This window comes from Mesocricetus auratus, unplaced genomic scaffold, assembly GCF_017639785.1.
Source record: "Mesocricetus auratus isolate SY011 unplaced genomic scaffold, BCM_Maur_2.0 Super-Scaffold_100004, whole genome shotgun sequence".
Classification (NCBI taxonomy): Eukaryota; Metazoa; Chordata; class Mammalia; order Rodentia; family Cricetidae; genus Mesocricetus; species Mesocricetus auratus.
Genome location: NW_024429189.1, coordinates 46,698,387 through 46,770,475, shown reverse-complemented (window position 1 = coordinate 46,770,475; position 72,089 = coordinate 46,698,387). Strand labels below are relative to the sequence as shown.

The 72,089-nt window shown below is 41.1% G+C and overlaps 1 protein-coding gene and 1 long non-coding RNA gene across 4 annotated transcripts; one reads left to right on the top strand and one right to left on the bottom strand.

Moving 5' to 3' along the window:
* Positions 1–35,312: 35,312 nt before the first annotated feature.
* Positions 35,313–55,864, bottom strand: LOC106022198 (pre-mRNA-splicing factor CWC22 homolog). 3 transcript variants are annotated; one of them, XR_005877229.1, is made up of 7 exons: positions 55,780–55,864; positions 48,749–48,853; positions 42,128–42,224; positions 39,484–39,636; positions 37,815–37,942; positions 36,287–36,655; positions 35,313–35,364 (listed from the first exon to the last, which is right to left on the bottom strand). XR_005877229.1 is itself a non-coding variant. In XM_040745684.1 (6 exons), exons 2-6 carry the CDS (start codon positions 48,775–48,777, stop codon positions 36,568–36,570), a joined length of 495 nt encoding a protein of 164 aa, XP_040601618.1. In that variant the 5' UTR covers positions 48,778–48,853; positions 55,780–55,864; the 3' UTR covers positions 35,649–36,567. The 3 variants fall into 3 exon arrangements, 1 of the variants encoding a protein (XP_040601618.1); XR_001197221.3 differs by lacking the exon at positions 35,313–35,364 and adding an exon at positions 41,166–41,284 and having other exon boundaries at positions 35,649–36,655; XM_040745684.1 differs by lacking the exon at positions 35,313–35,364 and having other exon boundaries at positions 35,649–36,655.
* Positions 55,115–59,525, top strand: LOC121140408. The gene is made up of 2 exons (XR_005877231.1): positions 55,115–55,167; positions 58,593–59,525. It is a non-coding gene; the product is annotated as an uncharacterized LOC121140408 (long non-coding RNA).
* Positions 59,526–72,089: the final 12,564 nt, after the last annotated feature.

Here is a 72,089-nt window from a genome sequence, read left to right as displayed (position 1 = left end):
TCCCACAACTGAAAAGTGGTTAGAGAAAATGTGGTACATTTACACAATGGAGTACTACTCAAGGGAAAAAAAAACAAAGCAATCTTGAAATTTGCAGGCAAATGGACCACACTAGAAGAAAGTATCCTGAGTGAGGTAACCCAGTCACAAAAAAACACACATGGTATGTACTCACTCATACATGGATTTTACACATGGATCAGGGGAGTGCCAAGCTATAATCCCACTGGCATTGAGTCTGGGAAATAGAGAGGACCCCAAGAGAGATATACATGGTACCTCAGAGAAGGTGAATGAGGCAAGATCTCCTGAGTAGATTGGGTGCATTTGGGAGGGAAGGGGAAGGGGGCAGAGAAGACAAGAGGAGAGGAGGACATGGGGGTGTAGGAAGGTTTAGTCTGGGGAAGAATAGAGGAGAGCAGGAGGAGAGATACTATAATAGAAGAAGTCATTATAGCCTTGAGGAGAGATCTGACGCTAGTGGAATTTCCAGAGATCTACAAGGATGACCCCAACTGGTAAACTAAGCAATAGTTCAGAGACTACCTTAAATGCCCCTACCCAATAACGAGTTTAACGAATTTATATGCCATCCTAGAACCTTTACCCAGTGACTGATGGAAACAGAGGCAGATACCCACAGCTAAACACTAAACTGAACTCCTGTAACCCAGTGACAGAGAGGGAGGAGTGATGAGCAAGATCATGCTGTTGAAACACACAGAGACAGCTGACCTGACAAGGGGGAGCTCTTGGACCCCAGACTGATGGCTGAGAGGCCAGCATGGGACTGATCCAGACCCTCTGAATGTGGTATCAGTGAGGAGGCTTAGGATATCTATAGGGCCTTGGGTAGTAGATCAGTATTTACCATGGCATATGAATGAACTTTGGGAGCCCATTTCACATGGAGGGATGCTCTCTTAGCCTGGACAAATGGGGGAGGGCCTATGCCCTGCCCTGGATGAAATAACAGACTCTGTAGATCATTCATGGAGCACCCCACCCTCCGTGGAGATAGGTGTGGGGATTGGGTTGGGGGCTGGTGGCGCTTATGGAGGGGTAAGTGAGGAGGGGAGGAAGAGGGAGCTGGGATTGACATGTGAAGGAAGCTTGTTGCTAATTTAAATTTAAAAATTATATTAAAAAAACAAAAAAGCAACAAAAATTTCTATTTTGTGTGTGTGAATGTTTTTGTCACGTGTATGTTAGGTGAGCTTGTTCCCTTCTTGACCACATGGATCTTCAGGATTAAACTCTGGTCTTAAGGCTCAGTGCCAAATGTCTTTACCTGCTGAGTCACATAGCAGCCAATTTTCACAGTAATTTTTTTGAAAATTAAATGAAGCCAAATCATGCATTAACAGCTACATGACATTTGGTGAATTTGCCTCTGTTACATTTTTAACGATTGCTGGCAAAACAAAGAAAATCTATTTGGTTTTCTTGATTAATAATTTATTTAGCCCATTTAGTAAATTGTTTAATGAATTCAACCAGTTTCTAATTGGCTTCCTACTATTTTCTGATTTTTCAACTATCATACAGAAATTACACAAAATTCATATGTGCTTCTCAGGATTCAGTGTTTTTAAATAACTTTTGCTGTCTTGCTTCACTGTCCAATGTGGTGGAACTAACTATTGGTTCAAAATAGAAATGGCTATATCCATCATGGTGCTTCTTTTTAATGAGAATTTGCAAAGTACATCACAGTCAGTTATTAATAGAATGTTTCAATGTTGCCAATAATCCACATCCTCTACTTTCACATTTCTTCCCTGTAGAGAGAAGCCTTTTTCTTTTCCTTGTCTGCCACTTTGGTTTTTCCCCACCAGTTGCCTGGGCTCTGCCACGTTGTAGTCCCCAAATAACACACAAGACGCTGTATTAATTATGAAGCTGTTGGCCTTGCTTGTTTCTTACTGGCTAGCTCTGACTTAAGTATTTAACCCATCTAAGTATTTCTCTTACCAGACAGACTTACTTCTCTGGCGGGCTACATGATGACTCCCTGTGTTTGTCCTACCCAGAGTCCTCCTGGACTCCTAGTCCCACCTATCTTGCTTCCCTATTGGCCAACAGTGCTTTATTGACATATACACAGGACTTCCCCATCACTTACCTTTCTCCAGTAGAGCACAACCATGTCTAGTGGATGTATTGTCCCTTTCAGTCTGCTTCAAATCACTATCTTGGCTCTGAGATGTTTGCAAAACTCTTAATACTTACTCAGAATTAGTTCTACTCTTGAGTTTTAAACTCGTAAAAAGAGACTTCATGTTCCCTCACTAACTCTCACCTGTGGCAGGTTTCGGTGCTCTCCCCAAAATGTTCATCTTCCTTTCTGTGGGTGGGATCATAGAGATTGTTTTAAGATGAAAGGAGTGCTTATTGCTCATTGTCCTGCCCCAATGGGTTAAGCTAATGCGGAAATTCTCAAGACTTAATTTAAAGCATAAATTGCTGATTACTGAGGGTACAACTGAACAAATACGTAAATAGTGGAACATGTTAGGCTTTGGCTGGAATACTGTTTTGAGTTCGGTACCCTCCCTGACAGGCTTTACTATGATAGAAGTGACTCAACTTATGTAAAGTTTGACTGATGCTCAAAAGAGACAGATAGCCAAAGGAAGACAGTGTCCATATCTTATCATTCGCCACATCTGTGATTTAGACTTTTCAGTCTTGTGTATTTTTTCTCTGATCAGCAATTCTTTTCATTGCCTTCCTCCCATACCCAAGTTGCTCTACTAAAGAATGGAATTAAAGTTGTTGTTCCTAAACTCATCTCATAGGGAAGACACTTATCTTCTTCCTCCTTTATATTGATGTCTCCCTCTCTTCAACATGTCTTCCCAATTGGTTAGAAGATAAAGCTGGGGCCTGGAGAGATGGTCTAGAGGATGAGGAAGATGTTGCTTTTGCAGAGTCTTCAGGTTCAATTTCCAGAACAAAAGCCTTATCCAATTTTTTCTCTTTTTTTCTGAGACAGGGTTTCACTGTGTAACAGCCCTAGCCATCCTGGAAGTAGGTTGACCAGGTTGGCCTCAAAGAGATCTACCCATTGCTACCTCCTGGGAGTTCTGGGTTTATAGGCGTGTGCCACTACAACCTGGCCCAGCCTTATCTACTAACTAACTGAAAAAGAGGTTGGAAAAAGGGAGTCCTTCAGAAGAGAGGACCAGCTCCCACGTAGGATAAAGGGAAGACAGAATAAATATCTTCCCCAGAGGACTGAGTTTAGTAGAGCAACACTGAGGAAAACAACCAATGGACAGAAATGCAGTTGCGGGCCTATCCTACACTACATCTTTAATAACAAGAAATAATCAAGGAGTACACACTACTTAAACTTCTTCTTCCTCTTTTCTCCATTGATTCTGCAGATCTAGTAGGAAGATACTCTATTACTAAACTATGTTTTTTAAAACTTATTTTTTTCTAAGATATTTTCTTAATTTTTTTTAATCTGCAGGATTTACAGCTATTTCTTCCTCTACCCAGCCCCCTTAGAACAGTCGGGTACATTTTAAATTAGGAAAACTTTCTGATTTTATCAGAGTTTTCCTCATATGCAATCATTATCTTTTTTTCCCCTTACCACTAAAATTTAGACGTAGAAAGTCTGATTAGTCTTAATCAAAACATGTTCACCTGCTGGACTTCCAAAGATCAGGAACATCTAGTCATCCAACCTGGGTTGTTCATTGAAATTCTCAGTTCCGTGTAGCTTTAGGTCACTTTTGCGCCTTCATGTTCACATGTGTTGCACTGCCCAGGTGTGAACTCAGGGCACATTCCAACCATGGCCTACATGATCTACACTTTTCTCATGGATTTAACAACTACCTCCAAAAGGATTTAGAAAGATTAATTTTCTATAAGATATAAATTAAAGCATCACTTAGAGTGGATTAAATTCAAAAGGGCAAATCACTGAATTTGCTATATCTAAGTTAACTCAGAATTCAATGAATTTGTAACTGGGATACAAGCACTATCATTTATTGGAGCATATATAGCCATAGCTAAACTGAAGAAAACATAAACACTCTAATCTTCATGCTTCATGAGTCTTTGGTTGAAATTGTAACCTGTGGGTGGAATACCCATCAGCACATCTATCTGTCCTGGTGACATCTCAAACACTAAAAATTATGCTGCAAGGAACACCTCCCTCTTTAATAATTTACAGCATGGCACTAAATAAATAAAAGAACAAAACAGAAAAGCATTCCAAGCTCTCTTTTCTCTGGACTTTCATTTCTGGGGCAGATATATTAGTGAAAGTATGATTCTTAAAAACTATATGAACTTAAGTAATGGTTACTGAAGATATGTAATTGCATTTTTACCTTTAACTTGGAAAAATGATGGAGATGTTGAAACACAAATATTCTAGTTATCATAGGCATAAAATCAGAAAGAAACCTGATACTTTCTAATAATTTCATTCTTAGACTTATTTCAGTCAGCACTCCTTGGCTGCATGAACCCTTTCTTTTTTTGTGGTTGCAATAATGTCTTCACTTATTGTTTAAGTTCTCTTCTACTGTTTAAGTTCTCATTTGCCCTAACAAGATTAATAATTGCCTTCCTTTGAGCTGATAATGTGGTCTACATAGTGTCTGCTGTAGCTGTTCTTTGATGTGACAGCACCCACACAGCCATAGCAGCATAAATAAGCATAGCTATGCTTCCTGAAGACTTTATTTATAGATAGTCAACTTTCAAATTCTTTAACTTGAATGTCATTAAATACTACCTTCCTTCTGTCTTTAAAAAATGATTTGCAAATATAAAAATCACTTAGGTTCTTAAGTCATAATCAGACTGTGATTTTTTTAATTAGTGTAGTTTGCCAAACTCTAGTCCAAATCATTGATCATTAATTCTTATCCATATTTCTGTCTGGCCTTTTCTCTCCCTTCTTCCATCATATATATAATGTTGTTGATTTATTTTGAAACTTAAAAAAAGGTGACAATTCATTATTTTATTAATTTCTCCTCAACAATTACAACTATAAATTTGTAGTATAAAAGAAATAATACATAAGTCTAGAAATTGTCACTAATTTATTTACTAAAATGTCATATTGCTATACATTTATATTTAAATATTAATTATAAAGGTCAAATTCAAGGTTAAATCATGTATTCTATGATAAGGTTTTGTTGCATCTTACTTATAAATAAGGCTGCCTTGACAAATTAATACAGCAACCAGTACTGAGTTTAAGTTTTCTCCTATCAGTTGTTAACCACAGAAATTAGCTAATCATAAGATCTCATTGGCACTTATAAAGAATGAATGGCTTAGACTCCTCTAATCTTTATTAGATTAAGTCAGTACTTGATGGAGACGAATTGCTAATAGTTTCATCTACCACAAATAACTGTCCAGTTAATTTGAACTGATTTTAAACATAAATTGGGGTAGAAGGTTTAGCATGTAGCTCAATGGTCAGGCACTTTATTGGAATATTTGAGGCTCTGGTTCTACCGTCAACACCACAAAATTGAATGAATGAATAATTAATAAATGAAAGCACATCTACAAATCCATTGATGCTGTTCCCACTGAGATGTGGGAATGATGGGCTCTCCAGTGATATGCAGAGTTGCTTCATCACTTGCTTATAACCAACGCTATGCAACAAAATCAACACAGTGAGATTTCAAGTCTAACTCCGAAAGGGTCACACAGCTTTTGCCTCTCTCAGAACACTTATTTTGAGGTAAACTGACACTACAGAGTAAGAAATTTAACTCCTTTGGGTTTGCCACACTTGGCAGATCCAAATGTGGGGTCTGGATAATAGGTTAATTTAAAGCAAATACATTGATTTCCATTTGAGTATATCTATCTTGGAGGCTAAGTCCATTTGGGCTCTTACACCACAGCAGCTCCTGACAAACCCTGCCTACAATGGCATCAGAATTTCAAGGAAAAATTGCCTAGATGTACTGTTCCTGAGTTTCTAATTCACAAAATTGTGAGCAGGTAACACAGTGTTTTACCTTCCAGACTTAGGAATTTCATATTGTAAAAGTCACGGGAATGGGATTGCTTAAAACAGCAATAGAGCTAATGCATGTCCAGCGTTAGAGATTTCTGCCTCAGTTTGAATTACAGTTCTGTCATCTGTATCTGTCTGAACTCAGCAAATTAACCAATACTTCTAAGCACTATTTTTCATTTTGAGACTGAGATAATATTTGGACTGCTAAAGTTGTACAAAAATTAAAATCCATACACTTGTCCAAGATGCTTCCTTGGACATCCACATATCTCTATGGCCTAACCTAGTTAGAATACACTCACCCAGTGCTCACAATACTGTGTTTGTGAGAGAACTTTATGACAGTGTGAGTGCTGGTAGCAAGGAGCCCAGGGGCCATCTTGCAGAGTGATCACCAAGTAAGTTGTCTTAGTTAGAGTTTCTATTGGTGTGATAAAAGACTGTAGCCTAAAGCAACTTGTGGAGGAAAGGGGTTATTTCAGCTTACGGTTCCATGTCACACTCCACCATCTAGAGAATTTAGGACAAAAACTCAAATAAGGCTGGGATATAGAAGCAGGAAGAGGTCAGGAAGAAGTGAGAACATATTCAGGCTGCCTTATTATAGCACTCAGAACCACCAGTTGAGAGCAACACCACCCACAAAGAGTTTTCTGCCCCATATAAGTCATCAATTATCCACAGGTCAATTTGTGGGAACACGTTTTTCAATTGAGTTTCTGTCTTCTAGCATGACTCTTGCTTGTGTCAAGATAGTATAAAAATTAGCCAGCATACAATTTTAGAGATATCTGAGGTTTCAGAAAACATTTTGGTATTTGTTACAGCAGTCTTCCAATTTAAAATTGATGTGTAAAAGTTAGCAAAAATTATGTATATCTTTGGAGATAAATTATACAAAAAATTAAATTATTTTTGTGGCTATTCAAGAATATGTGCAGATGTACATGTCAGAATATGAAGACTGGAAGACAACTTGGATGTCATTTTCACAATATCATTTACCTTCTGTAAGACAGGGTCTGTTATGTACACAAAGCTCACAATTACCCTCAAATGTGTAATCAACAGGGCCTCAGGGATCTTCCCATCTCTGCCTTCTTGGAGCTGGAATTTGAAGCATGTGCTACCTCACATACCATTTCTATGTATGCTCTGAGGTTAAAGAGCAGGCCTTTGTGCTTGTAAGGCAAACACTTTACTGACTGAACTATCTTCCAACCCTTATGAGGAAAAGTGTGGGCGGGTATGGGTGTAGGTGTGTATACATTCACTTGCACACATGTGTGCATACCCATGGTGCATGTGAACATGGAAGTCAGAATTTGATATTGAGAGCCTTTCACTACTGTTCTCTACTTTATTTAATTATCTTACATGTATTTTATGTACTGGTTAATTGATAATTGCTTGTGTGAGACATGACAGGTGCATGGAGAGTGGAAATTTTTCAGGAGTTATTTCTATTCTTCCACCATGTAGGTTCTAGCGATCAAACTCAGGCTATCAGCCTGAAACCTTACCTGTTGAACCATTTCACCTTATTTTTTGAAACAAGGTCTCTCAGTGAACCTGTTGCTGAACATCAGAGGCCTTGTTGAATACACAGTCAAGGGATCCCCTTATCTCTGCTTCCATAGCAGTAGGTTTATGGAAGTGCACCACCACATCTGACTTTTTATGTGGGTACTGGGGATCCAAATTGAGACCCCCTGGCTTGCACAGAAAGCACTCTATCAAATTACTTTTTCCCATCCTCTGAGAAAAAAATTTAAATGAAGAAAATGGCTGTCTTCATTTCTTATATTTTAAGTATGGCATACACTTGACAACAAATGCATCTATAAATTCTTCAATTCTACAAATAATGGGCTTTGACTTTTGCTAAATTGTAAATGTTGGGTCCATTCCCCTAGAATTGGTATCAAATCAGACTAAACATACTTTTTCCTCAATAGTTATCATTTCTTTATGATAAAAACAAGACACAATCCTTTCTTCTAGCTTAAAAAGATAGACACAGTCCTTTCTTCTAGCTTAAAAAGATATGGTATAGTCATTGAATAAGGAAAAAAACTTCCTTCTTACATCTAATTATAGCTTATTGGCCATCACAGCAGTGAGTCAGGATGGGAGCAGAAGGGCACAGCTCCACACGTGCACCACCACTCCTCAGAAAGCCTAACTTGATTTTTAATGTTAGGGCAATGATATGCAACCCTGAGGGATCACTGGGAATCTTTGATGACAAAACAATTTCAGTCTTTTGAGAGATGGTTGAAAAAATCAACTTTATGCTCAGAGGGCCTATTGTGTGCTTGTTATGACACGATTATTGGGTCTGATTGCTTGGGACATGATTGACTACTGCTGTCACTCTGATCTCACTCTGCACTCGCCTTGGTTCTTGGTGCTTGGGTTTTTATCTGAAAGAATTCAGGTGACTTGAACAAACCTCAGTGTGGAAGACAGGAAGAGATTTTTCACTTGTTTAGAGGAAAGCACATTCTCAAGGGGCCAGAGTGGATTATTGTTCTAATTTACATTTAGGCAGTTTTTATATTACTTCTAAAGTATCTAGAACAGACAACTTCTGAAGGGTGTTTCCAGTCTAAGTGACAGATGCATTTGAATCTACTTTTCAAGCCTAGTGATAGTGTGTCCTTGTCCTTTGTCGAAACGTCTGCCAGACTGAGATTAAGGGTTAGAGCTGAATCATTAACAATTAATAAGTTTTCAGGAAGTTCAGGATATCACATTTCTTCCCAAGGTCAGGTGTTCAACTCAGGTCACATTCCTCTGAGCAGCAATTTGTATCTCAGTGTTCCAATTCTTGGCTTTATGTACTGATTACGATGGAGGGGTACAGCAGAAATGTCTTCAAATCCTGAAACTATCTAAATAAGTACCAAGCACCGACAGGCTGAAAGACCTGAGCAGCTCCTTTAACTCTGGGCTTCAATTGCCTCATTTATTAAATGGGTTCAAAACATGTGAATTAAATGTGTCAGGGAGGGGGGGAAACAGTACTTTCCCTTACACATAGCAGTTGACACACCCCTCTATAAAAAAAGCACTGATTAATAAGAGGAAAGTGCATACAAGCATACAGAGCCTTAAATGTTGAAGACCTGTCCACCAAACAAAACTACACTGGAAGTCAAGAAGGTGTGATCTGATGCTAGTAAGTTGGGGTAACTGAGCAGAATCTTTAGTTTTTTCCTGTCCTCCTTGCAAAGGCAGGGCAACTGTGAAACACGTGGTTTATGACCTAACTGGGGAAGGAAGGTCAGAGAATTCTTTAATGAGAATGCTACAGGGGAGAACTACGGAGAGCATCAAGAGTTCCTCCATCCAGAAATATACAGATGAGTAGGTTCTGTGGTTGAGGAGCCATGTTCTGAGAACCATCTGAACCTATAGAATGACGTCCAGTATATAGGAAATCCTTTGCTCTCACAACTGACTGTGAAAAAAAAAGAAAGGCAAAACATCTTTGTGGTGAGAGTTTGCTCTAGGACCGGACAGTGCATTAAGAGAAGGGATAAGAGAACTTGTAGGGCTTGGGATGTAGCTTTATGATGGAACTCTTGACCTGCAAGGTTGATGTTGTAGCGCCCCCCCCCCACACACATGCACACCACTGCTCTATCCATACTCCTAACCACATCCTTACACACATGCATACACACCCACCATGCACATTAACAAACACTCCACCCCTACCACACTCTCATACCCACTCACCCCTGAACACATATGTATACACACCATACACACACATATACAAACATACCCCCACCATACTCCAAGACCAATCCTCTTATATGCATATATGTGTACCCACTATGCACATGCATTAATACCCTCCCCTAACCTATACTCCCACACTCCACTCACCCCTATATACACATCCACTAAGCACACTCAGACACACAGTCACACAGTCTTATGAAAGTTCAGTGACTTCATGGTGTCTTGTTTATCATATTAACCACACAGCAAATATATTATGATTTATTATACCTAAGTATTTTTGGTTCAGACTTTTTGTATAACTCAAAAGAATACTACTTATTTAATAGACATTAAACATTGGTAAAAGCACCTAAAGTTTCCCAGGGGAAAGGAATTGCCTTTATCAAATATTTGCCATGGTGAAGTCTGATATGCATTTCATAATGTTATTGTCCAATAATTGCATCAGATAGGCATTTTATGACTAATGTTAAGATTACAGAATTACAGCTCAAATATGATTCAGACATTCTTTATTCCCTGCCTGGAATAAGGATTCAGCAAAAATTATAAAAGAATCTTTAAAATATTGGAAATAAAAAGAATACATATATTCAATATGACTTCATGTTTGTAGTAGTGAAATGTCATGAAATAAAAGTATCTCAGAGGAGAAAATGTAAGTGTAGATAAAAGAGCTGCAGCCTAAATCATATGAAAGAATAGATAAAAAATTTACAAATCAGCAAAATTTCCAAGGTAGGTGTATAAAATTGATCTTTCTGATCCCATCAAGAAATACTTAGAAATACAGATATGTGTCAAAGGCATTGCCTTTTTAGTGCCAGATCATAAGAATAAATCAGATATTACAGTGAATCAAGTTCTATAAAATTTCTGGGTTCATAGTGCTCATAAGTTTGTGTTTACACTGTGCTATAGTCTAGTAAGGGTATAGAGTACTCATTCTAAAGCACCAACATATATATGGTTTAATTTCTTTAATTTATTATTATTATTCTCTCATACAACACATCCTGACCAGTTTCCCCTCGCTTCACTCCTGCAATCCCTCTCAGATCTACTCCTCTTTCATTTCACTTCAGAAAATAGCAGGCCTCCCAGGGATATCAACAGAACATGGCATAATAAGATGCAATAAGATTAGGCGCATACTCTCATATTAAGGCTGTTTGAGGCAACCCAGTAGGATGCAGAGGAACCCAAGAGCAAATGAAAAAGTCAAAGAAACCCTTACCCCCACTATTAGAGTCCCATAAAAATACCGAGCTAACAACTATAAGCTATATACAGAGGGCCTAGTGCAGATTCATGCAGGTTCTGTGATTTTTGCTTTACTCTATGTGAGCCCTATGAGCCTTGCTTATCTGATTCTGTGAACCACTTTCTCCTGGTATCCCTGACCTCTCTGGCTTCTCCATCTCTTTCTCCCTGTCTTCCATGGGTTCCTTGAACTCCAAGTGAAGGGACCAGATATACCTTGATTTAAAAAGACTTAGAGATAGCCACATCATTTCCAGAAAATACCATTTCATAGCACCCCTTCTATCCTGCTAGTTTTATACTCTATCGCCTCCTCCTTCCATCTTACCTGGACTTTCATGGGGTTAATATGCCCCAGTTAAGCCCAAACATCCAGTCTTGTATCCTTAGGACTTTGACTATTTCTGCATCTCTCCACTGACTGTTAAGTGCCTTTGACCAGGGGTTATCTCAATCATGAACTCACAGTGGCTGTGTTTACTTACCCAAGATGACAGCCAAAATTCTGGTGTATATGGGAAAGATGATCTTCATGCCCCTTCCCTTAGCAAATGGATAGTCATGGGGGAGGGAGGATCATTAATCTTTGAGGATGGAGCCACTGGTAGTTTTCCCAAGCCTACTGGATGACTCTACACCCATGCCCATATAGGTAGCACTAACTGAATTCAGTGGGTTATCCCCCACACCCCCAAAATCCCAGCAAACATGAAGTTGGGAGAGAGTGTGTTGGAATGAAATGACATGAGTTAGAAGGGAAATGGAGGGTATATAGTATCATATTTCACTATATACATGTATGACATTCTCAAAAACTTAAAAATCCTTTGGTGTGAACCTAGGGATACACCTCAGGTGGCAGAGTGCTTTCCTAGCACATCCCGCAGGTATGACAAACTGTAGGTCAGAGGTTTTGTGGATAAGTTGGCGTCCTAATGCCTCTACTTTAAGCCTTGTCTGGTTACAGAGGACTGCAGGTTCAGGCTCCATGTCCTCCATTACTAGGAAGTTTCCAATGTGCTAGGAAATTTCCATTCTACTTTGCCCCTGAGATGTCCCCCCCATTCCAGTTGGCTCTCCCAGTCTCCCCACAACCTCCCCCTGCCATGTGACCACTAGAAACCTAGGTTAGAACCAAAAATGACTGGCCAAAAGAAAGTTAATGAAATAATTCCTAACGATATTCTGCAGTACTCATAGATGGGAGTCTAACCCACTTGTCATCAGAAAGGCTTCATCCTGCAAGTGATGGGAGCAGATACAGAGACTCACAACTAAACACAAGGCAGAGCTTGGGGAACTGCTCAGAAGAAGGGAAGGAAAGATTGTAGGGGCCAGAGAGGTCAGGGACCCCAGGAGGACACAACCCACAGACTCAAATAAGCAGGGCTCATAGAAGCAACAGTCAGGGAGCCTGTTTGCATCTGAGCTAAGTCCTCTGCATGTATGTTATAGTTGTGCAGCTGGGCATTCCTGTAGGACTCCTAACAGTGGCAGTGAGGGTTGTTGACTTTGGCCTGCTCTTGGGACCTGTTCTTCCTACTGGGTTGCCTTGTCCAACCTTAATAGGAGGGGAGGTGCTTAGTATCACTGCAACTTGATATACCACAGCTGATTGATGTCCATGGGAGGCCTAGAGGCCTGGGTATGGCATAAGACCAATATGCCATCCTGTGTGTGTGTGTGTGTGTGTGTGTGTGTGTGTAGAATGAATCATAACTTAAACAATGTTTTTAATTTTTATTTTTAAATTTAAATTAGAAACAAGATTGCTTCATATGTCAACTCCAGGTCCCTCTCCCTTTCCCTCCCCTCCTCCCACTCCCTCCCACCCCCCAATATCTCCTCATTTCCCCAGGGAGGATGAGGCCCTCCATGGGGGTGTCCATAGTCTGTCAGTTCATCCAGGGCAAGGCCTAGACCCTCCCCCAAGAGTCCAGGGTGAGAGTGCATCTCTCATTGTTGGATGGGCACCCAAAATTCATTTGTATACCCAGGATAAATACTGATCTACTACCCAAAGCCCAATAGATTGCCTAGGCCTCCTCACTGACACCCACATTTAGGGGGTCTTGATCAGTCCCATGCTGGATTCCTAGCCATCAGTCTGGGGTTCAAGAGCTAAACCTTGTCAGGTCAGCTGTTTCTGGGGGTTAAACCAGCCCAGTCTTAACCCCGTTGCTCATCAGTCCTCCCTCTCTGTCACTGGATTTCTTGCATTCAGCTCAGTGCTTAGCCATGGGAGTCTGCCTCTTCTTCCATCAGCCACTGAAGGAAGGTTCTGTTTCCCAGACTCTCTGGCCATGGGATTGTAGGCTGGTACTCCCCAGATCTATGTCTAAAATCCATATATGAGAGAGTACATGCCATGTTTCTCTTTTTGTGACTGGGTTACCTCACTCAGGATGGTTTTTCTAGTGCCATCCATTTGCCTGCAAATTTCAGGGTTCCATTGTTTTTTTCTGCTGAATAGTACTGCATTGTGTAAATGTACCACATTTTCTCTATCCACTCTTTGGTTGAGGGACATCTTTATTAAAACAATCTTTTTTTTACTTACAAATTCCAGTCCCCCTCCCTCCCCTCCTCCTGCTCCTCCCTCCATCTCCCCATCTCACCCCCACATTGACTCTTCAGAGAGGGTGCGGCCTCCCATGGGGAGTCAAGAAAGTCTGTCACATCACATTGAAGCAGGACTAAGACCTTGCATCTAGGCTAAGCAAGATATCCCTCCTTATGGAATGGGCTCCAAAAAGCCAATTCATGCACTTGGGATAAATCTGGTCCCACTACCTGTAGACCCCATGAGCTACCCAAGCCACACAACTGTCACCCACATTCAGAAGGGCTAGTTCAGTCCTATGCAGGTTCCTCAGCTGTCAGTCCAGAGTCAGTGAGTTCCCACTAGCTCAGGTCAGCTGTCTCTGTGGGTTTCCCCATCATGGTCTTGACTCTTTGCTCATATTATCATTCCTTCTTCCCTTCAACTATCCTCCTGGAGCTTATCTCAGTGCTCAGCTGTGGATCTCTGCATCTGCTTCCATCAGTTACTGGATGAAGGTTCTATGATGAGAATTAAAGTAGTCATCAATCTGATTACAGGGGAAGGCCAGTTCAGGCGCCCTCTCCATTATTGCTTAAAGTCTTAGCTGGGGTCACCTTGAGAATTCCTGGGAATTTCCAGAATGCCAGGTTTCTTGATAACCCCACAATGACTCCGTCATAATTTTAAGTATCTGATGTAGGATCTGCCTTTATTTACTTGATCAGCCAGCATCAGTTGAGCAAGCTGGCTTCCTGTGGGGAAAATAATACCCATAGTCTCAATCTGCTCACTTGTATCCTAGATGTCATTTGAAGGATGGCTGTGAAACAAGGAGTACTTCCTGCTCATATATTGGAAGGAGTGTTTTAATAGCTTTACATTTAAATAATTTTCAAGATACTATGTTAATAATCTCTGAAGAAAAATTACTTTAAGAATGCAGAATGTATGAATGGCAAGAGTGTGTTCACAGGCAACAGAAAGATGTTTTTACCCGATTTCCTTTTACCTGTGTTCTTGTGCTCTGTAAAACTTCATCGTTTGGCATCTTAACAACTTCCCTCCCTTAACAGAGGATTTTGAAATTTTGATCCATTTTTGGTTTGGATACTGTTCATTGCTAAGGTAGACACAATCCCATTTGCTCTTCAACTGCCAGATTTTTCAAATCTGTCAAAATAATTTTCTTGCATGGTCAGGTAATTCTGAAACAGCTGCATGATCCAAGGAGGCTGCATATGTGAAGGCTGCATAAGTTTAGAAAAGTACATTTTATAATATCAAGCACTTTTTCTGAACATATAATTTAAGCTGCTTAAAATAGACCCCTGGGAAAAGGACTTTAATGTTCTTTATGGTTCTAAACATCTGGAAATATGTGGATAATGCAAGATGGCTAAAGAATAATGATGTCCTTTCTATAAACATCAGTCACTGCTGGATAGTTCTGTCATCCTTTTGTGTACTTATCTCTAATTTTATTTATGGAACTACCATGTGTCTGGACAGTTTGCATAGACCCTGACTTCTTCCCTTCCCTGGTAATTGTAAGTTTTATGAACTCTACCTTTATCATATATCTTAAAATTATTTCTCTCTTCTCTGAAATTAGATGGTACCCCAGATCTTTTCCTGCAGTTCTAAACATAGGCAACATTATGGAGAAGTTTCTTTGGCTTACAAACTTTGTGAATTACACGGGTCACTCACAAGTTACCAGAGAAATCATGTAAGATGTGTCCTATCACAGTCATTAACAAGGAACATACACCAAAGTGATTCAGTACCTTGTTCCAAGTTATGTTGGCACAACTGAAACTCAAATCTCAGGTTGGTTGATTTTAAAACTTACTAGTGCTTCACCGAGAGTCATTTTTTGTATTAATTATCTAGTGCTAGGTGATATAATGTGTGCATTGTGCAGGTGTGTGTGTGTGTGTGTGTGTGTGTGTGTGTGTGTGTGTGTGTGTGTGCTTTCCCTCTGTGGGCTCTAAAATCTTCTAGTGTACATTGCATGTACAACTATTCACATTTTTCCCCTTATCTCACTCAGTGTTATATTTTAACAAAGTAGTAGCCCCAAATATTGGTAATAGTTTAAAATTAGTTGGAAGTCTTCCCTGTGTAACTTTTGAGATAAAGCCAAAGCTTTAACCTTCACTGGGAATCTCTCTTGTAACAACTAAGGTATGTGGATAGAATTGCAAGCCATTTTATTCTCTGAAAACATAAAACGGATCTGTGAACACAAGGTATTCATCTCCTCAAACATATGAAATTCAAATACAGTTGCCTTGGCATTAAGCATTTCGATTTGTATGCAAGATGTCAGAGTTAATATAATTTTTCTGTCAGAGATGCTTGGATGTGCTCACTGGCTTTTCAGATTTCCTCATGTATAAGCAGATGTGCTTGTAAGGACAAATGTGCTCTCTGATATATGGAAAACTTTATTAGCTCTTTATAATGGAAAAAAATGTGTTTCCCAGATCTGTGAGAATGGATGCCACATTAACTGAATGTAGGAGCACTTGCAATACATTTGGTTTATCATTTTCACAGTTTTTCCCCTATGATCCTGAATTTGTATTCTCAGGATTTACATGTTGGGGCTGGGGCCATGAGTAAGAATTATAACGTTATGCTAGAAACATGTCAAACACATAATCACATTTTAAGGATTGTCTTGTAAAACCTACATCTGACTTTCCCCAACCCTTTTTTTCTAGTAAAATTATTCTGACAACAGCTATTAAAATTTAAGAGTGACATCGGCAGAGGTCTAAGATTGGGTTGACTTGTAGATTTTCACTCATTGGTGTGATCCAGAGAAATTCATGTCTTTAGGTGTCATTCATTTTTGCCTTAAGAATTATACAGAATAAACAAGAATACGGGGCTGGAGAAATGGCTCAAAAGTTAAGAGCACATACTGTTCTTATAGAGGACTCAGATTTGACAGCTCTCATATGGGACAGCTCACAAATAACTGTAATTCTAACTCTAAAAGTTATGATGAATTTGGTGACCATGAGCACCTGCACTCATGTACCAACACACACAAACACACACACTCAAAAAACACAAATCTCTAAGTGGGAATAAACAGCTAAAGCTAAAGATTTTAGAAACAACAAACTACTGATGCATGATGAAGCTGTAATAAATCAGGGTACAAAATCATAGTGAGGAAACAAACAGAAATAGTGCATGAGGTTAGGAATAAGAATAAAATATAATGGTTACATACATAATATAATGGTTATGTATATATATATATATGTTTACAAAATGACATAAGATGTTTCAAAAAATAAAAAAGAAATACTGTAAAGAATCATCAAGAATTAAAGAGATGCAGTAAGTCAGGAAATTCCTGAGTGTTAGCAAAGTGGTGGTCTTTAATTATAGATGAATAAAAAATTAAAAGGAAACTTCTGAGGAAATCAACACAAACAACATCTAATTTTCAAAGTTTTCCAACTACATAAAATGGCTGAAGTGGAAGTTTTGTTTGGGTGCTGTATTAGTGTGAGCAATTTAGTAAGACTCTGTTTCAAAAGAAAAAGAAAAGAAAAACATCCTTAAGACCCATAAAGCCACAACTATGGACACTGGCATTTATTCAGCTTGAATTGTATATATGCTACCTCATTCCATGTTAACAGTTTCAGGCTAAGCCCCCTACTATCCTCTTTTCCTTTCACAGATTAGACATGGGTTAATTCTCTCTGCGGGCCATACAGTGATATAATTGGCATAATGAATACTGATCTAATCAGAGGATATTGAGTTATAATAAAATAAACTAATTTTTAAAACAAAACATTTTGAATGCTGGCTATAGCATTTGTTTCTTCACCTTAACTTGAGTGAAAATGTCACTTATCCAACATGTTATAAAATTTATGTATATTATAAATAATTTACAAAATGTTAAGTGAATGTAATCATGCTCAGGTAATAAAATCATGTAGTTATGTGTTGACCAACACAAAATCAACTCCATGACTTTTGTGTGTGTGTGGTATGTGAGTGTGTGTGTTTTGTTTTGTTCTGGTATTTTTTGTCTTGTTGGTTTTCTTGTTTTTAGCTTTTTCTTTCCTTTTTTGAGAGAGAAAGAGAAAACAAACATGAACTTGGGTGGGTAAAGAAGTAGGGAGATTTTGGAATTGTGGGAGATGAAAAATATAATAAATATGATAAAAATCTATTTTATAAAAATAATTTTAAATAAAAACTTACAAGATAAAAGACATAAAATTATACAAAATTGTTTAAATAGTAAGTTATATACAAATAAAAATTTAAAATCATTGATTTAATAACGATTATCTGATGATATTTAATTCTCATTGTACTTTTCTGTGTTGCAAACTTTGTTTTATAAAAGTGTTATTTTTCAGGATACTGAAAATAAAGTAACTGTTGCTATGTAAAGCTTATATTAAATAAAGGTGACTGAAAGGTGAGGTCAGGAGAAAAGGACACCTCTCCTTCTCCTTGTTTGTACCAATAGGTGTATAATGAGCAGCTAGCTGCTTTTCTGCCCTGTCTGCTCACAAAACTATTAATTATTGTCTGAGCTATTATACTATTCTGTAAAGAGATATCATGACCATGGCAACTTCTATAAAAGAAAGCATTTATTTGGGCTAGCTTACTGTTTCAGAGGTTTAGTCCAGTATATTCATGGCAGAGAGCATACACAGGCAGAAGGAAGAGAGTGACCCTCAGCCTGACTTGAGCTTCTGAAAAACCAAAGTCTATCCCAGCAACATATTCCTTCCTCCAACAAAGCCACACCTACTCCACCAAGGCCAGACTTCTTCTTCTTCTTTGTTTTTTAATTTTATTGTTTTTTATTTTTAAATTTAAATTAGAAACAAGATTGCTTCACATATCAATTCCAGGTCCCCTCCCTTCCCCTCCCCTCCTCCCATGCCCTCCCACCAATCTCCCCAATATCCCCTCATTTCCCCAGGGAGGGTGAGGCCCTCCATGGGGGTGTCCATAGTCTGTCAGTTCATCCATGGCAGGGCCTAGACCCTCCCCCAAGAGTCCAGGGTGAGAGTGCATCTCTCATTTTTGGATGGATGCCCAAAGTCCATTTGTATACCCCGGATAAATACTGATCTACTACCCAAAGCCCAATAGATTGCCTAGGCCTCCTCACTGACACCCACATTTAGGGGATCTTGATCAGTCCCATGCTGGTTTCCCAGTCATCAGTCTGGGATTCAAAAGCTAACCCTTGTCAGGTCAGCTGTTTCTAGGGGTTAGACCAGCCCAGTCTTAACCCCTTTGGTCATCAGTCCTCCCTCCTTGTCACTGGGTTCCTTGAGTTCAGCTCAGTGTTTTGCTGTGGGAGTCTGCCTCTGCTTCTATCAGCCATTGAATGAAGGTTCTGTTTCCCAGACTCTCTGGCCATGGGATTGTAGGATGAAGGCAAGACTTCTTAATCCCTCTCAAGAAGCCATTCACTTCTATGAAAAGTTATTAAAATATAGCAGCCTATGGGGAACATTCCCATTCAAACCACCACCCTTAGTTTCTTAGGAGATGAGTCTTTATTTTCTTAGTCTGTTCTTCATGTTTTTAATTTATTTATTGCTATGTAGGAGGTTGAACCTGGAGATTTTCAGATCTATGGAAATTTTCTATACTAAGCTATATTTCAAGCTCTGATCCACAGAATATTTACTGTTACTTTCCCTATCCCCCCCTGCTTTTTTTCTGTGCACTTCAGTGCATATAGTATTCTTGAATATACCACTGCAGAAATATTCTGTTCCTTCTTAAATATTTCTGTCTTTGGGAACGTGTTTCTGGAAACATGCTTTTTGTTTGAGTTCTTTGAGACAGCGCCTGGCTGTCCTGAAACTCACTCTGTAGACCAGCTAGCTTTGAACATACAGAGATCTACCTGCCTCTGCCTGCCAAGTGATGGGATTAAAGGTGTGTGCCCCCATGCCTGAATGGAAACAGGCATTTTTGGAATTGCATCTGGGCCTGAGTCTCAGGAAAATCGGAGACCAACTTCTGTAACATCTGCCTCTTGTGCATGTTGTCTGTTTGTCTTATATATATTATATATCTTGTTATAGTGTATACACACACAATCATACACACACACACACACACACACACACACACACACAGTTGTAAGCAGGAAGGCACATTCCTAGAATGCAAGGGACTAATTACATTAGAACACACCAGTCAAACTGGACTTGCCCCACCACTTGTGGACAGCACAGTTTAGTGTGATTTGGTGACAGTTTGCTTGGGAAGTAATAGAGATCATCCTTGTGGTTCCATAAGACCAGAACAAGACATTTAGATGACAGCACAGGATTGACCATGAGCCTCTACATTTGCTGAGCTCAATTCTTTTCTTCAGTCTGATGATGACATCTTGGTTTTGGTAGATAGTCAAACACACAAAAGACACACCAACTGGACAACTTCAAATATAAATGAAAATTTCCTTATTTGCAGCTAGATTACACTAAAAGAATCATAGAAACCATTTCACTCTCTTTTATTTCATTTTGTCCTGGGTTCTTCACAACAATTATCAGAAGATAAATATGGTGGCATCCTGAGTAGGTTTAAGGGAGATAATGGCAAGTTATAAATATTAATATTAGTGCACTTTTTAGCACAGCTAGGCTACCAACCTAAACTGCTGTTATCAGCACAATGTGAATGACTTCTGTCTTTACAGTCTCCATGGTGACCTTCTTCCTAAAGCCACACTGAGCATATGTGATTTAATACAAACACAAATGTTTACTTTAGTTGTGTCCAAGACTTGTTATAACAGTCTTTGAAAAGTGAATTGGTTTGTCCAGTGAAGATTTAAACTGCAAAATGATAATTAATAATTCAGGCATGTTAGTAATTTTTTTGAGTCTTAGCTCTAAGATACTTTATATTTATTTGAAAACCAAGTGAGAGTTGCCTTAAGTAAACAAATTCTACATTGAAGCAACTTACAAAGTATGAATGGCTTCCACCATCAGATGGGTTCTTGTAGACTTAGAAATAATGCTCAAGCTAATGGTCTAAGGAGAATGACCGAGGGAAACTAATGCCTGGCCCTGAGATAACAGAAGTCACTTAGGCTGCTGTACAGTAAAACTGACATTTCCCATAAGGATGAGTTTCATGGCCTAGAAATAACACTCATGGTTTTAGGAGGAAAGGGTCTGGGATAAGTAAATCACCAACTCTGGGAGATACAGGTAGAGCCTGGCTCAACACACAGCAAAGAATCACCAGGTTGTAAACTACATCCATTCCCAGCATTCCGCAAGGGCAGGTTAAACATCTCCTTCCTTTGAAGGAAGCCTTTAACTTTCCTGGCTTCTCCAATGCTGATCTGTGTGCACAAGCACTGTTTGCCCTTCACAGCCATTGGCCTGAAAAATAGTTCCAGGGTTCTGAAAACTCTCAGGGTATAAACAACATAAACGAGAGGGGATACACTATCAAACAAGCCAACATGAGAACAATGTAAATAAGATTTTTAAAGTCAAGAATCAAAAATTCACCGGGGGAGTTTGCTGTGAGGCAGAGCCCATTAGTAATGTCAGAAGCAACAAACACCCTGAAGTCTCAGAAACAGGAGTAATGAGATTTGAACAAGGACACCAATGGATGCGCCAAAGTGTATGGGAAAAGCCCACAAGGCTTCAATCCTACATAAAGAACCACAGGCAAATAAGGAATGCTGAGAGTGGGAGATACAGTCTTCCAGGGAAGAGCATAGCATTGGTTATCCAATACCAAATGGTCATCTCTGAAAACATATACAAGTTTCATTAAACAGACTGAGCAGGTTATATTGAGAAATTTGAATGTGTAGACATGTACAATAACATGAAAAAAGAGGTCATGGTTTTGAAATACAGAGAAAAGAGGGAAATATGAGAAGATTTGGAGGGAGTAAAGGAAGAGAGGAGTAATGTAAATTATATTATAATCTCAAAACTAGAAAAAATTCTCTAAAACTCATTGGTAATTATAAGTATTTTTCTGGCAACATTGTGAAGTGGCAGAAGATTCAGGTTGTTTGAGCTGAAAAGATGTATACATCTTAAAATCTTAATGGATTTTAAATATAAGAAATACAAGAAAGATGGGAAATTACTTTTCGACATACCCAAACTTCTGGGCCCTCCCTTTCTATATGGCTACTTTAACATTAAAAAAAAAAAAGAAAAGGTACAGTCTTATTTAGGTAAGATAAAATAAAGCAAACATAAAATGTGAGTCAAAGCGCTCAAATTTTCTTTAAAGTCCTTCCTTCCTTTGTGATGAGGAAAGGAGAGGGTTGAGTGCTTACTTTGTGCATTATTTCATGTCTAGAACTCTGTAAAGCAAGTGCTGTAAGACTCCTGCAGAAGAATAGGGAGAGAAAGGAGGTTTGCCTGGGCTCATGCAGCAAGGTGAAAGAGCTGCTGGTTAACACTCCCTCCTCAAGGGTTTGGCCACCTTCAGTCTGCTTCAGAAGGAAGCTGGACTAGGATAAAACCCAGTCCTGACACTCCACAACTACAAGCCAAGTTCATTGGCCTCTTGGACTGCAGTCTCCTCTTCTGAAAGACAAAAGTCATTCTTAATGGGTTGCTTTGAAGAGTTAAACTAGCCCATTGTTTCTTCATCTGCTCGAAGGACCAGGCTACAAAACTTAGGAAACGAAGTGACAAGGTGCCAACAAGTCAGCAGATGAGAGGCTTTGCTATGGGCGTTTAGAGAACATCAGTGTGAAACCAGATGAGCTGGGTGGGTGGCGGTCCAAGCATGTTTCAGGAAGAGATTTCACCTAACAATGCAGAGGGTGACTGACAAAGTTAGTAAGGGTGGAGGAATAGAACTTCCAGGCAAAGAAGCTGAGAAACTAAACCTAATGAGTGCACAGTGTCTTCATTTCTTCTGGGTGCTGGATAATGACTTGTGTTACTACTCCCAGATTCAGTACCTTTCAAAAGTACTCAAAGAAAGGAAAGTTTCTCATTCTTGTATTTAAAAGCTATGAATTAAAGTTAAAATGCAGTAAAATAAAATTCACCTCCCCCTCCTCCAGTTTTCTCTCTACTGCAGAGTGGTGTCCAGGTTAAGGAAGTGGACTATGTCTATTTCTTTTAGAGTGACAGCTCACATGCTCCTTGAATTCAATTTGCTCAGCTACAGATTTGTGAGACAGGCACTCTCTTGATGTCCTGCTACCTATATTCATTTACCCCTTGTAAAGAACACTGTGGAAGGCATTAACATTTTTCTCAGGGAGATATGCATTTTCATGGAGTCTCTTGTTGCTTATGCTCAGGTTTCTGGATAACGAGACATTCTGAGTCAGTGTATGACCCGAAGCTCGACACTGGGACAGTGGTTCCACTCTTTTAAATACCCACACTTTCGGCTAAAATGGGTCCTATGTACTTTAGGTAAACATGGGGCAAGTGGAGAGAGACCTGCCTGCCCACCTAAGGGAATGTTTTATTTCCGTAGTAAATACTATGCTTACATATTCTGAGAAGGTTACAGTGAAGCAAGTCCTTCCAATCCAAGTAAAAAAAATTGGGGTTGCTTTGCAGGTAGTTCATATACCTAATGGCTATGCTTTTTAAATGATTTACTAATCCAAATTAAATATATACCAGCTCCCATTATTGACATTATGTTAAAAATGGTAAGCACTAACCACAAGGAACTCATGATCTCTCTCTCCAGCAGGCTCCAGAAGAGATGGAACTAGGAATGCTGCAGGGTTCACTAACAAGGGCTTCTTTGAAGAGGAGGATGCACTCAGCGCCCCAAAAACACCTGAGAGAAACCTAAGGAGCTAAAACTTGTCATAGATACCCTACTGTAACAAATGGAAATCTCTCTTTATTTTGACCTTGGTGTATATATAAAATGCCACTAATAGTTATGGTAATTTATTATTGGGCAGAGAAAAATGTTTAAAAAAATCAATGATTCAATGAGCATTTGTTTATTTTATTCACAAAACATAAGACTTACCCCTCTGTTGAGACTTTTTCTTTGTAATTTTACAGACCCTGTGATATCAATTATAAAACATGTCAAAAAGAAAACATCTTTAAAATGTACAGCTACAAACTGTAACTTTATACAAGAGTTCTCTATAAAACCCATCAATGCAAAGCAAGGCTTTTCAAGTGAATATAAGGCATGTGCGACTCACAAAACAACACAAATAGGCATATGGTATAAACATAAGTCTGGGCAAATAAAGAAGGAAGGGGACAAATTTTTCTCTTATAGAAATTCAATTACTAAAGAAAAATCATCCATCATTAGGCAAACACCACAGGGAACACTTCAATGTTGGCTGCCAAATGACTGAGGGAAAGCTGGAGACAGACTTAAATGATATCCCTACAAGATAATTGATGTAATAGGTGAAGAGTTCATTTGAAGACATTCAACAAACACTTTCTCAATTCAGAGATGACAGTTGATATTAGTGCAATTAGAACATGCCACCCGAAACCCACAGAAGAAGCTGACCTAAACAAGGGGGAACACATGGACCCCAGACTGATGACTGAGAGGCCAGCATGGTACTGATCCAGATATCCCTCCCACTGAACCTGGATGACAGAGAGGAGGCCTGGCAATCTGTGGGACCTTGGAGAGTAAAGCAGTATTTATTCCTGGCATACAGATGGACTCTGGGAACCCATACCACATGGAGGGATGCTCTCTCAGCCTGGATACATGGGGAAGAACCTAGGCCCTTCCCAGGATGATGTGACAGACTCTGAAAATCCCTCATGGAAGCCCTTACCCTCCCTGGGGAGTGGAGGGGGGATGGAGTGAGGGGGAGGATTTGGGAGGATTGGGGGTGGGGGAGGAGGAGAGGTAACTGAGAGTGATAAGTGCAAAATGTTAAATAAAAAATATGCAAAAAAGAACATGCCAGAATTTATGAGTTTGACGATAAGATATACCTATAAGAGGGGGTCACTTCCATGACATTTTATCCAAAATGCCCATTCTGATGATTTGAATCAAAAAGGTCCCGTAGATTCATACATTTGAATGCTTGGTTCCTCAATGGTAGAACTGTTGGGAAGGACTAGAAGATGTGACCTTGTTGGACGTGTGTCACTGAGGGTGCCCTCTGCCACAGGCTTGCATATAAGAAACATGTTTTCAGCTACTGATGCATCATCATGTCTGCCTGTCCTCATGCTCTCAACCATGGTGGTCATGGGCTCACCTTCTCTAACTGTAAGTTCCAATGAGCTCTTTCCTCTATAAGTTGCCTTGGTCATGGTGACTCTTCACAGCAACAGAAAAGTAACTATGACATCATCTTTTACTCTGTTCTTAACGTATCAGATATATATCTATACTGAAGGACTACAATGTAAGTGGCCAAAAGCTTAAAAAATGTCATAGAAGCATGGGGGTCCTGATAAACGCTATGAAAGAAGGAAAAGAGCCCCAGCGTCTTGGATCCTGACTCATTCATGAATTACTTTATGCTTTATGACATTCAAACCAGATCTGCTAATGTTAATTTCCATAGTTCCATTAATAAATACATTGTTTATTTGAGAAGCTAACACTTGGGGGAATTGGGTGGAAGGTATATGTGGATTCTATCTCCTGTTTTTTTATAATTTTCTGATATGAAATTAGTTCAAGATAAAAGATTAGAACATTAAAAACATGAAGAACTTGTTAAAAAAACAAGAATCAAGATTGGTCCAAATTGAGGGGAAGGTAGACATGCAGAAAATATATTGCTATATGATCCCTGGGGAGGTTCTGCTGATCCAGGGTTGCTGCTGAGGGACAAATCAAGACAACTGAGCTCTGGCAGCCTTGCAGGGCCTAAGCCATAAGAGTCAATACTTGCTTACAATATACATATATGCAAATATTGCAATGTATTATACATAATATTTGAAAAGTGAGAGAATAAATACAGGAAAAAACTAAAAATAGGAATATCAACTTAAAGGGGAAAAAGCAAGATCTAATCAAGAGAGAAAATGTCCAAATGTCCAATAATAATGTTATGCTCAGCTTCATTAGTAATCAAGGAAATGCAAATTAAAATGAAAGACATAAGGCAATACTACCACACATTAACAAGAATGGCTAAAATTAAAACCATGCCCAGTGCGCAGCTGGTAGGAGTGTAACTTGGAATAATCAGTTAGAGAACTGGTGGTATTTACTAAAACCAAATACATACACATCTTACAGCAGTGATGCCATCTGTAACTACATAATTGAAAAGAAATGCACCAGAGGCACCCCAACTTAAGATGAGGTTATGTGACCTGTCACAAAAACCACAGTTGAGCACAGCCTTCCTTAAGCATGCTCATAAAACTTACATCAGTCAACAGGTGGATAATACAGGAGAATTACTGTAACATATTAGCTCAGGAAGAGAGAAAAATTCAAACTTCTAAGTACTACTTCTGTTGACTTTATAGAGCCTTTGTATCATTGAAAAGTTGAAAAACCAAGAATACAATGACAATCAGAGGACTAACTCATACACACATACATACATAAACACACACACACACACACACACACACACACACACACACGGTTATTAAAATATGTCCCTAAGGAGCCGGGCGTTGGTAGCGCATACCTTTAACCCCAGCACTCGGGAGACAGAGGCAGGTGGATCTCTGTGAGTTTGAGGCCAGCCTGGTCTACAGAGCAAGTTCCAGGACAGCTTCCAAAACAATACAGAGAAACATTGTCTCGAAAAACCAAAAACCAAAACCAAAAACAAAAAGATGCCCCTAGGACATCAAAGACATGTATGAGTATGTAACAGCAACATGTATGTGGATAAACTATAGAAACAATAATATGGATAAATTTTATGAACACAAATAATAATGAAAGAAATGTTAGACAAAGGAGTCCATAATTAATTACTATAAAGTTATAACAGGCACTGTGGCACAGGCCTCCAAACCTAGCACTTGGGATGTAGAGGCAGAGAGGATGAGGTTCAAGGCTAGCTCCTGCCAAACAGTGAGTGAGGCTAGACTGTATATAACAGAACCTTCATTAAGTGGCTGATGGAAGCAGAGGTAGACTCCCACGGCTAAGCACTGAGCTAAACTCAAGAAATCCAATGACAGTGACAGATAGGGAGGACTGATGAGCAAAGAGGTTAAGAGTGGGATGATTTAAACAGATGACCTGACAAGGGTTAGCTCTTGAATCCCAGACTGATGGCTGGGATTCCAGCATGGGACTGATCAAGACCCCTGAATGTGGGTGTCAATGAGGAGGCCTAGGTAATCTATTGGGCCTTGGGTAGTAGATTAGTGTTTATCTCTGGTATACAAATGGACTTTGGGCACCCATCCAACAAGGAGAGATGTATTTTCACCCTGGACTCTTGGGGGAGGGTCTAGGCCCTGCCCTGAATGAAATGACAGACTATGGACACCCCCATGGAAGGCCTCACCCTCCCTGGGGAAATGAGGGGATATTGGGGATGTTGGTGGGAGGGCATGGGAGGAGGGGAGGGAAAGGAAGAGGGACCTGGAATTGACATGTGAAGTAACCTTGCTTCTAATTTAAATTTAAATTCAAAAATAAAATATAATACTCCCAAAAGCAAACAAAACATCCAACATCAAATAAGTCAGGCAAACGCTGGGTATGATAGTGAAAGCCCAGCACTTGGGAGGCAAGGGGAGGGGGAGTGGAGATCAAGGCCAGTCTGGGCTATATAGTAAGCAGACTGGGTTTAGCTATGTTGTGTCACATCTGCTGCGCGGCCTGTGTCCGAGAACGTGCGGAGGGTGTTGGGGATTGAAAACACAGAGACTCGTTCAATGATATAAAGAGAACTTTAAACAGGCTCCAAAAAGGTTCAAGAAAACCTCCTAAGAAAAGCTCCCACCAGAGAAGCTTCTGTTCTCTCCTCTCCCCTGGCTGGTTCTGCTCTGACCCAGAGGTGGATGTGTGTGGGTTTTTGAAGGTGCGGTTAGTCTTTGGACAAGGTCGAGGTCAGGGCGGTTTCCATGGGAAGGCCTTTCCCAGGAACTTATTGTATCGTTTTTAGTAAACATGTTTTTACTAAACATTGTCTTACAGCTGCCTACTCCCAGGAAGAAGGGGAAGTGGGTCTCTGCTCAAGGTCTGGTGTTCCCACAATTCACCCCTTTTTATTTTCAAATGAGGCACTCCTGGCTTAGGTCAAGTAGGGTCACCCTCCCTTTCCCGTCTTTGGGGGACCTTGAACCCCTGTTTTAGGTGGGAGGGGTCTTCCCCACAGGTTGCCCGTCATCGGAGATACCCCAACCTTAAATCATCTGTAACCAACCTTCATGGCTATCGGGATTGCCATGGGCTAAGCTAAGCAATACTTGGTTACGGATCTCTTGTCTCTGGAACAAGGTACATTTGAGCTCGGCATAAAGCCAGAATGCCTACTGCCACTGCCACCATTTCCAGGACCCCCATTGACATAGCGCCTCTCCATCACCATAACCATCACCAGATCTGGGCCATAACATTCTACCAGCCTTTGTCTGTTACAAGGGTAACCTGCATGTGATTTACATTTACAATTTGATAAAGTTTACAATCGTTCCAAGATCTGCTCAGGAAAGCATTTAGAAAGTGCACTTGCACAGATACATTGGGCACAATCATTGATGTTACACATGTAGCATTATGAAAAATATGAACAATAGTTGTCACATTAGGACAAGTTGCATTTCTCCAGAAAAATACACTGGCCTAGTCGTGATTCCAGAAATAGGAACCATCAAGTCTGATATTAAAAGTGACCATGTCCTGTTCAAATACTGAAAAGAGGCTTTTGCCCCTCATCACAGTCCATACCAATGTCCAAATGTTTTAAATGGGTCCTTTTTTCTCTGTTGGCTTCACGATGAAAACTCATGGGTCCGGAAGGTTGATGCAGCAGGTCTGTTGAGAAACTGGAAATCTCGAACCGACTGTTTTCTTTCTTTCTTGGGCTGTAGATTCGATGACATCAATGGTCAGGAACATTGATTTAGGAGATCTCACTCAAACTGGCTTAGGTAGGCTCCCATGGTCTCAGGTCCAATTTTTCTCTGCTCCATGCATCTCACTAAATGGTCTGACAGTTGCCGAAGCTTTATTCTTTTCCTGCAAGAAAACACAAACATGCCCTCGACCCCAAATTAGGGTCTTCTCCACTGTCTAGTGTATGGATGTCTCCATTTGACCTGAGCAATGTTTGCTCAAGTTCCATCATGCCAGAATCTGTCTGAAGCTCACTGGCATTCACATTATAAAATTTTTAAATGAGGAGTGTATTATTTGATGAGTCATGTGGGGACTGGGGGCATTATTCCCCCTTTTTTATTTTCTAAAAATTTTTTTTCTTTTTTGAACTGTTGAAGCTGGACCATAACAGTAGAAGGATTTGTCTACCCTCCTTGGTTAACTATCTAGGTAAATTGGGATTACAACTTAGATTATTTGTAGATGCCCATTAAAAAGGACATATCCATTAAATATTTCCCAAAAACTTCTGAAAATCACTCAAAGATTGTAAACTATACTGTGTCCAAATAACTTTTGAAAATTATTTGAAGTCTGTAAGCAGTCTTTCCCAATCTAACCTGTAGCGCTCTCACTAGCTGACAAGGCCTCATTTGCATCTTAAATTTTCTGTTAAAACATTAACAGACTGGCTGGATGTTCCTTTTGGCTATATATAAAGCAATCCAGGTAGCTTCTTAACTATTTTTGAAGGGATTTAAGTATCCTTTTAATCATATAAGCAGTTCACACTCATGCATTCACAATCACATTTCATACATACCGGTGTGGCCACACCATACATTCAGAACATACAAGCATCTTTTAGTCATCCTTTTTCCCTAGGTCATGATTAGTCTGTTGCAATGAAGCTCCCTTAATTGAAATCTATGTAAAAGAACAACTCCAGCCAATCCTTGAACTAAAAGGGTTAAAAAGTCCTGTATGTTCTTTATCATTCCTCCATTTGAGCTACAGTCATGGGGTATAGCCGTACCTACTCCTTGTAATTCTGTAGATGCAAGGTGGAGAGGCCAGGCTTTTGGCCAAAAATTTTTAGAGATGACTCACAAAATAGAACTTAAATGTAAACAAAATTTTCCATTCCATATACCTTTGTCTTTTTCTTTTTCTTAATACCAGTACCTCTTTACTGTTACCAAAAAAAAATTGGTTTTTTTTTGAGTCAGGGTTTCTCTGTATTGTTTGGAGGCTGTCCTGGAACTTGCATAAAGGTGTGTTGGGATTAAAGGCGTATGCCGCTGGGAATCTCTTGGATTCCCCTACTTCCTGACCATGGTATCAGGCTTAGGAGGGGGAAACTCAGAATGTCTAGTTTCTGACGCCCATATTTCCCTTACCTGAGTGTTCAGCAATGGTTGGATCTTTATCATGGTGAGCATTCCTAGTATCTGGAGTAGTATTGGGGTCGACATGCCTGATGCACCGTTTGGGGACCCAAATGGGCTTTTCACTTCCTGGAGGGAAAACACAAACAGCCCCTCGGATCCTAGCTAGTAGGGGAGTGGGTGGCTGCCATTTTCCTGTAATCAAATCCTTCCATCTGACCCATCCCAAGGACTGGGAGGGTTTGTTACAATGTCTCTCCATAGCAGACAAATTATTATGGTCTATGGTCAAAAAAATTTAAAATGTAAAGTATGGTGGATAACTGAATATTAGGGGAGGTAACATACTCCCCCTTTTTTATTTTTTAAAATACAGTTTGAGAGTGGCATGGGTGCGCTCCACAATAGCCTGTCCCGTGGGGTTGTGAGGAATACCAAAAGAATGGACAATGTGATGTTCCCTGCAAAAGGCAGCAAAGCGATTGCTGGCATAGGCAGGGCCATTGTCCGTTTTTAGGGCATCTGGAACACCCATGTAGGCAAAGGCCTGCAGGCAATGAGAAATAACATCTTTAATCTTCTCTCCTGAGTGGAGAGAGGCAAAAATCAGTTTAGAATACGTATCCACCGAGACATGCATGTATTTTAATTTCCCTGCCTGTGGCAGGTGAGTGACATCCATTTGCCAGAGATGGTTGGCCCTGAGGCCCCGGGGATTTACCCCCTCATTGGGAGAATTATGATAAGGGGCACAATCAGGGCACTGACAGGTAATCTGTGTAGCTATGGATAAGGGGCACCCAGTGTGAAATTTAATGGAGCGGGCATTTAGATGATACCTCTCATGGAGCTGGTGGGCCAGCTGCTCCTGAGTAAATAAGACCCTAGGGCAGGTCAAGGAGTCAGCAATTTCATTGCCCTGGGCAAGGGGTCCTGGAAGGTTAGTATGTGCACGAATAAATCCCACATAAGCAGGGTGGATGCGCTGCCAAATAAGATGTTGGAGCTGAACTAATAAGGAACGAACCTGGGAGGTTGGAAGAACATATGGAGAAGTTTCTAAAGGTCTAACAATGTTGGCAACATAAACACTATCAGTATATAAATTAAAGGGCTCTCCCTCAAACATTTGGAAAGCCATCAAGCAAGCAAACAACTCGGCGGCTTGTGCTGACATCTGTCCTTTGGGTACCCTCTTCTGCACCTGAGAAGAAACCACCACCGCGAAACCCTTGGAGGAGCCGTCTGTAAAGACTGAGCGAGCTCCAACTAGAGGGTTCTCCTTTAAAATCTTGGGAAAGATCACAGGGTGTTGTTTGAAAAAAGACATCAAGGGGCTGTTGGGATATTGGTTATCAAACTGTGCGCCTGTAGATGTAATAAACAGGGTCCACCCATCATGGAAGATCTGTAGATGTTCCACCTCCTCCTTACCATAAGGAAGGATAATTTTATCAGGACTCTTTCCAAAGGTTTGAATGCTAAACTTGTGTGCCTTCCACAACAATTGTAAAATGAGATCATAGTAAGGGGTCACTACCTTCTTAGGGAGGCTGACAAATGTACCCAATAAATAGGACCAGTCTGCCAAAACACGGCAGTGGGCGAAAAGCTAGATGAAAGTACAACCAGAACAAGGGGCTGCCCATAATCTATACGCCGAAGGTGGGCTTGCTCTATACTTCTTAACAACAATTGTAGGGCTTCCCTGGCCTCTGGGGTAATCTGTCTAGGGGAAGTTGGAGCAGGATCTCCAGGAAGAATATCATAAAGTGCTTTAAGAGCCCCTGTTTTAATAGAAAGAGAAGGGCGAAACCATTGCACCTCTCCCAAGAATCTCTGCCAATCATGAAGTGTTTTTAAATTTGAACAATCGATTTGGAGTCTTTGTGGCCAGAGGCCAGTTTGTTGAATTTGATGACCCAAATAAGTATAAGGGGGTCTCTTTTGGATCTTTTCAGGAGCCAAAATAAATCCGCGGACCTCCAGAAGTTCCTGTAGCTCTGCAAAGGCTATGTAACATTGTCTTTCTTTGGCCGCGGCCAAAAGAATATCATCCATGTAGTGGATAATGTAAAGATCAGGGAACTTACGTCTGAGGGGATCTAAACAGACAGCTACATAAATCTGGCATATAGTTGGACTATTAGCCATCCCTTGGGGGAGCACCACCCATTGGAAGCGAAGGGCAGGCTCCCTAAAGTTAATCGCAGGAAGGCTAAATGCAAACTGAGGACTATCTTGAGAATGCAAGGGAATAGAAAAGAAGCAATCCTTCAAGTCAATGACAATCAAATGCCAGTCTCTAGGAATGGCCACAGGCACGGGCAAGCCAGGCTGCAGAGCCCCCATAGGCTGCATGGTCGCATTCACGGCCCTCAAGTCTTGTAGTAACCTCCATTTCCCTGAAGATTTTTTTATTACAAATATAGGGGTATTCCAAGGGCACGTGGAAGGAACCAGATGACCTGCCTCCAATTGTTCTTGAACTAACTGGTGAGCCGCCCTTAGTTTCTCCGCTGGTAAGGGCCACTGTTCCACCCATACCGGATCATCTGATAGCCATGTGATGGGTATGGGGGCTGGTGGCGCAACAGTGACCCTCATCAAAAATGGCCAAAACCCTTCCTATCCCCTGGGGCCCTGGTCTCCAAAGGGCGGGATGCCACAGGGCAAACCTCTCCCTGTTCTAGTTTACCTAGTTCTCTCCCTGGGCTCTAGCCCCTCCCTTGTGTCATCTGGGGGCCCCTGCTTTTGGACTTGGGTGCCTGAGTGGTGAGGACCACTCCCATTTCTTGCATGAAGTCCCGTCCCCAGAGGTTAATAGGGAGGCCAGGCAAAACATATGGCTGGAAAAGCCCTGTGTGGCCTTCAGAGTCTTGCCACTTTAAGATTCTGAGGCTTTTTTGGGGCACAGCCTGTCCTATTCCCTGGAGGGTCACTGTCCCTTCCTCTTTCGGCCAGGTGGGGGGCCAGAATTTATCTGAGAGGACAGAGAAATCTGCCCCAGAATCTAAGACGCCCCTAAAGGACTTGCCTTCTATCTTTAATGTAAGCTGGGGGCGGTTCTCCATAGTGGCTACCCAAAATGCTGCCGGGCCGGTACTTCCAAAACCTTGGTTGCCCCTTTTCTCTTTAATTTTTCTAGCCTCACAAGGAGCTGTAGGGAGAAGGAGTATCTGAGCAATCCGTTCTCCTGCAGGGATGGCAACAACCCCACTGCCCACTGATGTCATTATTTTAATCTCCCCCTCACTATCCTGGTCTATAACACCGGGGTGTACCTGGATGCCTCGAAGAATAGTACTGGACCTTCCCAAGAGTAGTCCGACCGTGCCTGGAGGCAATGGCCCATGCACCCCAGTAGGGAGGGCCTGGATCCCCATTTCCGGTGTTAGGATTGCCCGGGCAGAGGGAGCGAGGTCCAATCCTGCACTCCCTGAGGTGGCTCTAAGGAGGTCTGAGATATGAAGGGGTTGCTCTGGGGGAGAAAATGAGTCCTGCCACTGCCCAGAGCAGGGGTCATTACCCCGTACACATTGGTTTTGGGGCCCTGGGGCGGGGCCCTCCTCCCGTTTCCCTGATTATTATTAGCAGAAAGGAAATTTCCCTCCCTGTCAGTTTTAGAGTAGCAGTTATTGGCCCAATGATATCCCCTTCGACAACGGGGGCATAAACCAGGTCTCTTGAGACCCGTAGTACTATTTTGAGGGCACTCTCTACGGAAGTGTCCCTCCCTACTGCAGCTAAAACATGTTTTTCTCCCTCCCAGAGTAGGTCTTTCTTTCCCCACTTGGGGCCGAATAGCAGCAGCTAACACTTGGCCCTGGATGAAGTTCCCATCAATGTCCCTACAGATCCGGATATAGTCATTTAGACTTTTATTGCGATAGGGGCGAAGGGCTTCCTTACAATATTTATTTGCATTTTCAAATGCCATCTGCTTTATGACTGGCATCGCAGGCCCAATGCCCCCAAATATTCTTTCTGCTACCTGACTGAGACAGTCTACGAAGTCTTGAAAAGGTTCAGAAGGTCCTTGAAGGATTTTGGACAGATGATCCCCTCCTCCCTTGGAAGGCAATGCTTTCCAAGCCCCTTGGGCCGCTGCTGCCACTTGGGCATAGACTGCGATGTCATATTGCATTTGTTGCTGAATGGTGGCGTATTGACCACTCCCGGTAAGCATCTCCACATTTCTCTGGGGCTGTCCGGCCTGTGCATTCCTTTGGGCTGTCTGGCTGCATCTTTCCTGAAACTCACCTCTCCAAATCAAATAATCTCCCCCTGACAGAGCTGCTCTGCAAAGCTGCTGCCAATCGCCAGGTGTCAAATTAAGAGACGCAAAAGATTCCATTAAGGAAAGTGTAAAGGGAGCCTGTGCTCCATAATTTAAAGTTGCCTCCTTAAGTTGTTTTATATCCTTAAAATTTAAAGGGTTATGACGCCTAATGACCTGTCCAGAATTGTTCGGATCTGGAACTTCCATTACTGGGGCCACCACCGGGCAGCATTGGACCCCTCCTCTGGGTCTTCCCTCCAGGTCTGAGAAGGACTGGGTTATCTCATAGGAGGAGTCCCTTTTTTCAGAGTATGGGGAAGGGTTTCTCTCCCTGTCCTGTCTTTCCTTAATTAGAATCTTTTTTAGTTCTTTTTTAAGGGCCACGATCTCAGCAAGTAACCGTTCCTTTTCAGACTGTGACGAGTCTGAGTCTGAGCTACTTCCATTTTCTAGATCTGATAGAGAAGGATATAACTGATTCTGACTGGAGCCCTTTTTGCGTTTTGCCCGGAGACCTCTACCCATTTTTTTGTTGTTACTAAGAGACTCCCCCTCATCCTCACTAACAATGGAGCCTCTAGTTTCAGTCACGGTCTCTTCATCATCACTCTCTGCCCCTGAACTCAAGGAGGCTTGAGTCTCAGTCTCTTGTAACTCTAAAAAAGCCTCATTTGTGTCCTGAACTACCTGGTGGTGACGAACCTTATCTGTCAAAAGTGCTCCCCTCACTAATCTCCATAAGGAGAATGTTGTAGGGGGCAAGGACTCAGATCCCTCTTTTCGTAAAAGTCTATGAAGATCACGGCGAACCTCCTCCCAATCTGGAATATTTAAGCTTCCCCCAGTAATGAACCATGGACTGGCTCGTTCGATGGATTTTAGAAAGCCTTCTAGGGTTTTAGACTTGACTGCAGTCCCATGTTCTTTAAGTAACTTTTTTAGTTGATACTGTAATGATTCTAGCTTCCCGGAACTATTCCCCATAGTTTCTTAACCCCGTCCACTTACCTCGCTTTCACAATCTCGGTGGGTCCTCCAATTGTCACGTCTGCTGCGCGGCCTGTGTCCAAGAATGTGCGGAGGGTGACGGGTATTGAAAACACAGAGACTCGTTCAATGATATAAAGAGAACTTTAAACAGGCTCCAAAAAGGTTCAAGAAAACCTCCTAAGAAAAGCTCCCACCAGAGAAGCTTCTGCTCTCTCCTCTCCCCTGGCTGGTTCTGCTCTGACCCAGAGGTGGATGTGTGTGGGTTTTTGAAGGTGCGGTTAGTCTTTGGACAAGGTCGAGGTCAGGGCGGTTTCCATGGGAAGGCCTTTCCCAGGAACTTATTGTATCGTTTTTAGTAAACATGTTTTTACTAAACATTGTCTTACAGCTGCCTACTCCCAGGCAGAAGGGGAAGTGGGTCTCTGCTCAAGGTCTGGTGTTCCCACAATGTTGTGAGAACTTGTCACAATAAAACAACAGAGGCAAGACCAACGAATGGAATTACTAATCACAACAGCAGCTGCCATGAAGACAGATGGAGGCTAGCAAGCACAAGAGGAACAAACAGGAGTTCTGAAGTGCCAGTACTTCTTCATCAGGGGGAGAGCTCTGTACAGCAAATAAGACAAACCATGACTGACATGAGTTACATAAAGCTTGATTACTACAAATAAAACCCTAATGCCTTGAAAATGGAGCATCAGGATGGCACCTATAAACTAGAACGCACACATGATGGTTCTTCTAGCATCGCTTGAACCATAGCTGTGTCTATGAGGAGGCTTCTAAAACAGATATAACCCACTGCAGACTGTGTCAGTGACAGATGATCATCTCTATTAGTAAATATGTTTTAAATACACAGCCAAAATAAATAAGCAGCAATTCAGACCAGCCCTCATTATGAACACTAAGACTGCCCTCATTACGAACACTACAAGTCATGTACTTGTTAGAAATGAGCAGGCTAAAGTCTGGAGGATCCTGGATACCTGAGGCAGAGCTCTGACTGCTGGAGGATGAGGAGTCGCTCCCTTCACTGGAAGAGTCTGAGCTTCTCTAATTTCTTTCAGAGTCGGACTCTGAGGACTTGGACTCCAAGGAGGACTCTGAAGATGATGAGGCCAGGGGCGGTTTCTTATGCTCAGCTTCTGGTCTCTTTGTCATGATGACCTTGGGTGTATTTTTCAGATGCTCTCATAGTTCATCCTATGCCTCTAAGGTACTTCTAAGATAATTTTGTCAGCTGAAGCTAAAACTCTGCACATGACTCTTACATTGAAGTGAAGAAGTTGATGGCAAAGCAGGTATTCCATGGGTTATCTTGAGGTAACAGTCCTTCAAAGAATGGCTGTAGAGTTCTGAAAAGAAAAAATGAATAAAAAATATAGAGAAAAAATGAAAACTTCTATACCCTCTTACCTGATTTTCTACATAATAAATTAGTAAGTATCAAAAAGTGGTTTATGGGTTTATACTTTAGGCTACCTAAATATAATACAGATTAGGCTACCTAAATAGAATCCATAACAAGAAGCAAATCTGAAGTTCATTTCCTTATAAAAATATTTCTTTGCATTTAGGGTGTGTGTGTGTGTGTGTGTGTGTGGTTGTACATGTGCATGTGTGTGCTCATGTCCACAGTTAAGTGGACAACAGGAGGGAGTTAGTTCTCTCCTTCTAACATGCGTGTGTCCGGGATCCAACTCCTTTCAGACTTGGTGTCCTTTAACTACTGAGACATCTCACTGGCCCTTAGATTGGATTTCTGTAATTATATAATATATATTTAGAAATTTATATAGACACTAGGATACACACAGAGCATAAATATGGCATATACACTCGATTACATGGATATATGCACAAGTATACTTTGTGCACATGCACAGAAAAAATTAAAGTCGTTAGCATATGCATGTAATCTAAATCATATAAAAGTACTGGGAAAGACCAGGAGTTGGCCAATGAATGTCTCATAAAAAAGGGTAAATTATGGGAAGACGACTAAGCATTTGTAAGACAGACTAAGAAGGGTCACTGCTTCTGCAGTCAAGGTGGTAAGGAAGCAAGAGAGAGCAGCAGCATTACAAGTTTAGTGATACTGAGGAGACTAGAGTGCAGACTCCTTAGGAGGGGCTGAGCCTGATAAAGTCCATATTATATGAAACCAAAGAGTGAAGGACTAGGTCAGAGAAAGCCTGCAGACCCAATTCAGGTCTTTTGGCATTGTTAAAGCGAGACAGAGAAATGAAATACTGGGATAATGTGTGGCATTCATAGGATGGAATAGAAGCCAATCATACTGATGATGGGGAATCTGAATAAACAGCGTTATGTAACAGCCCTAAAAACAGACCCCGGAGATGCATGTTTTCCCATGTCCTATAACATGCAGCATGATGCTGATGTTACCCAAAGTCTTAGAGGGCTTTCCACTGTGCGGGGACACATCTCTGCTAACATGGGACATTCCCAAAGACAAGAAGACTAAACTAAATCTGTTAGTAGTCAACTTACCTATCCTTTAACCTTGCATTAAGTTTAGCAAGACTCATGTATTCACACAGTGCCTGGAAAAATATTTTGATAAAAATTCTACTAGGCGATGTAGTGGTGTCTTCACTGAGCTTTATACATTCAAGAACCTGAAAATTCAAAGAGAGATTAAAAAACATTTTTGTTTTTAAAGACAAGGACAAGGAGCTGACCAATTAAGTCCTCTCAAAATTACTAGTAATTCTCATCTTGCAACATTATATCTGTGCCCTCCCTATGCTGACATTTATTGTCTCTTGATGAAGTGGAAGACTGTGTCACTATATTAACTTTCCAATGTTAAGTTGGTACAGAAATAGCATCGTTCTTTTTCTTGTGGAAAGTGCTTTTTATAGCAGAGATGATATCCTGCCTTGAGCATATAACACCAAAGTAAAGACTGCTCACAAACTTCCCTCTGCAGAACATAGTGTATACGAGGGACTAGGCAAATGTCACCAAGAGCATTGAGGTACAGTTTAGTTAAGTACATATATATATATATACAAGAAAAAAGGCAAAATATTATGGATGATGTATCCAGTAAACTAAGAGGACAGTTTTTACAAACTAACTTGTGGACACAGATTTTAGACATAAGCAGAAAAACAAAACCTCTGCTTTTATGGATTGCGTTGTGGACGCCTATTTTAGCCCATTGTTTAAAACTTGCCTTCTTTTTTAGAACAGGGGTAATGAAGCAAAGGATTATTATCATTAGCTGCGGGGTTGCCTTAAAAGTGCCCAGTGAGTGTAGCTGCACATACTTAGGACTGAAGTACTCCAAATATATCCAATACTCCTAAGGGGCAGAGCTCATTCTACCATCCGTTTATGGTATTTTACAACATTGTCTTCCTCTTTTCCTTCTTGCATCCAATCTCTCTATTAAAATTCTTCTAGCAACTTTGCTTCACTTGGAGTAAGAGACATTTTATGGTGTGTGACTATCATAGACTTAACTTTTCTCTTCTTACATGGTAACATTCCTGAAAGCAGGGACCACATACAATGACTCACTACCAAGAATTGTGACTGGACATGCAGGTGGTTGTAAACAACAACATTTGAATGAACAGTGATTATATAATAAATAGTATTCAATTTGGTGCATATTTTTCCATTTAGAATGCCTTTCTTTGTTGTAAACATGATCACAGGATCTCCTCCCTATAACTGAAGCAAAAACAGCCACTTACCATCGTCTTCTAGAACAATCCTTTCCTTGTGTCTTAGTAAGAGCAACATTGGAAAAGCTACTCTCAGGAAATATAGACAGTAATTCTGAGGCACAAGCACCACCAGGTTAGGGGATACATCTGTCTCCTTTGTTATATGGACATATATGCACAAAGATGTCAAACATGAAAATACATAACATTTTCCCTGAAAATATGTCTAGTATAAATACTAAAAACAGCATAGTTTGGGTATGTGTAATCCAAGATAGTATTTCTTACACATGTACATTATTTCTTAGTCTTTTGATTCCATGCTACATGAACATGTTTCAAAGATAACACCTGCAGTAAAACTTAACAACATATTACATTTTAATTCATATTTACTGGTAGGATAAGTATAGTCATGTCATATATTGAAGCCAATAGGGGATTAGGAATGAAGAGCAAATATTGATCGAATTACTTACACTCCATAGAAGTGAATCAGTGTATAAAAGCTGAGCAAACATCTTAGCAACATTGCTCAGTTTGTTTGTTTCTAAGTGATGGATGGTATCATAATGTTCTCTGAATATATTTTCAAATGCTTCCATATATTCTTTTTTCAGCATGCAAACCTGCTGTAGATAGGAAAATTAAAAGTCAACACCAGCAAAAATGGAATCAATACAACTGAATATACTAGTCCTAAATTTACTATATTAAACAATTTTAAAGACCTTAAAAATCATCTATCACCCAATTTTTGGTGTCTTCTCATTTATACCTTCCCAAAGGTATGTATGTATGTATGTATGCATATATGTATATATATATATATATATATATATATATATATATATATATATGTTCAAGTCCCCTCGGAAATGACAGCTAGTCTCTCTTCTAATGTGGACAACTTATCATACTTCTTCTCAGTGACACAACTATCCCCCAAGACAAGCAGAACTCAGAAGGCCTGGCTACTTGCTGGGAAAGGACAAAGAATAACATACAGCCTTGTCACAAAAAATAAATGAATGAACACATGAATTAATAAATGAAAGCACCTTTTTTTTACCTGCCTGGGTATCTCTCTGGACTGCAAAATCTTCATATTTTTATTGAATAAGCTGAGTGTTTTAGTCAGAAAGCACTAGTATTAAAAAGTGTAAATTACAAAATGTATTTATATTGAAGTAATATGTTAGAAATTAAATATTACCCGAGCTATTCATTGTACAGATAGATTGATTGGTTGATTGATTGATTGATTGATATCCCACATAGGTAAATATCTTGCTCATCTACTGCTTTTTAAACTGTGTATGTATTCATTCAGTGACAGAAACACTAATATGCCCTCAAGAAGGTCAATATCCATTGTCTTCATCATGCATATATCTTTTCCCTTTCAGCTCAGTACCATGGCCCATCAGAGCACCTCCTCCCTGATCCCATTTGGCAGTCAGTATCAAGAATGCTATTGATTCTCCATCTGTCAAATTCAACCCACCTTCCATATCAAGAGAGGGCCTAGAGAGTGAACTAAGAAAAGAACAAAGAGAGCAGGCTGGCTTCACCCTGGATGAGATCCACTTTAAAGGGACCAGGAGTCCTGAAGACATGGAAAATTCCCTAGCAGGACTTGCTTCCAGGCTTTGTAGGAATCTGACTGGAGTCCAACAATCAGGAAGGTAACAGGCCTACATAGTGGGCAGTGTTTGCAGTGTTATCCCAGCTACAAGAAGTCCTCTTAACCTCACACAAGAAGGGAGAGTACCCTGGAGGGAGCCACTTCGAAATTCTGCACACTGAACTCAAGCTCCTTGTTATAGGAGATAGTTCCAGAGGAAATGTTTGGTCCCAGTTGACCAATTGGAAGGGATGAAATGTCTGCAAACTCCTTGAAAATAACCAACTGAAACTGCCTCATCCACTGACTACATGTGTGACAAGGACTTACACATTTCTTGGCCTGTGCCTTCAACTATAAAAAATGATAATTTGGAATATCTGATTTTAAAATTCCTTTCTGCTCTTTCTTTATGGTTTTCTGGTTGAAGATGAGTTCCAGAATCAGTGAGATCCAAGTTCAGGACCATGTCCTGGCAGGCATTATAATTATGTAAGTAAAATTCCTCAAGAATACAAGCACTTGTTTCATTACCTGTAATTGGTGGTGACAGTGCCTAACATGTTTTCAAAAGACACATGTTAAGTGCTTAAAAATACTGATGTGCACAGTCAAGTATCCTATGACTTCAGCTTGCAGCTCTGCTATTGTTTCTGTGGGTTTGGAATAAAAAAAAAGAAGGTGGAAGGTAAAAACATTGTAAGAGTTTTAATAAGAAGTAAAACAATTTGGCATATTAACAGCTTAAGGAGAAGTGCAGTGAATCAGTACGAGTCTGTAGACATGTAAAAAAAAATACAAGGCATATTTGACTATGGCCTGAGAAAAGAAAGCTAGTACCACTGACTTCAAGCCCTGTTGCTCTCACAATGCAAATTAAAACACAATACAAAGAAATTTTCTAATACAAACAGCATAGTGTAAAATCGTAACTATCCTATGAGTGATAAAGTCTATAAACAACGAAACTTGAAGAATCATGTTCCACACTTAGTTACTTCACCATCTTTCATTGTGACCTTGGCTTGGTGACATCCATATCTACTTGTGATATTCCTTCCATTAGGAATCTCAACCCTCAGTATACATAAAGAGAATCTCCAATACAACTGCTAACCTCAACACAGAAACTATCCCAAAACCTCTGAAGATGGCAATGCTTTAAGGTGTTCTTCTGCAAGTCATGACAATGGCCTATGACAGCTGCACTTCTAGTTTTGAACAAGTAAATGTATGTAGGACATAGCAAGTGTTTTTGTCGGGGTTTCTACTGCTGTGAAGACACACCATGACCATAGCAACTCTTATAAGGAAAGCATTTCATTGGGGTGGCTCGCTTACAGTTTCAGAGGTTCAGTCCATTATCATCATGGTGAGGATCATGCTAGCATGCAATGTCTTAGATGAAACATCTGGGGATTCTTGCCTAATATGTCTGAGGAGTGAACTGAAATTCTCTTGATCCATGAACCTATAATGAGCTGCTAGGCTCCTACCTGCTTCTCTGAGACAGCAGCCTTGTCTGCTTCCATGGAGTTGTGCTGCTCTGGACATGGAAGATTCCTTCTCAGATCTTCCACTGAGAAACTATTCCTTTCCATAAATAGACAAGAAAGAAAGGTTATCACCATCCGTATTAAGAGAGTTGAACACATGTGCATGAGTAGATGCGGGTGAAAGCACCCTGACAAGGATGACTAAGGGGCCTTAGGAGATGGCTCAGTGAGCAATCCCAACACCCATTTAAAATAAAGGCATGGCTATACATTCCTGCAACCCCTGAACTGGAATTCGCAGACAGCTGGATCCAGAAAGACTGGCAGCCAGAAAGCTGAGGCAAATGCTGAACTGAGGTAAAGAAAAATAGACAGTCAACATCCTCTTCTGGCCTACACGTACATGCATCACACAGGCATGCACACATAAAATAGGTGAGTTCATCACACACACACACACATACACACAACACACACACACACACATACATACTGAGTTTAGCCAACTATTCAGTTATCCATCTTTCAAATTTCTGGTTGAAATTATTTACTCTTCTCCTACACACAATAAAATGAGCACCACCACTTCAGCTGTCATCTTGGGCCCTGCTTGACACTCTACTTCTACAGTCTCCAGTAAGACATTACATTCTCCATTCAGCCACTGTTCCAAGTATCTGCTCTAACCAAATCATGACCAATAATCTGGCCTTCTAAACAAAGATGTTTCTGAAAGTCCCCTAGACAGTAGCAGCACTATCCTCTTGAGCGTGAACCTTTCCCAGCCTCAGATTCCATTGGTTGGTTCTCCAGACATCTACTTCTTAAATCAAATAGTGCAAAGGAAGGAAGGGTGACTTTTCATGTCTACGCATTTTCTCTGTTTTTCCCCCACATTGTATAAGCATAGATTCTTTCCTCATATACCATAATCTAACACAGTTTCCCCTCCTTCTATTCCTCCCAGTTCCTCTCCACCTCTTCTCCACCTCCTCTCCTACCCAGATCCACTCCCTTTCTGTCCCTCACTAGAAAAGAAAAAGAAAAGGGTATAACAATGAAACATAACAAAATAAAATATAGTAAGATTAAACAAAAACCGTCACACAAAAGTTGGACAAGCCATAAGAAAAGTAAAAGAGCCCCAAGAACAGGTAAAACAATCAGAGACCCACTCATTTACACATTTAGGAGTCTAAAAAAGCACCAACTGAAAGTTATAGTATATATACAGAGGGCAAGATGCAGACCTGTATAGGTCCTGTGCATGCTGCTTTGGTTAGAGTTTTCTCTTAAGAGTTAACTAAACCTACTACTTGTTTTGTACATAGCAAATTCAAGGGGTAGTATAAGAAAAGTGTCCAACACCACACAAACAATACAGGGTAGAAACAGGTTGAGAACTATGTATCTAATTCTCTGTGTAGTTACATTACCTCAGCTCCATTTTGGAAGAAATCCTCCTAAACTTTTTTTCCCTTGCAAGGCACTGCAGCCACCCTTGGCTTTGTGATAACAGATGGATCAAAGAAGTGTTGACAAAGAGACACAATGAAGAAACATTACTCATAGATGAGGTAGAAGGAATGGAATAAGGAGATCTTAGTGTCAGGTCACTCCTCTGTCCCCTCAGAAGAGGCCTGGGAAAGAACTCTTGAAGTCCTCAGTAGGCTTTATCTGTGTTTCAGGAGAAGGTTATCTATTCTAACCCATATTAAATGAAGTACCTTCTTAATAGTATGCTTTTGTGACAGTCAGACCACATTCTCACTAGCCTTGACTTTGCCGTATGATCATGAGCAGGCTTGGACAATGCCACGCAGCTCTAGAAAAGACCTTATGAACAAAAATAAGAGAATGTCAAAGAGCATGTGCTAGGTAGAGCTGGGCTGTGGAAGGAAGACACACCACACATGAGACGGGCCAACCTAGAACAGACTGACTGACTGTGGAAAAGTGGTCATGGGAACCACACAAAGGATGAATGATGGAGTTAGGTGGGGAGAAATGGGCTCAGGGCTGATTTACTATGCTCCATTTCCACTCTGCAATCAGAATGCACAGAGTCTCTGAGGTACAAATTTACTCAGGACTGGGATTTTATATCCAGATATGCTGTCTCAAATAATCTAATTTGGTAAGATGGGAAAATCATATCTCATAAAACTACCAGCCTTTGCCAAAAGTTTACAGGCTAGGGAGGTGTCAAGCCAAAGCATGGACTTCTATTATAGGTGATAAGGAGGGAATGGGCCTAGATATGAAATTATTTTAATAATAAATGTGACTGCTCTGTGTGTGCAATGTGTTCCATACAACCCAAACTTCATGAATTTTTATAAGGTGTCTATGTATTGTCAAGCTCCGGAGCTGCTGTGTCACCATAGCTCAGGCAAACCTTTTGCAAATAAAGCAATTCTGATATAGGTGTGACACATTAAATGATACTAAGATACAACCCCACTCCCACTTCCTGTCTCTGCAGTACCATTTATGTCCTCTACACAAACAGAAGAATTAAAATTCCCAGCCACTGGGAAATGGGTTACTCTCTCTCTGCCCACACAGGATCAGCATGCCTCATGAAAACTGGACCTTGCATAACTCTAGCAATCCTAGATGAAGGATGAATGACATTTAAGAGCCAACAATAAAGGACTTGGCATGAGCCAAGGAAACTTCCTCGGGACTTTTGTGTGTGCCTTCCAATTGTTGGAGAAAAGAGAAGGAAAGAAAAAGGGGGATACAAGTACTAGCAGCAATCATTTCTCAGATGCTCATTTTAGTTTGACCCAAGATAAATGCTCCCTATACAGTGACTCATTGAGTCTTTGCAACCCTACTAAATATGTAACACACTTATTTATAAAAGAAAGGTCCTCCGCTTTGAGGTATTTGTAAGTCATCCAGAGGCAGGCAGCAGGACCTTCATCTGGATGAGTCAGACAAGAAAGAGCAAAGTCTTTCCCATTGCACATCCCAGATTTCTATGCCCAGCACTATGTCTTGTGTCAGCACCATCGTCTTCTTGGAAAATACTGTGTGGGAAGAAAGAGCTTCAGAAATCCTTGGAAGGAAAGACAGATGATGAATCACAGAATTTAAGAGCAAATGAGCTCAGAAACTGTCTGGAGAGAAACAGTGAAGTCACAGAAACAAACAACTTAGCCAAACCTATCACCAGGTCTCCAGAGGGCAACAGATCCAGTGGGGAAACCAAAGGTGTTGCATAAAGGTATCTCGCTTATCAATTGTGGTACATTCTTCAGGCTTCATTCCCTTCACTAACTATCCCTCTCTCCCAGAGATATGGGGGAGATAATTAGGATGCACCTAGGGTTAGAAATTAGGGTCAGAAACAAAGAATACTGTAGCATTTTGGTTCCTTACATGAAGTATAAAACTCATCCCAGATATTTAGGGTTAAGAGTGAGATGGGTGGATTACCAACCTAGCATTTACTTTTTGCCAGAATCTTGTGCAATCATGAACCTGACCAAGAAATCAACAAGCCTACTTTCAAGAAGCTTTCAGAGAGGAAAACAAAAACAAAAACTCAAGACAAAGCCTATTCCAATCTCACATTGCAAACAGCACTTGAGAAGCACAGCAGAGTGGTATGTAAACACACAAGCACTCTCCAGGGCATTGAAGCAAGGTTGCCTGCTCCCAACCTGAGAAAATGCCCAAGTTCTGACCCTGTGTGCAGAACAGGAAGCAGCTGTGGAATTCTGGCTAACAAATACCACCCTGGAATCTGTGCCATTGGGTTGCTAGATGAGAACCTGTGACAGCGTGACACAGGCGCTAATGAGTGCAATGTGCTAAAAACTGAGAGGAGGTGTGATCATTCCTTCTTGTCCTAAGGAGTCTAGAAACACCTCCTGCTTTTTCTCAGACACCCTCTAGACCCTGTCTGTGACCAATCTTCAGTAATTTCCAACAATAATGTCAAAGGATCATAGAGATCAGTTCAACCTACTTTCCACTCAGTGCTGGAACTCCCTATCTGGCTTCTGGTGACTGATCCCCACACCGCTGACTTTCAGCTCAAGGGAACATGAAACTTCAAGGCAGGCAGACTGTTATTGGAAAGTTGGAATCATTAGAAAGTACTTTCTCATAGTGAGTTAAAATCTGTCACCCTATATTCCTGCCCACTGAATCTGGTCCTACCTGCTGGAGCTTCAGAAAACAAATCTACTTCTGTATCCAAATGCCACCCCTTCAGAGTATTTGGGCAACTGCCATGTCTGTTCTAAGCCTTCTTATCTGACACAGATGGCAAGGAACATGCCAGTCCCCTCCCTGGAGGGCTTAAGAAACAGCAGTCACGGGTTCACAAATATTCTATCCTGCCTTTCATCATACTGGAGTGTTTGCAAAGGCTTCTTCTGCCCATACGGAATCCTGACCCCGATGTGCCTGGTAATCTAATGGCTTGAAAGGGATGAAGAAGTGGTGGAGCAGAGAGGCCCTATGAGTGGCATGACCTTCCCAATTAGGCACAGGCTCCACACACTATTAAAAAACCATCCCGCAGAGGTGTCTTCGAACCGCCTGCATAATTACTCCTATGGAGCAGCTCAAATGTTTCCTTTACATTTTGTTTCTTAATGTTTGAAAATAAGCTTGCCAGGTGACCATCCATGTGCCTCTGGGTCTGTAAGGTTTGATGTTGCTACATCCTGGATGTTTGGTTCTCCTCTTCCTCAGATCGATGACGCCTAGGGTACATACAGCTTTCTGCTAATCATATACCTTTACTGAATTACCATTCAACTACCCCTGAGCTCTCCCTCACAGTGACATGGGTGAGAGATGAGACAGACAATGTAGGACTCAATCACAGAATGGCCCCATATCAAGGAAATGCTGGACCAACGATGCCTCCTTCCCTGAAAACAAATCATTAGTTAACACAACACAACAGGACTGTTGGATTCAGAAAGAGTGATCAGAGTGAGAGCTGAACTTAGTCATTAATGACCAGCATCACTTGTGCTAATTACACATCAATATAAACAATTCTAACAGGTGAATTTAAATGGATATACTGAAGTGTGCACCCTGAAGACTTGGGAGAATTATTACACAGCCTGAAGAATCCTTTGATCGTTCAGAATCATGATCTCAATGCTCAGCTGTCCCTAAAGATTTTATTCCCTTTGCCAAAGCCAGCCCAGAGCCTGTCCTGTTGTTCCTTCACCACTGCAGATCTGAAGCCTATTGAATGCTGATTGAAGTCAAACCTTGCTTATGTAAGTCCTGCAAGAAAAGGAACTCTTCAAGGATCTGAAGGGCTTACAGGGGTTTCTGCCATGGCGGCAGCAGCTGGGATATTCACTGTCACATGTGGACCCTTAGTGGTTATCTTGGTAGCTTCTTGGTAACTGTAGGGACAGATGAAGGGGAAAAGCCAAAAAGAAAGGAGACTGTAATTTCCCTCACTAAAAACCACAAATACAGAACAAATGGCTATTCCCAGATGCTGAGAAGGGGAAAACTTAGAGACGTGGGAAAGAAGAGCCTGCTGTCAATAGTCCTGATGGTCTCCATGCCTGCCAAGTGATCACTGAAGCCCAAGTGGTCACCAAAGTCATACCTCTATATAGTACTGACAGCAAACCTCATCCAGTTATTATCTGGCTCCAAGATGTCAACTCCTACCACCTCTTTTTTGTTTGGGAGCGGTTGGTTTTTCTTTTCTTCTTGAATATTTTTGAGAGAGAGAAAAACAATGTGCATATTCCTCATGGGTGTGTGCAGCTGCATGTATGGGTATCAGTGCAGGGCATGCACATGTATGATTGAACATGTGTATGGAGGCTAGAGGTAGATACTGAGCATATCCCTCCATGGCCCTTCATCTCCCTATTTCTTGAGACAAGGTCTCACAATGAACCTGTAGCTCAGCAGTTCGGCTAGACTTGCTGTCCATCAAGTCTCAGCAAGTCCCAGAGACCTCCCTGCCTTCAAGCCCTCACCACTGCATCCAGCTCCTCCATGTTCACTCTGGAGGCCTCAACTCCAGTCTTTATGCTTGCACTGCAAACATATTGCTAACCGAACCATCTCCTTAGCCCTTTCTCTTAGACTTTGCAGGATTAGTTTGGGGCCCTAGAATCCGAACACCCAATATGTGATGCTTACAGAAGCACTGAAGCAAAGCACACAGGCAACAGTATACACTGTTGTAGGGAATTACAGTGACCTCATATCATAAAGGCCAGTGAGAAGTTGATGATGGAGCAAAGACTGCTTGCCAGAATTCACAGGGGAAAGGCCCTACATGGCTGGCTCTTGGCTCTTGGGGCAAAGTGACGACAGAGCTGAGCTTTTCCTAGACTTTTACTTGGAACCATAAATAATTCCCACAACCACTCTTAGCTGAGAACCACTGTTAACCTCCAAGTGTAACCTGGTTGCACTTTCAACCTGGTGAGGCTAAGCCTCTGCCATGGCTTGGATCTTACATGTTCCCCAGAGGTACAATATCTTAAACACTTGGTCCTCAAGCAGTTCCAATACAAGGAAGCAATAGGAACTCCATGGTGTGGGGTCTGGTTAGAAAATTAAATTATTGCAGGGGTGATACTAGATGGAGACATAGACACTGACCTCTTTTCTCTTTGTTTTGCAGATTCCATAAGGTGATGTTCTGCCACACGCTCCTCACCACAATCCCCAAAGTAACGGTGCTAGACCATCATGGACACTACACTTCTGAAACAATAAAAAAATGATAATAAACTTTCTTCTTCATAAGTTTTATCTCAAATATCTTTTTTCGCTGCCATGGAAAACTGGTTGACTTAGCCTTCAAATACCAAAGTCCAAGCATGGTGGCATGAACCTTTATTTCCAACACTTGAGGCAGAAGCAGGCTGATCTCTGTGAGTTCAAGACCAACTGGTCTGCAGGGGGGGTTTCAAAACAGTCTGGGCTATGTACAGAAACCCCTTCTTAGCCATCTTCCCAAAAGATACTATCCTTATGAAAGTGAAATTAACTATTGAGAACCATAGAAAGGACTAGTGGTATATGAATTTAAGCTCTGAAAATCCGTCATATAGTTCACCAATTATATCTTTCTCTTGTCACTTTTTTGCTTTCTAAATGATAAAAACAAATAAAATCCAGCTATTAAGATAAATGCTGCTATACCCAGGAGGACATGGGTGGTCATCCATCTAAAGTCAGGTTCCCTGGAAGAAAGCACCATTAAGATGTGCCCTCGCCCTAGATACACAGACCCTACCAACATCAACTCATTTTCCTGGACCACTCCTGACTCTAGTCACTTTCCAAGGTCCCATGTGTTCACCTAAGGGCTAAGTGAAGGAAGCACGCTTGTGCAGAAGCTATTTAGCCAGCTGATCTTTCCTAAAGTTCTAGAACCCGTCCACATTGGTTAAAGACAAAATCTACAGGGGGTTTATGTGGCTACACATTTTTTCAAGATTCCTTACAGTGCTCACAATTTCACCTGTCTTTAGGCTCCCATTTTACTGTTCTTCTAATGTAAACAAGGAAAAGTAGATGAGAAAATACAAAACATCATTGAGGAGCATCAAACATCACACATCAAACATCACAGCTCTCTGTAGAAAGTTACACTAGTTTACTGAAGTAACGATGTAGGAGAATGTATTCATTACATCTCACAACAGTCTTCGGTATAGCCCAGTGTACTTTTAAATATATCATCTTATCTTCTTAACTGTGTTATTTAAAAACCCATACATTACAATGTGGAAATAAATATTGGGCTGTTAGCATAAACTTAGCTGAGAACATTTGTCCTGACGAAAAGCAACAAGAATGGTACTTTGTATTCCAACTGACAAAAGAGTCACACAGCATCCCTGATAATCATAGTCACATAACATCCCTGATAATCGTGGCTACACAGCATCCCTGATAATCACATTCTGCTACCCCTGCCATACCCACTAAAATTACAAAATACTCTTTTTATTTATTTTCAGATGTATGAAGAAAAGAAAGTGGGATATCAGCCCACAGTTACTATTGGTTCTATCCATTTATCTTAGCATTGTTTTGCTGATATAATGATAACATAATAGCATAATGGCTATTCAGAATCCCACTCAAAAAGAGGGGGGAAAGTTGATTGTCTTTACTGTGCACAGGACAGAATATCTCTTGTGTGTGCTTTTTTATTTTTAAATTCTATTTCCTATTATAAACTCAGAAATATAAATACTTTGCACAGTCATATTTATTACCAAAATAATATGCTCTTTCAGGTCCATGAATTTCATTCTTATTTGTTGATGATAGAACTGTCTTTTTTATTTTCTTTTTTTCTTTTTTTTTCTTTTTTTTCTTTTTTTTTTTTTGGTTTTTCGAGACATGGTTTCTGTATTGTTTTGGAGTCTGTCCTGGAACTCGTTCTGTAGCCCAGGCTGGCCTCAAACTAACAGAGATCCCCTGCCTCTGCCACCCAAGTGCTGGGATTAAAGGTGTGAGCCACCAACACCTGGCGATAGAATTGTCTTTATTGAAGAGCTAAGTCATTTTCATAAAGTAGGTAAAAATGTCTAGCCATTCTTCTGTATCAGTTTATAAGTATTTTAATATATCTCTGCTATTTATGAGATCCTAGAGTTGATATAGCACCAAATGAATCAACTACCAAAGAGTGGTTGAATTTTTATTACTATATATGCCTTCCCTATTTTTCCACTGCCTTCTGAGAAGTGTGCTCATAAATTGCTTTTCAAACTGATCACACTGGGCTGAATCTCTTAAGGTGAAGGAGAGAGGGCATTGTTGACTGTGTAAACTCTTAGTGGATCAGGGCCTTCAAGCTGCAGTTCTGTAACTGGCAGGGTGAATAGTCACTGTCCTACCCAGAACATGGGTACCCCTGACACTGTAGCAACAACTCAGCAGACGCATCTCACATATGATCCACTATGGCCAACTCAACTCACCTCACCATAAAGAAATCAAGATCCAGGGAACTGAAGTAACTTCTCCAAACTCTCAGAGCTGATGAGCTAATGGCCAGAGTTTGTCTGAGAAAACTACTATGCCTTCTCAGCCACCATATTAAGCCCACTTTACCTGCCAAAAGATGCAGTTCTCCACTCAGGCTGGAGACGAGAATTACTCTGGGAGATTTTTTCCTTTAAATATTGATAAGCATTTGTATTGTTTAAGTTCCTTGAAGTGATGTTTAATGTGCACCTAAGGATTACAATACCTGAATTAGAGATTCAGGGAACAGTCATTTTCCTAAGAAATACAAATATGTCAGGTCTGGTAATGCTAGCTATGTGGGAGGATGAAGCAGGAGCATCTTAGGTTCAAGTCCAGCCTATGCAACTTAGGGAGACACTGTTGCAAAATAAAAAATAAGTAAAAAGAGGGGGTTGAAAAAAGTGACTCAGTGGGTAAGAGGCACGTGCCACCAAACCTGGAACCCTGAATTCAATCCCTGTACCCCATGTGGTGGGAAAGAAGGGGAGACACCATTCCCACAAGCTGTCCTCTAACTTCCACATGACCTCCCACATGCACACATGTGAGTGTGTCTATGCACATGCACACAACAACTAAATGTAATAAAGATAATTTCTTAATTTAAGAGGTAGGAGAAGTAGCTCATTAATAGAGTTCTTGCTTAGCATAAGTGAGGACCTAGATTCAGATCTCCAATACATAAAAACATTTTTTAAGAAAGCCACCAGTCAGTGGGCACTCTAGAGGCAGAGGCAGGTGGATCTCTGTGAGTTTAAGGCCAGCCTGGTCTACAAAGTGAATTCTGGGACAAGCTCCAAAGTTATACAGAGAAACCCTGTCTCTGAAAAATGAGGGAAAAGAGGAGGGAGAGAAGGAGGGAGGAAAGGAAGGAAGGAAGGAAAGAAAGAAAGAAAGCAAGAGAGAGAGAGAAAGGAAGGAAGGAAGGAAGGAAGGAAGGAAGGAAGAAAAAAAGAAAGAAAGAAAGCAATGAACTGTTTCCAACAATAGAAGTTCAAGTTGTTTGGCTGGAACAGGACCATGATGCAAGAACACAGGCAGAATCATACACCAGCTTGAGCAGATCAGCAAGCCTCATTTCTATGTCCAGACCAGCATTTGTCTCCCACCCCAAGGGCAGGAAGATCCACATGGTATTGCCTTGGTCCTGAAGCAGATCCAAACTTTGTCACCTACACCTTCTTCTGACAGGGGATGGAGGAACCCAGAAAGGAAAGTGTTTTTTCTGGTGTCACCCACTGACAACCAAGGTAAAAAGCAGCTTGAGTCTCCTGGGCCCTGACAAGTGGGTATGGCATAAGAATGGGTGGGGCGGGGAGTCAGCCAAGGCACTTGAGGAGAATTTCAAGAGAGGGTGGGGAGGGAGAGGGAGAGAAAGTGTGCAAAAAGGGGGGATCAAAGCAGAGGAAGAGAGAAACTGAGCCAGGATGTGCAATGCTGGGAAATTGAGCCTGTATAACAAAGCACTGTTACCTGGCTGGAGTAAAATGCAATGGGGTCAAATCCAATTGCAATAATGTAGCATCAAAATCATAGGAAAAGGCACAGAAATACCCACCCTCCACCCATCCTTGGGAAACATATCCACACCTGTACTTTCCTAATATGAAGTCATATGGAAGCAAGCTCCAACTGTAGGACTGTCAGCAAGCAGAGAGGCAGTCATTGCTACAGAGTCCAAGACTGTTAACAGCACCTTTTGCTTTCAAGCTGAGCATGTGGCTCTGGAACCAGCTTCTTCCACACTGCCTGGGAGTTTGTGAGAGATGCAGAATCAGGGGTCTCATCTGAGTCCCTGCTCAACCAGAATCTGCATTTTAAAACACTTGCTTATGTGCATATTCAAGTTGCTGAAGCACAGCCTCTACTATCCGAACCACACTGTGTTTAAATAATATCAGTGATATAAACTGAGACTACAGAGCCAGGGAGAACGTAATCCAACTAGTTATGTTATCTACTGACACCCAATGAGTGGCCAGGCCCTGGGCTAAGAATTTCAGGAAATGATGGGCTAAGATTCGGCCAGGTTACTGTAGAGCTCTTAAGTACGACTGCAGAAAACACATAATTGACTTGCACTTCAGAGCAGTGAAATAGAAGGTAATAGAGTTTGGGGGAGTCAGAGTTGTAGTTCAAAGGGATCCAAGAAGCATGCAGCAACTGGCATCAGACAAGAATAAGAAATGGTGAGAGTATGATACTGAATGGTGTGTAGAGGGGAGAATAATAATAAAAACAAACAAGTCGGGGGGATTTCAGCACACAAACACACACACACACACACACACACAGAGAGAGAGAGAGAGAGAGAGAGAGAGAGAGAGAGAGAGAGAGAGAGAGAGAGAGAGAGAGAGAGAGAGAGAGCTGTCATTAGCCATCAGGCAGTAACATTTCCAGACTCAGCCAGAAGGAAAAGCAGAGTCTTGTTCATGGTACCCAACACCACCCAGCATTATTCTATGTAGACTGTCATCCCTAGGAGTTGTTTTGATGTATTCTCTTTACTCCCAGAGCCAGGACATTTAACATCATGCAATAGTCCCACTTTGTGAAGCTATCTTCCAACTGCTGTCAGTCTCATTATCTGCTGTGCTTGGGTGCCAAGCACCAACCACACTTCTGTCTCTAATTTGACTGAGGAGGAAATGCCTCCATTTGGTTTCTTTCTGACTCAGTTCAAAGAGACAAACTGTTTTCTTCGGTCCTAGGAATCTGTGTGTTGTTAAAATGCTGTAAGCTATCAACATTATTTTTCTTAATATCAATGCCATGGTGAGTAGGCACCTCTTAAATCATTTACCTGTGTAACCATAACATAATATCATGAAAAGGAGATACTTCAAGGTTATATTGCAAAACACTGGTATCATCAGCACTATGATTCCCTATGTTGGAGAGTTCACCTTTCCAAAGGCATTTACTACAAAAGCACCCATGAGAGGTCAAGGAGATTTACAAGAATAGCTTATTTGATTTGTGGTTTTCACCTTAAACTCCCTCATATCACTTTCAGAAATGAGTAAGAGAGTAAATGATAAGTCCACAAATACTTGATTACTGAAAAATATAAAATCTGAACAACCAATGCTTTGCTCAAATACATTTTAAGGACATTCATCTATGACAGGAAAGGACAGCCCATATTCAATGCACACATGATATTAAAATACAATTGAAGGATTCTGGAAACTGGCAAAAGCTGTCCCCAAAACACTGAAGACAGGTATCTGGAGCCTAAATGTTTGAAATGGACTCGGTAACTTTCTGAAAAGCGTCCCTGCCTTTAATAAACACGTTTCTCAGCTCCTCCTAAATTATATGGACAATGCCAGTCTAGCCCACAACATGAGTGTTTTTGCTGCATTTGGGCATCTATTTTTCCTGTATCCTGCTTCATTGTGACAAAGTTTGCAATAGCCACTGTGTACTGCGTAGCAGATAAGCAAAACCAGAGAGAAACGCCAACCTCCTGTCTACATAAAAATGTTTCCAAATCCAGGAACTTTTGAGGCCATTCCAAAATCGTTTGTGCTCATGGGGATAGGGACGTTTGATTTTCCTTGAAGGACCCAAGGCATTCACCACCAGTGTGTCCTCCAGAACCATAGGAAGCAAAGCATGAGCGACCTCCATCTAGCCTTCTCCTCATCCCTAGACCCTCACAAAGCAGAGGCAAAACAGATGGTCCTCCCCCTCCCGTTTCCCTCCTCCCTTCTGCTGTCCTGCAGAGTCCTCCCACCCTGAGCTGACACCTTCACCAGCTCTCACTAGCCCAGGCTGCCCTTTGCAGCTCCTAAAAAGTACAAATTTGAGCATCTGCTCTTAAACCTCACCATGCACCTAGCTCCTGGTCTCTTGTTGGGGAAGTCCTGTTATTTGCCTGTGCATTTGTCAATAAAGTACTGTCTGGCCAATAGAAAACCTAGATAGGAGGGGCTAGGAATCCAGGAGGATTCTGGGTAGGAGGAACACAGGAGAGTCAACATGTGACGCCATGGGGGTAGGACGCCGGGAACTATTCTCCGGTAAGAAACATACTTAGATTAACAATTATGGGGTAATTACTTAAGGCAGAGCTAGCCAGTAAGGGACAAGCAAGGCCAACAGCTTCATAATTAATATAGCCTCCTGTGTGTTTATTTGGGACTAATGCGGCTCTGGAACCAGGCTGGCGGGACGGCTTCACTCAAAGAAAAAGCTTCTCTTAACAATCTCTTCTCTGCATAATGCCCTTGGGACCCTAAGCTTCCACTGTCATCCTCCCCTCACACCTCAGTACCCAAATTACTCATTTCCCTCTAGTAAAAAGAGTCTGCAAACCCTGGAGTTCCAGGGGGCAGAGGCGCTGCCACTGACCCCTGATCAGCTTTCCTTGTCCCCCAACTTTTTCTGTGCTCCCTTTCCCGTCCAGGCTCATCCTAGCCCACCCCGGGGAACCCTTGCTCATCAAGGCTACTACTCCTTGACTCCAGGGGCTCGCATGAGTCTCGCCTCTGCGACCGGGGCAGCTGGAAGGAGCCCGCCCGCCTCTACAAGTGGGGCTGCGGGACGGAGCGCAAACTCCATGGTTCGCCTGGGCGGAGGCGGTGGGGACCGGCGCGGACGCGGCGACGCGGGGCTGCTCGCCCCAAGCTTACCTCTGCACGCGGGCGGCGGGTGCGCTGAGGCAGCCGCTCCCGAGGCCGGGGGGCTGTGACCGGTGCCTGGGAGGCGGTGCTCCTGCCAGGGCTGCGCTGGGGCTTCGCGCAGACGCTCTCCCGCGGTCTGCGGCAGCCCGGGGCGGTGGCGCCGGCGACAGCTCTGCGCCGCGGCCCCCGGAACTGTCCGATCTAGCGGGAGCGCGGGCTGAGCTACCAGTAGTGGGCTCCAAGCTCGGTGCCTGAGCGCCTGGTCTCACCCAGGTAAGGGGCGTGTGCCCGTGTCCTCGCGGGCCACCGGGACCTGCGTGAGGACGGGCGAGGGGCTTGGCGCGGGATGCTGAGGCCGGGAGTGAACACCGCGGAGATGGCCGGGGGCGGTGCAGGCTCGGAGCCCACCTGGCCACCCGGTCCCACGCGTCCCTCAGCCTCCAGCAGAGGTCGGGGAAGTGGGGGATGATGTCCCCAAGCCAGGAAGACTATCTGCGGCGCGGAGGGGGGTGGGGGTGCGTGGGGGACAGAGGAGGTGTCACCTATTGGCCAAGAGGACTGAAACTCTTCTTGGAGATGCTGGCCATAGAAGTATTGGCTCTGCCCGTGCGTGCAGCCCTGGGCTGGCAGGTGACACGGAGCAGCCTCCGCGTGGGCCCAGGACTTCGCAGCCCGGCGCGAACCTGCGAGGCTTGTGCGCAGGGGAGGGGCTCACTTCCCTCCCACTTCCAGGCCTCGCTGATTGAAGTTTCAAAAAAAACTAAACCGTGTCAGGGGTTCCCCCGGTGTAAGCCATCTTCTGAAAATTGTGCAGACACAGCCAGGGCGCTTGCTTCTGCGAGGGAAGGCACTTCAAAGAAAACACTGGGGGTGAGGAAACATAATTTTAAGGGCTCGGTCTTCTCAGATGACTTCTTTGGGAAGAAATTCAAGGGTAACAAATTACAGGGGAGCCCTGTTAGGCAGAGAATTTTTTTTAACCAGATGACTTGATTTTGAAATGTGTTTCTTTGGATCTTGTCTTAGATGATTGACACTAAGGCCATAAATAATTAATCCAGCAACTGTTAATGTCTTGGCATAGTGCCCAGAGTAAATTCCTTCCAGTCCAGCCAAAGCCAGTGCTGCCCGGGGTGGGTTTGAGATCTGACTTATGTACACTCACCACCACATTCTAGAGCCTTCCTAAGGAGCAGCTTGTCTATTTTTTTAATCCACCTTGGAATGTCAGGTTATTGCAGGCACGAGAGCACCTGAGGTAACCAGCATGAGGCGGGACATAAATCTAACTGATAGTCTTTATATTTTTAGAATTCAAACATCTCCTAGGTAGGCAGGCTCACTCTAAGGACAAACCCTTACTGGTATGTTTATTATTACTACTGTCTCTATTCAAAATGACTACAGGAGGCAAACTGCAAAATTCATAACCCCCAAAGAACATAAGGAACTATAATTGCTTGGAGAGTCGTTTTAAACATGATGGTCTTGCTGGGCATGGTGGCCCATGCTTTAATCCCAGTACTCAGGAGGCACAGACAGGTGGATCTCAGTGAGTTCGAGGCCAGCCTGACCTATTAAGCAAGTTCCAAGACAGCCAGGGGCCGTTACACAGAGAAACCCTGTCTTGAAAAGCCAAAAAAAAAAAAAAAAGTCTTATCTTATCTCTCCTGTCCATGGAGGTTATATTGAAAGTACACTATTTCTGAATTATGAGAATGGGGTTCTGGAGCCCTGAGACCAGCAGGAAGTTCTATGAGGGAAGCACCCAGCTTCTAGGTCCTTGCACTTGAGAGCTGAAAGCAGTGTTGTTGCCTTACCTGCTCCTGAAATCTTGGGTGCATGGGGAAAGGGAGGGTTCTGGAGGTCTCCAGCCAACTCCTTGGAGGAGGGGGGGCAAGAGGAGAGAATAAGCCCAATGGGCTGGAACACCTGTGAAAAAAGTGTCTCATAACTTGCACAATTTAGCAGGATGTGCATTTTTATGTCCTGCAATCCTCAACTATATTCTTCTCTCTTCCTTGCCTATTTTTAATCACTTATAGCTAAGATGTATGTTAGAAAATAATTTGAGGGTTGCATTTCCTAACAGCAACTGAAAGAAGTATAAACTATTTGCAGATGAGTCTGTTTTGTTTTTAACCTGTGACCTAAGAGGTAAAGAACTGTGCCCTCCATGTCCTTAGCCAAGGCAAGATAAAGGCTTCTAGAAGCCCATGTCCCAAAACAATTGCTACACCTTGCTGGAAAATATACTTCAATGTGGAAACAACTATAAACTAAAAGAAGATATGTATACAGAAGATTAAATTAAAGCTAAGCTTCCCTTCAAAAGTGTGATTGTCTGTTGGCTAATTTGGCATTGACTGCTTTCCCAGAGCTGTGTGCTGTAGGGGAACTTTGGTTCTCTGGCCTGCCACCCTTTCCTTAAAACCACTGCTCAGTAACAGAGAGCTACCGCCCCCCCCCCAAACAAGGCACAACAGGATAGGAGCCTACCAGGCTGAGGTTAGTGCATCATGGAAACACCCTTCACAGGGAGGAAGACAGAAGAAAGAGATTAAGTCTTTCCCCAGTTTTGTGTTTATGAGGTATACGGTTCCTAAACATCCCCTGAAAGTCATACTAAAAGCATTCAAACTCCTTTTCAATAATCTTGTTAGTGGCTGTCCTACCCCACCCAGTACATAATAGTGATAAATCCATCAACTGACTTGAAAACTTTAGAATCACTTGGGTTTGTGATAAATAACACATGTGCACTTACAGGTAGCACATGATTATGAAACAAGCCTCTGCTGACACTTTGTATTTCTTTGCAGCCACCAGTGCATCAGTGCACTCAGTCTTGAGGATGGGAACATACTTTGAAAACCACTTTTGTCATGGAACAGAAGGCCAGAATCATAACTTCAACTGTGGCTTTCCAACCTAGGACTTCCATCCTGCAGCACAGGACTGATAACAGCCAGCCAGCCTTAATGTAGTGCGGCAATTCTGGAAAGTTATGCTGTATAGAAACTATGTAGAAACACAAGACGCCATTGGATATCTTGCTCTGGTTTCTCTTCCCCTAATTGCTTCTCTGGGCACTATGCAACCCTTCAAAGTGTTTTCATGAATCCCATTCTACTTTCCCAACAGCCTCTGCTAGGAAGCTGCAATGGTTACTTACCTTGGGGTGGCTCCACTGCTTTACAATGGAGGAAGAAGGGTTCCCCTGCTTGAAGGCTTGACTTCTGACCTGATGGAATTAGCACGTACACGCCGATGTTTTACCTTTTTACAAATCATGACATCTGTGTGTATGTGTGTGTGAGAGAGAGAGAGAAAGAGAGAGAGAGAAAGAGAGAGAGAGAGAGAGAGAGAGAGAGAGAGAGAGAGAGAGAGAGAGAGAGAGAGAGAGAGAGAGAGAGAGAGAGAGAGCATGCGTGGAGGTCAGAGGACAATTTTTGGGACTCAGTTCTCTCTTTTCACCATATGAGCCCTGGGTATTGAACTCAGGTCTCCAGACTACGTGGTGTGCCCTTGCCTGCCGAGCCACCTCTCTGGCCCACTTTCTTCATCTTTAATATGAGCAAATAAAAATGTCATTCTTACAGCAGTATCCTGAGGAGCAAATCAAATGAGAAAGTATTTTGCAAATTGCAAAAAAATCTCAAGGTTTTGTTGTAATACATTTTAACAAATACTTGGGAAATAAATGAGAGATTTATAGCCATGTTGGACAATAAAGTCTAAACTGTGCTACATAAGATAATACATGTGCCTTGTTTTGATAGAGCAGTTTATAGCTAGAAGAAAAGTAGTATGGAATATTTTCAATCAGCTACTAAATTACATTTGTTTACAAACCCTGAAGAGAAGAGGCCACTCCTATGCTAACATTCCACAGACTGACTTACTGAATTGAACTTCATGATTACAGAGAGTTGGAATGTAGACAGAAAGCCAAAATTATTTTGGGCTGTCTTTAGCCCCCTTGGAAGTCATTAATCATCTACCACTGTGTCTGATTCTGCTTTTTCCTGATTTTTAAATCAAAGTCTTGAAATGCATCACTGCATAGACTTGACACAGCTAACTTCCATCAATGCAGAAGCTAGGAACATCATGAGATTGCATCTAAAACCTAAGGCAGAGATTTCCCTAGTTTGCCATTATGAGGTTGCCTGATGCCCCAACCAATGTATTTGATAAAGGCATTGACTTATGACTCTATTTGTCCTGTGACAGTACCAGTTCAACTACATGTTTTCATGGTGGAAGATGTCATCCAGGGAAACCCAAACTCATGTTCCTGAGCAGTGGTCACTCACATTTGGCTCAGAAAAAAATTAATTTTTTTCATTTTGGAGAAAGACATAAGTTCCTGCAAGTGCTAGATTTTTCTTTTCCTTTTCAGTGTCTACAATTTAGGAGACATTAGTGAAATCTGTGTTTTAGAAGCCCTGTTCTACTGAGATCGACAATTAATAAATGGGACCTCCTGAAACTGAGTAGCTTCTGTAAGGCAAAAGATACAGTCAACAAGACAAAAAGGCAACCCACAGAATGGGAAAAGATATTCACTAGCCCCACATCTGACAGAGGGATGATCTCCAAATTTACCAAGAACTCAAGAAGCTATTCTCCAAAACACCAAAGGACCCAATTAAAAAGTGGGAGACTGAACTAAGTAGAGATTTCTCAACAGAGGAGACTAAATGACTGAGAGACACTTGAGAAAGTGCTCAACATCCTTAGCCATTAGGGAAATGCAAATCAAAACAACCCTGAGATACCATCTTACTCCGGTTAGAATGACTAAAATCAAAAACACCAATGACAGCTTATGCTGGAGAGGATGTAGAGAAAGGGGAACACTCCTCCACTGCTGGTGGCAGTGCCAACTTGTACAGCCACTTTGGAAATTAGTATGAAGATACCTCAGAAAAATGGGAATCAGTCTACCACACAACCCAGCAATTCCACTCTTAGGCATATACCCAAAAGATGCCCATTCATACAAGGATGTCTGTTCCACTACGTTCATAGCAGCATTATTTGTAATAGCTAGATCTTGGAAGCAACCTAGATGCCCCACAACTGAAGAGTGGATAGAGAAAATGTGGTACATTTACACAATGGAGTACTACTCAGCGGAAAAACACAACGGAATCTTGAAATTTGCAGGCAAATGGATGGCATTAGAAGAAACCATCTTAAGTGAGGTAACCCAGTCACAAAAACACAAACATGGTATGTACTCATTCATATATGGATTTTAGACATAGATCAGGGGAGTGTCATCCTACAATCCCAGGGCCAGGGAGGTTCCCAAGAGATATGATACCCCAGAGAAGTGGAAAGAGGCAAGATCTCCTGAGCAGATTGGGAACATGTGGGGAGAAGAGAGGGAACCAGGAAAAAGAGAGGAGGATAGAAGACATGGGGGAGCAGGAAGGCTGAGTCTGGGTAAGAATAGAGGAGACCAGGATGAGAGATACCATAACAGTTGGAGTCATTATAGCTTTGAGGAGAGAGCTGACACTAGTGAGATTCCCAGAGATGAACAAGGATAACACCAACTAGGAAATTAATTAATAGCTCCTACCTGATAATAAGGTTGGTGACTACCTTATGTGACATCCTAGAACCTTCATCCTGTGACTGATGGAAGCAGAGACAGATACTCACAACTAAACACTGAACTGACCCCCAGGAACCCAGTAACAGAGATGGAGGAGTGATGAGCAAGGTGGTCAAAACCGTGGTGGTGAAACCCACAAAGACAGCTGACTAGACAAGGGGGTGCTCTTAAACCCCAGACTGATGACTAAGAGGCCAACAGGGGACTGATCCAGACTCCGTGAATGTAGTGTCAGTGATGAGGCCTCAGAAATCTCTGGGGCTTTGGGTAGTAGACTAGTGTTTACCATGGCATGCAAATGAACTTTGGGAGCCCATTCCACATGGAGGGATGCTCTCTCAGCCTGGACACACGGGGAAGGGCCTAGGTCCTGCCATGGGTGAAATGACAGACTCTGGAGATCCCCCCAAGAAGGGCCTTACCTCCCTGGGGAATAATGTGGGGATTGAACTGGGGGTAGTGGAGTGGGGATGGGGCTGGTGGAGGGAGAAATGGGGAGCCGGGATAGACATTTGAAGCATGCATGTTTCTAATTTAAATAAAAACATACATAAAATAAAAAATAAATAAAAAGCCAAAAAAGAAGCACTGTTCTTTAAAGCCCTAACTCAGATTCAACAAAAAAACATGTTTGTTAAAAATAATTTATTTCTTATTTTAAATTAACTTATTATTTTTATTTAGATACATTTATTTATTGAGGAGTGGGTGTGCATGCAGTTATATGTGGAGATCAGAGGGCTGTAACACAAAACATAAAAGACTCAGAGGCTTCAAGCTGAAGATCAGAAAAGCAAAGCAATTGGTCACTTGCTCTTACCTCTATTTTAGCTCAGACAAAAGGGACAATCCTCAATTGCCCATGACTTAACTGCTCCTCAGATTGATAACTCGGACTAGTATGCTCTCCTCAGCATGTCTAGAGACTTCAATGTCTTCCTATCCTCAATGTGGCTAGAGAATGAATTCTGAGAACTGTTCTGGTCTTAAATACCTTTCATGAGCTCTGGGATTAAATGTGTCAGTTCTGTTACTCTCTTAGACCAATTCAATCTTGTGTAGGCCTAGATGGCCTTGAACTCAGAGAGATCCATCTGTCGTTGTCTCCTGTGTCCTGGGATTAAATGTGTATATCACCACTGCCTGACCTCTAAAGATTGAGGCTAACTTTACTTTCTGAGTCCTCAGGCAAGTGCTAATAAATCATAAATAATATATCTCCACAGAGGGCAACTTGTGGGAGTTGGTCTTCTTCTCAGTCATATCGGTTACAGGGATGGAAATCAGGTTTCAACCTCAGCGGCAGCAAGTACCATTACCCACTGGGCCGTATAGGAGACCCTACTTATATTAATTAAGGATCTATGCCCATTCAAAAAAGCGAATGATGAATTGTAACAAACATTTTTGTGGTTTTATTGACCAGGTAGTTTTCAGGGTCCTTTTGTCCATACATTTACTTAAAAACAAAAACGTTAAACCTTTAAGGTCAATGTGCTGGCTTTCATACGGAAGTTCCATCTTGAACTGTACACTTATCTCTACAACAATCGATACAAAAATGTGGAGGAGTTTGTTTCAGGTGGAAATTATAAAGTTATTTCTGCCATGTGAGTTTGTGTTTCTCATTTTTGAATCTGCATTATCTTTTAAATCTAACTCTAGTGTCTGTCTCTATTCAGAAGGTAAATAAAATAAAATAAAAACATTTTAAACCTCAAGCTTTCTTCTGAGCCAAGTTATTCTCTTTTTCTCTTGTTTCAGGGGTTATTTTTATGTGAACCATTAGTATTCTTTGAAGAAGAATTGTCCTCTTGGCCTATAATTATATTTTAACTGGATATTGAGTTTCTTTTCATCTTTTATTTTTATTTCAATGCTCTTAGCGGAGAAAGGCCACATAAATCCCTTGCTCACTAACTGAACTCTCCCTACTTACATATTATGATTTATCTAAATTTTAAAATTTATTGTCTTAAGTATTCCTCCTGAGTGTAACTGATCCCTGTTTTCACTCCCTTTTTCATTTAAGAAAAATGTATTTTCTTGAGATCTCATGGAATTGGTGCTGGGCAATTACACTCTTATCACCTCTCTGAGGTAGTGATATCTTTTGTGTCCAGAGGTGATCAGTTTAGTACAAAAATTCCTTTCAGACCCTAGTCATAGCTTTACAGTGAAAACAGTACTTCGTGCTATGCATCTGTCCCTTTGCAAACCACTCCAGCACAGCCCTTAGCCCTGAGAGGAAGGCTGCAGAATTTCACAGCACTGCCCAAATCATCCCCTGATTAGGTCACAAGATGATTAGTCTAGTTACATACATTCCCCTGATTGACGCTTGGTCCCAGACATTATAAAATAAAATAATTAATCTTCTTTGAACTGTCGTTGCAAATTTGATTTCACTCCACTTTTAAAGGCTTGAAAGTGTGGTAATACTCCTTTTAAAAATGTTGATTTCTTTCCTAGTCTTAGTTCTTTGACTCCCTGTGTACTTAACCCACAACTGCTTTGTAAATGTGGAGTGTCCCTCACCCCCTCCCCTGCCACAGAAAAGACCAAGATATTTTGGGTTCAAACTGTGGTTTTAAATACTTTTCCATTTTGACCGTTGGCATAATGTTGAATTTACCATGTTGATGAACGTCTCAATGTTTAGCTCTGACTGAAGAACACCGTGTTCCAGGCACTGTATGTATTTTACTCTATTGTACTGTGTAAGACTCCTATGAGGGAGAAAATAACAGCAACATCGTTAGATGAAGAAAGAGAAGCAGTAACTTTGGAATGTACTAAGTCACCAGTGGGCACAGCCATGACTGACTGAGCTTGTCTGTCCTTCCAAAAGTTTTTAAGACGGGTTACTTTTTGAGCTTCACACACACACACACACACACACACACACACACGCAAAATGTTAACTAGAGTGCAAGTTCTATGGAGTGGAAATCTCACCCTATGCATTCTTCGGCACTTTCTGTACTTTCTAGAGAGAGCCCTGTAAGAACCATCAGTAGAGCGCTGCTACACATGTTCTGTACAGCAGCCACTGTCACCTCGCTTTTTGGAGTTAACTCCCAATGTACTCACCTTAAGGTAGTGTCACAGGGAGGGTTAAGAGGCCTGAAGAAGATTGTCTTTGTTGCTTTACATACTCCTAACATGTGGTAGCCTTTAATTAACCCACATCTTTTGAATTTGGACAGCCATCAGGGGTCCTCCAAACAACATCTCCTTCTAATAACACTGTCCAACTGTTGAAACCCAATACTGTTTCCTATACTTTGCTTGAATTTGCCCTTACTGAAAGGGCATGTGACTGCACCACACCCCAGTTGATGTTCAATACTAGGTTTAATGCAGTTTGTGATTTCTTTTTATTTTTATTTATTTATTTAATTATCTATTTATTTATTTTGTTTGTTGGTTTTCTTTATTTTGTTTTGTGACAGGGTTTCTCTGTGTATAAGATCCAGCTGTCCTGAAAGTCACTCTGTAGACCAGGCTGGCCTTGAACTCTCAGAAATCTGTCTGCCTCTGCCACCCCACTCCCAGCTCCCACCCCATTCTTGTGAACCCACATTTAGGAAGGACAGAATTTCCTACTGCAGAAAAGGAAGTAGTTCTTAGGAACTCAGGAGTGGTCAGGCATTGGATCATTTTTCAATAAACATTTCGTACTTAACAGACAGGTATTTTACCATGCACAGGAGACAATATGGTGAGCAGCATGGAATTTATACTCTGGAATCTGTAGATATTCAAGTGGCTTATGACAAGCCAACCAACAGCCACTGCTGCTCCTTTCAATGGGGTATGATTTTGTCCTCCATTTTGTATTTAACATATGTGCTTTGCTTCCCAGATCTTCCTTTTCCCTTCATTTTCATAACTTATCTGCTCCTTTTCCTTAGTAAAAATAATATACTAATATTCTATTCAATTCAATATTGACTTTTGTTTACCACCTTTTTTTAACTTCCCTACTACTGGCGAAAAGTTTATTTGTTTATATTTTCATTAACATAAGGAGCTAGCAATACTTGAGCACTTTCAGAAACCAAATATCCCAAGATGTTAGTAAACCTGTGCCAAGGGATAGCTTTGTATGGGTATTCATTGTTCAGTACCCTACAGGAGCTATTGGGTTAAAGTCCAGAGTGCAATTAACAATCATTTAAGTATCAAACACTAGCCAGAGAACTCCATGCTAACATCAACATATTCTATAGGATTTACTGAAATTATTGATGTTTGAGTGGGTCTTTGAAAAATATTGCTTGAAGAAGACCAATCTAGCTGAACTGCAACACAAAAAAAGGAAGATTAGGTGAGCAATAGAAGTGACTTAAAATAAGACACAGAGTCTAGGGTAGAAGACTGGCAGGCTACCACCAGCTTCCTGAATAAAGTCTCAAGAACTTGGGTTGAATTTCCTGTACCTCTGTTGACCTATCTGCTAGCTGTGACACAATCGGGAAGATTTTTGAGTTGACTTCAGTGAGAATCTTTGTGTTTAAGCCTGTCACACACTTGTGCTTATTTTACACCTTTGAAGAAAATTTTCTTGCTTTCCTTATTGTATACATCACTCTTCTTGTTGCTGTGATAAAGTACCAGACAAAAGCAATGTGAGGAAGGAAGGTTCTATTTGGACTCACAGTGTGAGGGTACAATCAATTGTGGTGTAGGAGGAATGATGACAGGGGTGTGAGGTAACTAGCGACATTGCGTCCACAGTCAGGAAACAAGAAGAGGGGAATGCCTATGAACTTTGGAGCCTAGCCCATGGGACAGGTGCTGCTCACATTGAAGCTAGGTATTTCTGTCTCAGTTCAACCCCTTTGGGAACACCTTCACTGAAACACCAAAGGTCTGTCTCCTGGGATTCTAGTGCCAGTCAAGTTGATAACCAAAATTAACCATCAACATTTGCAAATATCTAAACTTTTAAGGTGCATCAACTCAGCAGGCATTTTGAAAAATTATTTGCTTGAAAAAAAGGATTCTCCAGGAGGTCTGACTGTTACCTCTGGGACAAAGGACAGCATCTGGAGGTTTTTGTTGCTTTCTGTCAAGGATGCTACTGGATAATCTATAGTCCATGGGACAGACCCTGCAGCCAAGAAGGAGAAATACATTTGAAGGTCAATTTTGTGCAGACAAAGGACAGATATACACAGCATTTGTGCTCACCAAAATGGTCTAAGAGAGCACCGGATGAGTAGAAAAGTTATGAATAAATTTTGATAAAGATGCAATAGAATGGGCATCTTGTTTTTTGTTACAACTTTTCTAAATGGTGCTTACCATATTCTCCAAAGATGTAAAATAATTGTTCTTGTTTACTCAAGAGATAATTTTGATCAATCTTATGAATAACCATAAATGGACCTGAATCTTACAGAAATAATACTAAGCATATGAGGTAGCGACACCCCAAAAGTATTTCTCATAGTTTTATGAGTGATAGGAAAAGCTGAGCTGCATAAGGGGAACAGTTGAATGCATCCCATTAAAGGGCTGTTTTGTAACTCTTCTTATTGATGTTTGCTAGCATTTTACAGTGATGTGGAAATTTAGTAGCTGTAGTTTGAAGAAAGAGAAAAGAAACTGACAAGAGATGGCTCAGTCAGTACAGTGGTTGTCTCACAAGTGTGAGGACCTGAATTCTATTTCTAGCATCCATATAAGAAACCTGACATGGTGGTACACACTAACTCCTAGCTATTGTTTGTCAGCCAGTCTAACGTAACTGTGAGTTTCAAGCCAATGAAAGATTTAAAAGATGTAACAGTGTTCCTCAGAATGACACCTAAGATTGTCTCCTGGTATCATATGCACACACTTGCACATATGTGTTTGTATGCACCACACACTTTCATATGCACACACTTGCATGTATGTATATGTAGACATACACATTATAAAGAAGAGGAAAAGAATATATATACATACATATATATCACAGCAAAAAATAAATCAGAGAATGAAGGATTGATTGCAGTGAGAAAGGCATCCATATTTATTGATTTTCAGAGTTCTGATTGATATATAGCATTTCAAGCATGCTATAAAAGTAGGCTAATATATGCTTAGATGCATTGACATATTGTATTGTCTGGTATGTACCATCTGACATTCTTGCACATATGTTAACTTTTCCTGAAGTTAAAATGTAAGGCAAAAAGTTCTTTTCAACATTATAAGGATATGGCTATGTTATATGAGCCTATTAAAGAATGGAGCATACATTATTGATGGGGCTGTAAATTGAGATAGTCTCTCAGGAAGTTACTATATTAGTTTGCATGGACTTTAACACAACCATTTGACTTTATCTTAGAAACACACTAGAATATTTAAGCAAAGCAGTATGTACCAAGGTGCCCATTGTACCATGGTTTGGATGAGGAAACATTGCAAGTAAACTAAGTATCCAAAAATGGTGGGATGATACAGTAAATTAATGTACTAGGTATCATTAATCTTATCAGTGGAAGTTACTTGTATTTGTGTCTTCGCATGTGTTGTAAACCTTAAAATCTCCTTAAAAGCAATTGACTGGAGGACTGGGAAGATGGTTCCATAGGCTAGGTACTTGCTGTGCAAGCAACTGGGTTCAGACATTCGATACCCACATAAAGAAATAGCCAGGAGTGGCATGTGTTTATAACCCCAGCACTGGGATTGATAGAGTCAGTCAGGTCCAGGTGGTTGCTGGTCAGCCAGTCTAGCCAAAATGGCAAGCTCCAGGGTCAGTAAGAGACCTGCCTCAAAATATATAGATAGATGATGGATAGATGGATGGACAGATGGACAGTCAGACGGATGGATGGATGGGTGGATGGATGAGAGGAACAGAAGACACCTAATGTCAGCATATTGTTTAAACATCACACACACATACAGAGAGAGAGAGAGAGAGAGAGATTGTTTAATAAAAGTAATAAATATCAAACACAGATGGACAAGTCACATCCTTCCTTGGCTAGCAGTAGAATACCACTGAAACTCTCCAAGAATCCTGAAATAAAAATCCATTAGTTCTCATCACCAGTAATTTTTGTAGCCCAAACTGGAATTGGCTTTATTACTATGGAGAATTTGAGATTCCCAAGACAGCCCCGAACATTCTGAAGAAATTCAACTCTGTGTGTGTGTGTGTGTGTTCAGTGATTCCAAATTAATCATATTAGTTTTCCACAACTTTATTTCAAAACTTTTTTTCTTGCAAGCAATTTTTAAAAGTTGCCATCCCAGATCCCTGCTTAATTTCTTACATTTAAAGACAACAAATGCAACATCACACTGGGTCACTTGAGGTGAGAGCTGGGTAGGGAAGGGATTGTTACACCATTTTTGTCTTGAACACAGAACGAAAGAAAAATGAACACCCCACTTGGAGCTCCCTCTCTCCTCTCCTCAACGTGTAGGTCACATCCTGTCTTCACTATTCACTGCCGTTGACATCCTGATATCCCTACATCCTTTTCAACTGTCTATTTCTTACCCCGTACTAATTTAACAGTCAGCTAACTCCAAGTAACAAATCCCCCCTTTATGCTGTAATCACAGCATGAGGCAAAGTAGGTAAAACAGTGATGAGTTCCAGGTTAGCTCAGTCTACATAGTGAGACTAACACAATAAAGCAAAACAAAAAGGGAATCTCTCTTTCTACCGTAGGTTTCACACGCACAACACAGCTCTTAGGGAAAGCTACCCCAATTTGTAGCAGGCGGTTTCTCACCTTCCCTTCCACCATAGTCATCAAATCTCGATCTACTTCAACAATATCGAATATCTGCTTCCAACATCATCAACACTGTTAGTTTTCATTTTCCTTGATTATACTCATTTTAGTTGTTAGTGATTTTAAAGTATTTCCTTGTATCTGAACAAAGTGAATCCTCATACACAGCATGTAAGTACATAACCCACCATCACATTCAACTCTAACCCCATTTACCAGACATATTAAAGCGAATCTGATTTACCCTGCATCACTCAGCAAGCACATGACCAAGTCAGAACCAGATCTGCAGAGTCAAAAGCTTCCACACTTTTACTTCCATGATGTCTCCATCAGGCCTTGCATGGATGATGCAATGAGTTGCTAATGTGTCTATCTCACTTCATATACATAAAGAATGCACAACATATTTGGAAACTCCTTTCTGCTTTGACCTAATGCTAGCTAGTGTAGCACTCAACATGGAATTACTTCCCAATAACAGTTGTCATCTGTATTTCCACACACAGAATCTGATCACAGGCACCTGAGAAGCAGATGTAAGATAACTGTACTGAAATGTTGTCATTAGAACTCACGTTATAAAAGTACGTTGTCACACAGAGATTTATTATTAGGATCTTTTGGTGCATGAGTAATGTAACAGCCTCAATTTAAAAAGCAAGTGATCCCTCATTAAGACTGTATTCTTCTGTGAGTGAGGCTTGAGTGAAGTTATGACTTAACAAATAATCACATTCCATAAAGTGTTTCGAGTAAACAGAGAAGTCAGAGGACCTTAAATACCTGAACTTAAATTGCTACTCAACATTTATAACCTTTAGTGAATAGAAACCTTCCTACCTTGCTCAGTTCTAAACATCCTGAAACTCTTGTGACACTGATAGCCTCTTAAAGTGTCTACATCAATGCTCCATCGCTCACTTCCTTTCTTATAACCATCATGAGCACAGCTGATCTGGAACTGCTGTCTTCTCTAATTTCTTTGCAGGTAATTTTTTCCCAATTGCCTACATCTGTTGTCCCGGAAAAATTGTTGCCTGATAGAGGTATTCCTCCACCTGCTATTTCTAAAGCAAAATGCATAAGCACATCTGGGTTTTTATCTCCTAAGCAATCTCTTGCTTATAATCCTAATTAGTCCAAGTCATCTACCTTCATTCATTGCCATCATTTTGTTCATTTTGTAGCCATTTGAAATGTTTTTGGAAACCTGCTGCTTATTGTTTGTTTGTTTTTTCTACTCTAATATGTAACTTTCCCTTAATTTGGCTTGTTTACATAGCTTTCTTCCTCCTTCACAATTTCTTTGTAAATTGATATTTTTATATCTTTTCCATATATCTGCATAAATTGTCTAAGATGCCTATTAGGTACTTATTTATTCAAGCTGCCCCCCTTTCTTCGTTTTTACTTCCATGGATAAGTCTGCCATACTTTTGCCCTGTTTTTGAAAGGTTCTTACTAAAGTGAGAAAATTCTTTAGTTTGCACTCAGTCCATAAAATAGACTCCCACTCACTATATGATATCACACTTTAACGCTGGTGTTTAGCTAAGCGATGGAAAAGCCAAGCAGAAGACGGGTCATGAAAACAACATGCTGTAGAGTTCTTACACTGAGGGGAAGCTGATATGTAATGTTGTAGATGGAATATCTGAAAACAGGAACTCAAGGATAGTTTGCAAAGATAGCAGCAATTTTGAGGGAATAAGCACTGGTGATGTGGCGTCATCAGGAAAGGTTCTTAGGAGCACTGGGCTCTAGAAGGAACTCTGGGATGTTGCTGTCTGAGCTAATAGGAGCAGAAGTACTCCCTCTAGAGGAAATGAGTAACTCCTTGCTTCTTGTTGGTTGAATCAAGAGCCTATGGAAAATGAGAGAGTACTTGCAATGTAGTCAAAACAAAGTTGAAAAGATAAACGTGAAAGGAAATTGTCTTACTTTCAAAAACTTTTTATTATATAGCATCTATGGACAAGGAATTGTAAATTCTGCTTGAAAAGCCCTCATTTCTTTTTCAAGTTCTTATTTAGTTCTGTTTATTGTTTTTTTTTTCAAAATCTTTTGTGTATGACTGTTTTTTCCTACATGGAAGTCTGTGAACCATGTTGTGCTGTACCCAATGATGACAGAAGAGGGTGTTGGATCCTTTGGGACTGGAATTACAGACCATAATGAGCTTCAGTATGGTTGCTAAGAATGGTACCTTGGTCATCTGGAAGGTCAGCAAGTGGTCTTAACCACTAACCCACCTCTCCAAACCCTGTATTAATCTTATAATGAACAAATATTCAATTCATATTTTTCTAACTCTACACAGTTCAATGTTTAACTTAATGATATTTGTCTGAAATCAAGCCAAGGTTGTAAGTTCCAATACTGGAAAATGTACTGACAAAACCCAGAAATTAAGCTTTACAAGGATCCTTGGTGGATCCACTTGTGCAGATATCTGATGGCTCAGTAAAGCCCCCACTGGTTTCATTCCTAAGCTTTGCACTGTCCTATTCCCTCACTGATCAGGCCCAAGACATAGACTTTGCCTTACCCTCAGATTCAGTGATTCATTGAATAATATTTATTGGGGGTCTACCATGCAGGTTGCATTTTCAAAGTAATTTTCTCTCTTTCACTATTTTATTTATTCCTTGATGATATCATACAGGCATAAAATGCATTTTGATCATTTTCATCCTCCATTACCTTGTCTAATTCTCCCACTCCTACTGAACCGCCTTCCCTCTAACAGTCCTCCTTGTGAGTCTTTTCTTGGTATGACCCAATGAGTTTATTTAGGGATGTTCCCATAAACATGGAGCAAGTTCATAATATCAGAATTCTGAAGAACTTTGGAAAAACAAACAAATGAAATAAACAACAACAACAAAAAACTTCATTCCCAAAACTGTCAAACTGAGACTTGAGAA

What these genes read in the sequence shown, in the direction of transcription:
- LOC106022198 (XM_040745684.1), bottom strand. Translation starts at nt 48,777, where the DNA reads ATGGAATCTGCAAAACAAAGAGAAAAGAG. An exon ending in CTGCTGTCTCAGAGAAGCAG is followed by an intron (nt 39,637 to 42,127) that starts GTAGGAGCCTAG and finishes TCCTATCTACAG; the next exon opens with CAGGTTTGCATGCTGAAAAA. An exon ending in CTGATTCACTTCTATGGAGT is followed by an intron (nt 37,943 to 39,483) that starts GTAAGTAATTCG and finishes TTGAATTTTCAG; the next exon opens with GTTCTTGAATGTATAAAGCT.